The sequence below is a fragment of the Physella acuta genome, unplaced genomic scaffold (assembly GCF_028476545.2).
Source record: "Physella acuta isolate Inbredline_101_S28 unplaced genomic scaffold, ASM2847654v3 ptg001899l, whole genome shotgun sequence".
NCBI lineage: Eukaryota > Metazoa > Mollusca > Gastropoda > Physidae > Physella > Physella acuta.
Window position 1 is genome coordinate 110,717 of NW_026733404.1, and position 72,089 is coordinate 182,805.

General features: G+C 38.7%; 1 protein-coding gene across 1 annotated transcript; it reads left to right on the top strand.

Moving 5' to 3' along the window:
- Positions 1–282: 282 nt before the first annotated feature.
- Positions 283–26,901, top strand: LOC131931137 (fez family zinc finger protein 2-like). The gene is made up of 2 exons (XM_059287835.1): positions 283–948; positions 23,620–26,901. The coding sequence occupies exons 1-2, from the start codon at positions 896–898 to the stop codon at positions 25,043–25,045; spliced, it is 1,479 nt and encodes a 492-aa protein (XP_059143818.1). The 5' UTR covers positions 283–895; the 3' UTR covers positions 25,046–26,901.
- Positions 26,902–72,089: the final 45,188 nt, after the last annotated feature.

Consider the following 72,089-nt stretch of genomic DNA (forward strand, 5'->3'; position numbering starts at 1 on the left):
ATCGATCGCCGCTAACCAAAGTCAGCGATCAGTCGCGCTAGGCCCCGCCCCTTCTCTACAGCCCCCATGTCGCGGCTCAAAACAACGACAGTCACGTGGGCAAGAAACGGGGCATCTGATTGGCTGCGGGCGTTCTATTTTGGGAGAGTGATGTGGAAATGGACAATTTCGTGCAGGGGTTCGCGAGTAAAGACAGAGCCGGCTCATGAGCCAACTTTCGGCCTGGCCCCCTCTAGTGGTTGACCGTCACGTCGCTCTGGTTGCTATGGTGTGACGACTTCCTACCGTACAAAACCTATCTGGGACGCTGCGACTCAACATTAACGGGCTGCTACCTACAAGGTGAACCGACCAGGTGAAACTCGGGACTTGGGTCACATCTTCTGCTCAGAAAACACATTTCTACTCCCTGGACGTCCGCAGTGGTTGGGATTTTCACATTGTTAGCGGCGTGTCTATGTTTCTACTGCGACTGTTCACACGTCTGTGTTTGCAAAAATTAAAATAATTTTTTTTTTTTAAATATTCACAACCCGATGACAGTGAAGGAGAAGGTACGCTTAGCGTTAAGCTTATCGCTGAATCAAATTTCACATTCTGTTCTACGGTCGTGTCGGAGCTAGGCATGTTGTGATTGTACTGATTGTACTGAACTGGAGGAAAATGATCATGGGTTCGTACCCCGCTGGAAAAACTGCATAGCCGTGTACATAAATATATTTATAGCCCCGTTCTCACTCTTCATTTGAGGTTTGCGAAGACAGGCTAAGATTAGGGATACATCAACGCTTCTCCGCAGACGGCTGGAATATACAAACCCAGGACACAAACTTGGCTGGAATATACAAACCCAGGACACAAACTTAGCTGGAATATACAAACACCAAAGCCGGCAATGATGTCTGTGGTTGAAGGACATATGGCCGCCTATTCCCAAGGCCCATTAAGGTAAGTCAAAAATGTTATCTTAATACTAAATGTTTATTCCTTGCAGTGGCGTAGGCAGGGGGGGTTAGGGGGGGTCATAACCTCCCCCATAGACCCCTCGGTATATATAAAAAGTATGAGGGGGGGTGCAAATCGAAAGTTTGAGGGGGGGGGGTGCAAATCGAAAGTTTGAGGGGGGGGTGCAAATCGAAAGTTTGAGGGGGGGGTGCAAATCGAAAGTTTGAGGGGGGGGTGCAAATCGAAAGTTTGAGGGGGGGTGCAAATCGAAAGTTTGAGGGGGGGGGGTGCAAATCGAAAGTTTGAGGGGGGGGTGCAAATCGAAAGTTTGAGGGGGGGGTGCAAATCGAAAGTTTGTCCCCGGGTAAAAATTGGAACCCCCCCCTTGAGACGATCCTGGCTACGCCACTGATTCCTTGTTTCATTCTATTCTTATACCGGTTTATCTTCTTCTTTGTTTTATTCTATTCTTTTAAAAATCGTCCGAAATATCAATTGTTATTTCCTTTGTTATTGAAAGATTAAATGTGAAAAATTTGAAACGTGAACTAAATTTACAGATTTATCTTTTCAATTTATTTATTTTTGTTTGTTAAATAATTGCTCGCGCACATATTAATTTAGTACATTTTTGTTAATTTACTAAGGAAATAAATACAAAAATGCAAACGTACCAACACAAATATGCTCACAGAAATATAGCTAAAGTAATCAGCTAAAATATGTCAACAAAAACATATAAGAACAAATCATTCCTGATAACAGTAAAAAAAAATTATAAACAAATTATCATCAAATATGTGTAAGTGATTTTCTTTTTAAATTTACTCAATTTTACCAACTTAACAACAGATACCAAAATACACCGACAATACACATAGAGATAAAAATAAACAAACAAATTGTAAAAAAAAAAGATGTATTACACGTTGTATTTTAAAATAACCAACTATAGCCTATAAATCAACAAAAACAAACCAACAAAATGATATCACATTGATAATTTACCGACAAAAATAATCAACAAAAAAAAAACCCCAACAAAAACCTAAAAAAAATATACCAGCAAAAATATACAAATAAAAATATAACAACAAAAATATACCAATAAAATACAATTTTAAAAAATAACAACTAATTATACTAATAAAATGCAACAATAAAATATAACAATAAAATATAACAACAAAAATATACAACCAAAGATTCCAACAAAATACAGTAACAGAAATATGTAAACTACAGACATTAGTTTCCTACTGAACAAAACGGAAAAAAAAATTTTCATCAATCTAGAAAACGCGAGAAATTTTAACATATTAAATTTGTAATTAAATCTTAAGCAAAAATGATTTGATATAATACTAAATTAGTAATTTTAACAGTATTTTTATTAAATACCATTTGGATATTCATTAATAAGAAACAGTGTTTCTAAATTCGTATGCAGTATGTTCAAAATGATTTATCTATATTTCTGACAGCAACTTATTAAATTTAGTGCTTCAATGTGTGTTGTCAATTTATTTTGTTCAAAGGATTTTCGCTTAAAAGGTCAAATAGGGAAAAATAAGTTAGCACAAATTTTGTTAGTTCAATGTGCGACGTTTTTATATTATTTTTTTTACAAATATAGCAGGTTTAGCTTGTGTAGATTGTGTGGATAATTATCATTTCTCTCATTGTAATATACAAGTTTCAAGTTTATTATTATTAGCTATAATAAACAGTTTACATTTTGGTAGTTAGCTTATTCAAAAAGCTATGTATGTATATATGTATATATGTATATATGTATATATGTATATATGTATATATGTATATATGTATATATATATATATATATATATATATATATATATATATATATATATATATATATATATATATATATATATATATATATATATATATATATATATATATATATATATATATATATATATATATATATATATATATATATATATATATATATATATATATATATATATATAACTATTTTTTTAATGCAAAGACCTGACGGGCTATAAGGCAGCCACAGTAGTTTTCTCTTTCTCTGACAAGAACAAAAATAAAAAATTAAAATAAGTTTGAAAATCTTAAAAATGTGAATTTCTGAGCTTTGAAATCAAACGTAAAATCGATGAAAATCAGATTTTTAAAAGAACGAACTTGTGTGTGTCAAATGTAAGGACAATAGATCTTTGGCCTTCTGTTCTTCCAGGTCCTATCCTACCAATAAAACATGAAAAGATTCTTAACTTTCTGCCCAAGTCAATTTTTATTTAGCCGTCCATTTCAATCTACCCATCAACTCAATCCAGCTGTTTTTATACTCTAGCCGTCTTTTAAATCAAGCCGTCTATTTTAATATAGCCGCCTATTTTAATATAGCCGTCTATTTTCATAGTCTGTTATAGTGCTCTTTGAGTTTTAGAATTTCGAATGCAAATTATGGAGGATCAGAGTTTTCATGAAATCAATTAGTGTTTGCTTTTTTCTTTAAACAAAATGGATTTTTAATTGAAGAATTAAACTGTGAACATTCTTAGAAGAGAATGTTAACTTAAAAAGCTGTGTAATATATAGGTTCTTACAAGAGACATGTACAATTAAACTGTGTACAGATATACATTCTTACTAGACAAACGCTATAACATAAAATTTCAACCTCACCGGCATTAACCACACACAAAAAAACACCTACCCCATACAACAACAAACACCTACCCACACAACAAACATCAACCCACACAAGAAACACCTACCCACACAACAAGAAACACCAACCCCACACAACAAGAAACACCTACCCCACACAACAAGAAACACCTACCCACACAACAAACATCAACCCACACAAGAAACACCTACCCCACACAACATGAGCATTAAAACACCGACCCCACATAGTCAGACATTGAAAAAAGAACCGTTATAGTTATGTGGAAAATATAAGCGTTATCTAAACTGACATGGACGGAGAGAACACTATCGACCTACAGATATTGTACACAAATACTATAAATATTTTTGGCCTACAGATATTGTACACAAATATTACAAATATTCTTGGCCTACAGATATTGTACACAAATGGTACAAATATTCTTGGCCTATACAGAAATTGTGCACAAATACTACAAATATTCTTGGCCTACAGATATTGTACACAAATGCTACAAATATTCTTGGCCTACAGATATTGTACACAAATGCTACAAATATTCTTGGCCTACAGAAATTGTGCACAAATACTACAAATATTCTTGGCCTACAGATATTGTACACAAATGCTACAAATATTCTTGGCCTAAAGAAATTGTGCACAAATACTACAAATATTCTTGGCCTACAGATATTGTACACAAATGCTACAAATATTCTTGGCCTACAGATATTGTACACAAATGCTACAAATATTCTTGGCCTACAGAAATTGTACACAAATGCTACAAATATTCTTGGCCTACAGAAATTGTACACAAATACTACAAATATTCTTGGCCTACAGAAATTGTACACAAATGCTACAAATATTCTTGGCCTACAGAAATTGTACACAAATGCTACAAATATTCTTGGCCTACAGAAATTGTACACAAATGCTACACATATTCTTGGCCTACAGAAACTGTACACAAATGCTACAAATATTCTTGACCTACAGAAATTGTACATGTTACTTAAACTGAGATGAAGAAATTATTGTTGCCTACACAAATTGTACCTGAAACTTCTCGCGTATTTTTACCTCTTATAAGAAAAAAGCAAGCAAAATATAAATGAGATAAATATTTATGTTATAAATATATTGTCATTTTCTCATATTTTCTGATCAACACATTTAATCACTATCTCATCTTGTCAACATCTCATCTTATCATCATCTCATCTTGTCATCATCTCATCTTGCCAATATATCATCTTGTCGTCTCTTCTTGTCATCTCCTCGTCATTTCGTTAGTCTGTGTAGTTTGTTTTTGGTTGGACAAAGGCCATGGAAGTAAATCCAAAAAGAAAAGCAGGCTGAAATCGGAGTCAACGGCCTCAATGGCGCATAACCAGTTGACACGTATACTAAATTGTGTTAAAGGGAATCACTTCCAACACTAAAAATTAAGAACGAAGAAGAAGTTAGTCTGATTTCATGTCATCGTCTTGTAGCGATGTCTGTTGGTGTTGAGTGGCGTTGAGTGATGAGTGGAATCAAATATCACTGCTTGGTGTCGTAGTTTAGTAATGGAACAGTTTATTATTTACTATTGATGGCAACTTAAAAATGTGTTACACGTGTCCCCACACAAAAAACAAACAGCTACCAGAGTACGATTAAAAATAATTATCCTTGTGCAAACTACAACTCAGTTGATAACCCTAACTCTAGCCCTAATTCTAACCCTAACTCTAGCCCTAACTCTAACCCTAGCTCTAACCCTAGCTCTAACCCTAACTCTAACCATAACTCTAGCCCTAATGCTAACACTAGCTCTAACACTAACTCTAACCCTAACTCTAGCCCTAATGCTAACCTAACTGAAACCCTAACTCTAGGCCTAATTCTAACCTAACTCTAACCCTAACTCTAGACCTAGTTCTAACATTAACCCTAACTCTAACACTAACCCTAACTTTAACCCTAACTCTAGCCCTAACTTTAACCCTAACCAAAACTGTCACCCGATAATCTGGCTCACGGCTTGAACCAGCTGGGCTCCAAACTTTGGTGGATACCCGTTAGGACAGATTTACCGTGGCTCCAAACAATTCATACCACAGTCGTGACCACAGAAACAGATGAACTCTACTCCACCTATTACCATTGACCCCATTTCTGTTATGGAACTTGATATTCACATTTATTACAATTTGTAATGTCAGTTCATAGTCGCAGTTAGAACCCGACTATCAATCTGAATAAAAAGTTAACAATATGACCCGGTATTCTTTAACAGCTCCCAATCAGTAACGAGCTTTACACATTGATTAGAAGAATTGTAATTAACTACATCTGCCTTCGTTAGACTGATAATTTTTAATTGGTATTTTAGAATATAACTATCAAATATTTCTTTTTAAAAATTCTATTATAACATTTAAAATTTTGGAACAATAAATAATAATAGTTTTATAATAATTAGAACTTCAAACACAAAATACCAATTACGATTCAATCTATTGATTCTTAATTGATAAATTTTAATAATCAATATAATTACTTCTTTAATAGTTTCGACGAATTCATTCAGCTATAGCGAAGGCAATTAGCCCATAAGATTATATTTATAATAATTGTTTGACATTGACCTTTGAACTAGGACAACACCTAGTCGACGCCTATAGAGTAAGCAATACAGAAATAAAGACATCAGTCGGCTGTAGCTTCAGTTGCGTGTAAAATAGCTAGACTCTACCTCTCTATACACACAACTCCAAATTAACCGCCTCCAAAGTTTTAAATTTACTCAAATGACAGTAGACGGCCCTCTCCACTCTCCCGATGTCTCCCGATACCTTTCTTCCTTCTCTCCTCTGTTGCCTCAATCTTTGATACAGTAGTGTGTGACGGAGTTCCATTCTTTCAGAGTTGTTTGAATTGGGGTCTGTACCTCTCACATTACTGATAAATGACGTGATGCAGTTGGGGGTATGTAGGAGAGGGGTGGGGTGGGAGGGGGTGGTTTGACATGGGGTGTGGAGAGGTAAGAGTGAGATACACTTATATGTATATGCAGTAAACGTATATATATATATATATATATATATATATATATATATATATATATATATATATATATATATATATATATATATATATATATATATATATATATATATATATATACACGAGCTTTTGTGTTAATAAGTTATGAAAGTTTTAATAAAGTTGAAAAATTGGCCGATGTTATTACATTGAACAAAAAGAAGAATATATGCCATGCAAATTGTACCTCACTAAGTTAACTAAGTATACATTGTTGTTTGTATGATTTTAAGTAGTGCAAACGCAACGTTGGGATTATTTAAAAAAAAAAACAGAGTGAGATTATAGAAAGTATCGTCGATGGACACATTTAATTGCCATCAGTGTGTGTGTGTGGGGGGGAGGGGGTGCAAATATGGTGCCATGCCTAACTTCGTCCGTCGAAGAACTGATTAAATTGACTTTTGTTCTAAATTTAAAAAAAAAATACATACGTTTCTCTTTCCATTAGGTAGGCCTACACCAGTCGTTTCCAAATTATGTAAATTAAACAATGGCTAAAACTAAGCAAGTCAATGGTGAAAGCAAATCACCACGATCAGAAAAATCAAAGCTGATTGAAATATAGGCCAGTTCGACAAATTGTAAAAAAAAAAATTACTTCGAGAAACGAAATTATGAGGGTTAAACACTGTGAGATTCAAATTGATGAACTTCGGACGATTCACTCTCAACTAGATCTATAGTAAGAGCATTTGAGTAGAGGATACTAAAATATTAATTTAAAACTTGAAACATATTCCACTTCCTTCCCAATGTCCTATTTCAGTAGCCAATAAAGCTTGATTATTTCACTTTCTACCAAAGTTTAGTTTCCAATCAAAAACTACTAAACGATTGACAAAAATAGATATTAAAAGAACAAAACAAAATTCTGAGGAAACTTAACCCGTTTAAAAATAGAATGAGGATTAATCGTGTTTAAAATTGAAATAGGACAAAATGTGAAAAAAGAGGAAGATAACGGGAAACATTTTCTAAATTAAAAAAAAAAAGAATAGATAGACAAACTCGAAGAAAATGTTTCAAATAAAAATTGACTGTTTTCCAACGTTCTAAATTTTGTTGTAAGAACATTTTAACAATCAACTAACAATGTGTTGATTTTTGGTACCAATTAGTTTTTGTTTAGAAATACGTCTTACAATTTGCTCAAGCTTACTAAATTATAAAGATTTTAAAACAATAATATCTTTAGTATAAAATAAGAATCAACTGATTTTTAGCCTACACATTTCTTAATAATTTGATAAAACAGCTGATTCAGTTAAATAAAAATACTATTTTTTCATTTTAATTTTTATGCGCTTTTTATAAAAGTAGATATTTTTAGATAGTCTCAAAAATATATTGTTTATTACATGCCGTTAAAAGACGATTAAGATATAAAAAAAAAAAAATCAACGCGTAGGCAACTAAAAGAATTTTTAGAGCAATTGTTTTTTTTTAAATCCACATGAGCATTGAAAAAAAATCTGTTAAAAAAACATATTTTACTAAAGAAAACCAATTCTGTATTTGAAAACAATCAAACATTAAAACGAATAATAATCGGGTGGTGACGTGTTACAAAACCGGAAGCAGATTTAGTGTTGGTTGTAGAGGGCAGTAATGGGCAGTATTGGGCAGCAGTGGGAAGTAGAGGGCAGTAATGGACAGTGGGAAGTAGAGGGCAGTAATGGACAGTATTGGGCAGCAGTGGGAAGTAGAGGACAGTAATGGACAGTGGGAAGTAGAGGGCAGTAATGGACAGTATTGGGCAGCAGTGGGAAGTAGAGGGCAGTAATGGACAGTGGGAAGTAGAGGACAGTAATGGACAGTGGGAAGTAGAGGGCAGTAATGGACAGTATTGGGCAGCAGTGGGAAGTAGAGGGCAGTAATGGACAGTGGGAAGTAGAGGACAGTAATGGACAGTGGGAAGTAGAGGGCAGTAATGGGCAGTATTGGGCAGCAGTGGGAAGTAGAGGACAGCATGGCATAGAATTTTGATTATTTTTTCAACGACAAAATTATTAGATACCTCACTAGTGCTTCTAGTCTAGAACAGTAAAAAAAACTGCTGATGATGAAAGAGACAAAACCTATTCGGCAATGCGTTAAATTAAAAAAAAAAAACAACAAAAAAAACTTTATTTTAATCTGCTTGTTTGCTGTGTTTATTCAAATTTTAAAAATAGAATTTTTAAGTTTTAAGAAGAAATGCATTATTTTCACTTTTAGATGTATTGTTTACAGGAAAGCAAATTTTAAAAAGAATTATCTAACATAGCTCGTAGAAGTCTGTGAATAAGCTGACTAGTACCGCACCAACCTCCATCCCAACTCCAACTATGGCGGTCATGCGCAGATGGGTGCGCAGTGGTACACCAGACACCATTAAGTCCCTCGGCTATTAAAACATCCCAGTGGATGTGAGCGAAGGAGGGGAGGGGAGGGGAGGGGGGGTTGTCTTACTGCTCAACCATGTTACCCAGCGTCTGACGAATCAATGTTATCAATTGATTATCGATCTCAAAATCAATCGGGGATAAACGACGGTGTATTTTTTTTATTGGCAATCCAAATCTACTTGGAGTTGTTGTATCTGGATTGATCTGTACAAATTAAAAACCAATCACCACCCCACCCTCCCCCAAATTTGACGTGTAGATTGCTGACCTGAACGATTGTACAGAACAACTCGCCTTTCCTTTAAGATAATAACTTTAGAATTCAAGAATGATGCGAAGTCATAAACACGGCTGTCCTTAATGTTTTATAGTTAATTTTATTTATTGTTATAGTATTAATAAAACAGAACTTTCTGAAAATGTTATTTTAAGTAAAGGCAAATCTAGAGCAATATTTTGTGTATGGTATTTTTTAGGACATCTATCTATGAACACAGCACAGTATTTAGTACTTTCATAATACACCACTGTGTTTAGTACTTGTATCATACACCAATGTGTTTAGTACTTGTATCATACACCAATGTGTTTAGTACTTTTATCATACACAACTGTGTTTAGTTCTTTAATCACACCCCATTGTGTTTAGTACTTGTATCATACACCAATGTGTTTAGTACTTGTATCATACACCAATGTGTTTAGTACTTTTATCATACACAACTGTGTTTAGTTCTTTAATCACACCCCATTGTGTTTAGTACTTGTATCATACACCAATGTGTTTAGTACTTGTATCATACACCAATGTGTTAAGTACTTGTATCATACACCACTGTGTTAAGTACTTGTATCATACACCGCTGTGTTTAGTACTTTCATCATACATCACTGCGTTTAGTACTTTCCTTATACACCACTATGTTTAGTACTTTCCTTATACACCACTATGTTTAGTACTTTCCTTATACACCACTATGTTTAGTACTTTCCTTATACACCACTATGTTTAGTACTTTCCTTATACACCACTATGTTTAGTACTTTCGTCAAACTTAACTATGTTTAGCACTTTCCTCATAGACCACTGTAACATAATTGTATGGCATATATGTGCTTGATGAGATGTGACAGTAGCATTCAGCTCATCTACTCACCATTTACCCTAATGCCGCACGTGAGTAATGGCTCACAGAACCACTTTTATGCCGGAGTTTCCTGACTTTAAGAAAGATCAACCAACCATGCAAGTCACGGGTCTAATAATACAATCTCTAAAGAGTTGCTGTTGTTGTTTTTTTTCGACACGGCAAGGCTAAAAAACGTATGTGTTCAGTTTCGTGTGGGTGTGGTATTGATCGATGTGGTGTTTGGCGTAGTCGGTTGTATTCTTGGGTGTGTTTAGATCTGAGGGTTGGTGTTGGTGGGTCAAGGTGTTTAGACATTTTGGTGTTGGTGTGGTTGGGTGTTTAAATATGTGGTGATGGTGTTGGCGTGGTTAGGTGTTTAGACGTTTTGGTGTTGGTGTGGTTAGGTGTTTAAATGTGTGGAGATGTTGTTGGTGTACTGAGGTTATTAAACATTTAGTGTTGGTGTGGTTGGATGTTTAGACGATTTGGTTGTACTAGGTTGAAGTTTGTTTGGTTTGGTTTTTGGATTTTTGTTTTTGATGTGGTTAGGTGTTTAGAAATGTTGGTGTACTAAGGTGGTGATACGCTTGCTGTACATCCAGTGTTACAGGATTAGGATGCCGCGACTCCCCATCACATGAACAACTGTAGTCCAATCATAGCACAACGTCCCACAGCACAACACAATTTGTAATCAATTTTCTGTCTAGGTGAGCAGTGAGGCGCCTCTCGTCTGACGCCAGACTTAGCCACCATTTTGTTTACAAATATTCTGTTTTCTCTACTACAATCTTCTGTTTTCTCTACTACAATCTTCTGTTTTCCCTAATACAATCTTCTGTTTTCCCTACTACAATCTTCTGTTTTCCCTAATACAATCTTCTGTTTTCCCTACTACAAATCTTCTGTTTTCCCTACTACAAATCTTCTGTTTTCCCTACTACAAATCTTCTGTTTTCCCTACTACAAATCTTCTGTTTTCCCTACTACAAATCTTCTGTTTTCCCTAATACAATCTTCTGTTTTCCCTACTACAATCTTCTGTCAGAGAGCCCCCACCCACTCCCCAACCCAACCCCGCAGAGTGATATTAAATACTTAACTAATCTAAACGCTCATAAGGTTTAATCATTTTTAAAATTCTAAATACAGATTCTTAGACTATGCTGCATCTATGCCTTGATGTCCATTTATACTCATATGTTATGAATAGTTTCTTTTTGCTTTTACATTGCTTCGATAAGACATTATACTAACCGAGTTAAAACCAACTTACACAATACACATAAATAGCAGAATTTTTAATATATTGTAATAGATTTAAACACATTACACATATCCATGCAATTCTACACCAGCGACCAGCACCCCACCCCTTCCCCCACTCAATTTCTCTGTATTCACAAATAACCAAGAACGATAACCGCTCACTTACATATTGGGTTGTCGAACCTGCTGCTGCACAATGGATGGCAAGCGGGGCAAAGGTCAGTCGTTGTGTGACGGAACTTGCAAGACTCTATTATCAAAATCAGAGCCACTGGCTCGATAGGGCCGTATCCCTATAAATAGTTTCAGTAATTTTGTTTCCTGGCCCATCGATCGAGACATGAATCATTAATTTTCACCCCGGCCTCCACGGGATCAATGGCGGGGACTATTACATCACAGAAACGGTCGGGTTGATTACATACACCGAGGTCATGGGTGGGGGTGGGTGGGGGGGGGGGGTGGGGTTGCAGGGAGGGTTCCATTTTCTTCGGGGCCTTATGACACGATCAAAATACAACCGCGGATTTTCACTTGTTTTATAAAAAATGTAAAGAAATATCTATTGGTTATATATATAAGTATTGAATTACACTTAGCAAGAGTTGTAAAGTTTTGAAAAATGTACAGGTTGAATATAGAAATAATGAAATTTTGAAAATATTGACATCAGTTTACATAGAAGTATTAAAACATTTACGAAAGTTGTACATAGAAATACTAAACCATTCATAAAATTTGTACTGAAATACAAAAGCATAGAAGTTTTGTAAATTTCACAATAAAAGTATAATCAAGCACTGAAAAATAATTGGAACATTCACAACAATTTTCTATTGAAGTATTAAAAACCTTGACATAAGTTTGAGATTTCTGTACTACTAGACCCAACTATTCTAAAAACTTCCTTTTTTCTGTTATTTTTTTTCAAATGGCAAATTACTGCAATATTACAGTTTATTATGTTGAAATTAATTTTTTGTACATCATGTAATTAATATTAAGATCTATATTTCAATGATGGGAATATATAGTAATTTTTTTTTAAATAAAGGATAGGATTATTTTTTATTAGAGTCCACTCATTATCTTTATTATTTGTGAAAAATTACAAATCTCTTTATTATTACTAGCAGATTACAATTTTTGATTGGACAATAAATAGTTTAAAAAAACCTCAAAACTAGTGGAGATGTAGGAAAACAATAATCTATGTAACGGATATCTTTCTAAATTCATGAAGCATATATATATATATATATATATATATATATATATATATATATATATATATATATATATATATATATATATATATATATATATATATATATATATATATATATATATATATATATATATATATATATATATATATATATATATATATATATATATATATATATATATATATGTAGACAGGTAGTTACCAATGCCCGGTATTTGTTGTAACAAACGATTCCTAAAAAAAAAAAAAACCACACAAAAAGTAAACTTGTAACAAACTATTACTAAAAAAAAAAATAAACCACATAAAAAGTAAACTTGTAACAACAGCCGGACAAGGGAGGTAATCATAAACACACAGTATCAGTCCCAACCGTGACTATCTGGCAACATCTCGGAGACCGGAATGGCCGTGGAAGAGCCTGGGTCTTCAAATAAAACTTCCGGTCGCCAGGACGGTGCAGATAGTCGTATTAAACTTGGTGTCGCGTTACTGTGCTGGGGGGGGGGGGGGGGGGTAGATAAGAACATTGGGCCTGTGGGGTGGGGGGTGCTGAAACTTAGGGGTGATGGTGTTTTAGAAAAGTCTAGACCGCGAGTCAGGAAAAGTTTATGACCGGAGCAAAGCCAGGTTCCGAAGAGAGTGTTGTAATAGTTGATATTTGGTTGATATAATGTACTAGTTAATTTTTTGGATGATATAATGTACTAGTTAATTTTTTGGATGATATAATGTAGTAGTTGATTTTTTGTTGATATATTGTAGTAGTTAATTCTTGGTTGATATAATGTAGTAGTTGATGTGTGTTTCATGTAATGTAGAAGTTGATGTGTGTTTAATGTATTGTAGTAGTTGATTTTTTGCTCATGTAATGTAGTAGTTGATGTTTGGTTTTTAATTTTGTCGTTGAAATATTTGATTTGCTTTGTCATAATTTATCTAATTCCGTTTGTTAATGGGGTTTTGTCCCGTTAAAAAACCATTGACGCAGTAGCTTATTTTTGGTTGATGTTATTGTTGATATTTGGTTAATAAAATAATAGAGTTTTAGATGCTTCCCGTTAAAAATTATTAATACCATGGCTAAATTTTTAATTGATATTTGATTGGTTAAGGTTGATTTTTAAATGATATAATAGTAGTTTTTTTTAAACTGATATGGTAGTTGATTTGGATCCAAGTTACTCTTAGTTCTGAAACGTTGTTAGTTTTCTTTAAATCTGTTTTAAAATATTATAATTTCTTAAATTTAGTTTTAGAATATGCCTGTCAATAAATTATTTCATAATATACTAAATAATAAGTATCACGTAGGCCTATGGCAATTTCCGAAGAATAATAATATTCAAAATATACTCATAAAATTAATTAAAATGATTTAATTATTAATTGAGTAATGATAAAACAATCTTAAAATTAATGATAATAAATTACATAATTAATGACAATAAATTACAAATAATAATATGCATAATTATAACAACAATATAAATGAAAAATAATAATAGTCCTATAATAATTGTTTTAACATTTTCAATAATCGTTTATCATAATAAAAATATCAGACTCTGAAATAGAGCTAGATGTAGGGCCTATACATCTACATCATCTTGTGTCTTCCGCCTGTGGCTGTGGAATATGAAAGAATAATGTGGTCAGCAATTTATCCAGTCGCCATTACTGGCACAAACTTACTCAAGTACTCACCGAAAATGTATGGACTAAAAAAATCAGCATGACTCTACTTCATCTGCACATTTCAATAGTAATTTCCATCGTTTAAATGCAACAATATGGGACTGGGAGGGTTTTAAATCTATAGTTTAATATTTGGGGCTAGCTTTAGGCATTTCGATATGATTTCTAAGCGACGCCGGTATACACTATGGTAGGGGTTCTAACCGGCCGTCCTTACGGCTCTCCTTTGAGTAAACAGACAGAAGCCTCGGTTATTTTCGGTAATTTACGGCTGCCTTTATCCCGGCATCTCCGTTTGATTTCTGTTCCTCTAATCTAACAGAGCGAGATCACGGTCATCACCGACTCGCCCAGCGCACAAAGAAAAACCAACTACCCAAATCTGAGGCTATTCCCCCGAACACTAAGCCGTGAATCTCCGGCTACAAAAATATTCCGGCGCGTTCTCTAACCTCAAGAAATTCTGCGGCTTTTGACGTCCGGTGAAGCGTCCAAACCCGACCACCTGCGGGGAACGGTTTAGATCGGCCGCTGCACGCATTTGTCCTCGTTAATATACTATCATGATCCTGGTCAGGGGGATGTCCATTTTATTTCACGGGTCATTGGCTGACACGCTTGAGCTTTTTCTCACTTCTGCCGGCTAAAGGTACGGCCGACAGGTCAACACGGCTATAACATGGGCCGTATGGTGTCCGGTTTTTGTTAGGAGCCGGCAGAAATTGACATCCCCGGTGATGGGGGTGGGATGGGTGTGGTACATGTGATTAGGTGGGACACAGGTTGGCTAAATCTTTATGGCTCGTTAATGTAAAGTCAGGTGGGTGGGTATTATCAGAGGGATTGGTGTACACTGGGTAAACTGGGGGCTTAAACAGAGGAAACTGCTAGAGCATTCCCTGATGTAACAGATGTAAAGTTGATGTTTAGTAGTCGGAACATCAGCTAATATAACAGGAAAGTAGATGTTTAGCAGTCGGAACATCAGCTAATATAACAGAAAAGCTTAAGTCTCGTAAAGTTGATGTTTAGTAGTAGGAATATCAGCTAATATAACAGAAAAGATGATGTTTAGTAGTAGGAACATAAGCTAATATAACAGATGTAAAGTGGATGTTTAGTAGTCGGAATATCAGCTAATATAACAGAAAAGATGATGTTTAGTAGTAGGAACATAAGCTAATATAACAGATGTAAAGTTGATGTTTAGTAGTCGGAATATCAGCTAATATAACAGAAAAGTTGATGTTTAGTAATAGGAATATCAGCTAATATAACAGATGTAAAGTTGATGTTTAATTGTAGGAACATCAGCAAATATAACAGAAAAATTTGATGTTTAGTAAAGATAATGTTTAAAAGAAGGAACATCAGCTAATATAACAGAAAAGTGTATGCTAAGTAATAGTCGATACAGCGCATGGATGAAAGAACAAACACGCCTTTGTTTTCTTTAAGTATGAGAACGTATGACCTAACAACTACACCAACTGGCGTGTAACTTGCGGTACTCATTAACGTCTGGATTCGTATCTGTTATAGCTGACAGAACACCATCTGTCATATAGTTTCAACATACAAAGTTCACAGAGCATAATCCGTCATAGAGTTATCATTTTGCGTGTAAGACAATATCTTTAACGACAGACAAAATGATGATGTATTTCAGACAACAAAGTAGATGGTGCTATGTCTCATATTTCCAAAACACTACCAGCAAGAAGCTTAAGCACGTTTACCAGCACAATTTGCGCCACTCAATTTACTAGTACTACCTAGTATACAGGGGACTCTACTTCTCTTGCCCTATAGACCGTCAGGTTTGAAAAGGGAACTTTACTTTACTTTTACCTAGTATACAACCATTTAACATACAACCACATACAGACGTACACAAACTATCGCGTACGCCCAACGCTAAATATAAAAAGCACGTCATGGACAACCATATAATGTAGACAACATCCACCACACCCACCATACAACATAAAACCAAGAACATAAATATACCCTAATTTACAACCACACCATATCTAATATAGTACCCTAATATTACACATAACAACACACTACATCTAATACAGCACCACCAATATAAAAGCACTTTATTTGCAACCACGTCACATCTAATATAGTACCACCTTTATAAATACACCTAATTTACAACATGTATAACACAACATAAAACCGCGTCTGATTCACCACTACTTACAGCAACCACACAATGAACCAGATTTCAGTGAACAGTTGACCACCCACTATTCACCATTCCAATTTTGATTCCAACTAGCTTTGTCGCTAAAAACGTCCCGGAAAACAATAATAGCTTGCAATCAAATCGTTTCACTCACATTAATTTTTTTAAACTCATCCGTTTTTAAACACAATCGCGATTTATTTTAAAAAATGAAAATAATTTTATCATACTCAAAACTGCCACGCGACAATCACGTAAAGAGTGTCACGTCGAGATTCGTCACGTCGACTGGACCACGATCGTGACTCGGCGGTCTGCGGAGACCGGTGATTACTGCATTAGTTCCCTTTGTTCAGGCGAGAACGAGGGTGAGTTAGATCCCATTATTGCTTCTATTATTTACTGGGAGAGAACTCACTAGCTCCAGCGCTGACGTCGCTGCTCTATGTGCATCGGGTGGACTTTTTTTTTTTTGTGTTTGGTTAAAAACATACGCGCATGGTCGGGTCGGTGACATGTCAGGGTGCACTTTAACTGGCTAGGGAGTGGGGGGTGATACGGAGAGTTCGATTATGATAAATTTTGTATCGTAACTTTTCTTTTAGTTTTTAAAATACTGTGAAATATTAAAAAAACACGATTTTCAATTCAATAAACTGGGAGTGATCTCCCCTAAACTTTCTCGAATATTCTAATATAACACTACAGGGGATGGCAACTCGGGATATAGACTTCTAGACATGATTTTTAATCCATTTTAAATACTCACATTTCTTAAAATAGAATATAATCTCGTAGAAAAAAGAAATGCACACCAAGTGAACGCTAAATAAAAAAGCGCATAATAGTGCGCAATATTATTAGTACTTTATAAATTTACATGCGTTTTTTGAGAAATAGGAAATAGCGTAAATAAGTACTTCCGGTCAACGGAAATTACTCAAAATTTGACAGAAGGTAGAGAATTAGCTCTTTTACTTACATATCAAATTTCATTTATCTATCTGAAATAGTACTCAAGTTATAGGCTTTTGAAAAATTCAAAGTAGAAAAAGTACCACTTCCGGTTATCGGAATTCGCTCAAAAGTTGATACGGATCTACGATTTTGATAAAATACTTATATATGAAATTTCATCAACCTAGCTGTAACGGTACTCAAGTAATCGTGTTTACACACGGACACACAGACACACAGACACACACACACAGACATACGGACAAGATTGCAAAATTATGTTTTTCCGTATCAGTGAGGTGTAAAACGTCGAGATTTGTAAAAATCTCGATTTTTTTTTTTTTGCACGATTACAGTACTTTCTCTATACTACGTATATACGAGAAAGTAAAAAGGTATCTTTAGTTTGTTACAAATTTTCACAAAATTAACCTTTTCACCGCTGTCTTTGCAAATTAAAAAAAAGAAACTGTTATTTAAGCCTAATATTTTAAATAAAGATTTCTTTCGGAGAAAGTTTGAAACTGATGAAGACAATATATTGTAAAGTTGATAAATTTTAAAATTGCATACTTATTTACGTGTTCAATCACTTACTAATTTTTGTGTGTCTTTGAGCGTTTATTTGCCGTTTAGTAAGTATGTTGAAAACAAATTAGATTTTTCATTCTCTGAGTAGACTTTTAGATAAGAAATGATACATTTAAATGACACAACCTTCTTGCTTTATTATGTAATACGGCTAGTGCGAATATTGAGATTTTTATTTTTTCATTTAAAATGAATTTTTCTGGGTTTGAAAATGTGTAAGCTGTAACCCATTGCCTTGTTGTTTTGATCTATTCCCGTCCACCTTATGTATTTTCTCTGACGTTTGAAAACTGTTCATCCCTGCTTCCACCCCCCCCCCCCACCCCCCTCAGTAAAATTTAGTTAGCGGTCAGGCATGTGGTGGGATAATTGGCTGTCAGCCCGGGGGGCGGGGCAGGAAAAGGTGGACAGGAAAAAAATTGGTTGGATAAAAAAAATCAGAGTCAACTAGCGTCTTGGGTGATTAATCAAAATTGTCAAACAGTTAATTAGCCTGGTCAATGACGGGTCAGTTTCAGGGGTTGCGAGGGGGGGGGGGGGGTCGCAATGTATTCATGCTGCGAGTCACCCGCCCACCCGTCCTGACAAATGCCGGCCTTTGTGGCCGCTGGCCGTCCACTTTTGGACGGCCGTCCACTTTTGGACGGCCGTCGGCTCCTGACGCGGAACGTTGCGTCTGATGTGCTGACGCGTGACGCAGAAGTGTACACACAAAATAGGTGTACACACAAAATAGGTGTACAGACAAAAAAGGTGTACACACAATAGAGGTGTACACAAAATAGGTGTACACAAAATAGGTGTACACAAAATAGGTGTACACAAAATAGGTGTACACAAAAGCGAGAATGAACAATAGAGGCGTGCATATGTGATTTATTTTTAATTGAATAAATTGTCAGACATTGTTTCTAAATGTTAGATCTATGTGTGAAAATTGTGTCGACAAATCTAAACAAATCAATTCCAAACATGAAAACTACTTCTTGAAATCTAGAAAAAATAATGCGTCGAACTGTACGGAAACTACTCATTAAATTAAGGTCATAAACTAAATATAGGCCAAATTATAGGTATAGATATACATTCATCATTACATTATAATTGTAAACATACGATACACGTACACTTTCACTTTATTTATTGTACATATACGCTTCTTGTACATCCTTACACTATACATTTACACAATCGTTACACGTACATCCTTAAGTACGACGTGTACACAAGATGTACACGTACAAAAGAGTTACAAGTCTGCATCATTAGGTACATTCAAATGTCGATAAAAAGGCACGGTAGTAGCATCTGGTGTTTTTACCACACCCCCCCCCCCGCCTCCCAGCACACACACACATACGGATCTACATACGAAAATACTCATGCGACACGTTGAAGGCTTAAAGTAACTGTTCAGTTCTGGGCTAGTGCTTGTTGGTGAAAATAAAATGATCACAGGTTGTTTTTTTTTTTTCGGATCGTCTCCAAGATAGTATGGCTACTATTTGGTGCAGGGCAAGGGGGGGGGGGGCTATTTTGTAAGAAAGATTGTTTAGGGTGTCTAGGGTCTATGTAACGGTCACGATCTAAAAAAAATTCTAAAAAAAACCCCCCAACACACACAATCTGCTCCCTACAATGATCTCTCCCACCGGCCCTTAAACAAACCAATCGCTTAGTTTTAATTCCACCTAAACCTCCCCCCCCCCACCCTATCTAAAACCCTCCTCCCTATCATTGGGATAATAGGATTAGGGCATCAGGCCAACAAAGGAGCCTCGTTGTCAGCGTGACACGGTCGTTAATCTCGCCCTGACACCGACCCGTCGCGGTCCACCTATTTCGTGGCTCGGCCCCTTTTCTCGAGGGGCCCCAAATTAACTGAATTAGATTTCTGTTGACCCCGGTGTCAGTGGCGACCACTTACTGCCGTCACTACGTCATTGGTCAGTACTTCCAATTGTCCCTACATCAGCTTATCCAATTGTCCCTTCATCAGCTTCTCCAATTGTCCCTACATCAGCTTCTCCAAGTGTCCCTAAATGACTGGTCAGTACTTGCAATTGTCCCTACATCAGCTTCTCCAATTGTCCCTAAGTCACTGGTCACCATTTTCAATTGTCTCTAAATAACTGGTCAGTACTTCCAATTGTCCCTAAATAACTGGTCAGTACTTCCAATTGTCCCTAAGTCACTGTTCAGTACTTCCAATTGTCCCTAAATAGCTGGTCACCATTTTCCCTTGTTGTCCCTATGTCACCACTTCCTATTGTCGTACCTTCCCTAAGTCACCGGTCACCACTTCCAATAGTTACCTTACCTGTTACAGGTAACTAGTCACCACTTCCAATAACTGTTGTACCTAAGTCACCGGTCACCACTTCCAAAGACGTACCTTACCTAAGTTACAGGTAACTAGTCACCACTTCCAATAACTGTTGTACCTAAGTCACCGGTCACCATTTATTTTGGGGTGATTAACTTTGGCCGCCATTACAACTATGTTTTGGGCATCACCTAACAACACCATGACCACATAAACTGCAAACACTTATGCCAGAGTTATGTGTTTTGTTGTAGACCTACTTTAAACGCTTATTTTTAAAAAATACATGTATAATTAATCACAAAATGACTGTAATCACTTCTAAATTCGAGCCCACTGTAAACTGTAGCAGACATCAAATACAAGAATACATTTAAATTTCAATTTTTTTTACAAAGTGATGTCACAATGAGACACCATGCTACGTAACCCATAATTCACATAAAATATCAACAGCTCTTTTATTAATTAAATATGAACAGACATTTAATGGCATAATTTTCAATTTAAAAAAAAAAATTGCTCTCGTGTATAAAATATAAAACAAAATATTTTATCAAACAAATCATAAATATTTTTATTCAATTTAAAACAATAAGTTAACTTTTCGATATAAAACAATAAATTACTTTTCCAACCTAGAACAAGAATTAAATTTTTCCTAATGACACCTAATGTAAACTTCATTATGTTAGATCTACATCCATTTTTCTTTTCACACCATCAAAGGGGGTGTTTTATTTATTTATAGTATCACCAGCAAGTAAGGTAAACAAAATAATTCTTGCGTTAAGTAAACGAAACATTGTTAAGTGTAAACTCATAATTCTTGTTTACGAAAATATCAATGTTAAAGTTATCATATCTGTGAAACAAGCGTTGTCATTAGGGGTTATTATCTTAAGCTATTTCCTATATTTACCTTGGTGACCATAAATGATGTGTATCGTGGGCCCCCTAAATTATATTTACTCAGGGCCCCTAGATGAGATTGTATCTGCATTCTGCACCACTGGACGGTATTTATCCCGGGCCCCTGGATGATAATTATCCTTGGCTTTTTTTTACCATTATATTACAAAGACCTTCTAATATCAATATTATAAAAATTCGGAGGCCCCCCAGCTGTTGCCCAGCCAGCCTTCGCTTTGATCCGCCACCGACTCCCGTACGATATTAACCCACACGCATCATCGCTAGAGTCTCTTTGTTTTGCCTCATCCAAACTGTGAAATGCTCTGGTAAATAAATTATTTAGATGCTGATCGCTGGAGAGCGTGCTGGTTGTTGAACCCATTATATCACATCACCCCCCCCCCCTCCCCCACCCCCACACTCACACACATCAACTCCCCTCCTCACATCCCACCTCTAATTTACTCCCTAACATCCTAACTCAAATAAAAGCCTTAGATAACTGCAAAATGAACTCCAAAAAATGACAATTCCCCCCCTCACAATTCCCGTCCCTCGCCACAGAGCTCGTGGATTAAACCCATGTCCAATTCCCTGATGGATATATCGCGAGCAAGATTCGACAAGCCGGGGGGAAAAACATAACCGCGACTAGTGATGCGAGAAATAGCTGAAAGCGTTTTAGCACATCGTAATGGTGGTGAGGGGTTGAATATTTCATGGCGTATGGGGCGCCGCCCCTAGCGGCAGCGCCCCCGTGTTGGTGCACCCTATCAAACACAACCGCCACAGCAATCCGTCATCCGATGCAGCACTGTGAAATCAATCCGTCATCCTATGCTGCACGGAGAAATGTGATTACAATTAATATATCTCGGCTGTAGGTGTTTAAAGGTTGCATTTAGTTAGATAACGCAGTAGATAATTGGATGCTGCGATTAAGGTAATGGGTCCGTTCTAAATATAAAAATAAATGCCATTTTCTGGTAATATTAGTTTTTGTCGAAACTTGGTTTTAGACATTTAATGGTGCATCATACATTTTTAATCTCCCTCATCAAATCAATTTAATACATACATTTCAAATAATTGCTACATTAATATGTAAACAGATTTATTTTAAAAAAAATAGACATAAAAGTATGATGTTCTATTGTGGTCATTTTCAATTTTTTTTTCAGCGCGTTTGGAATTGAAATGTGAATGTTTTGTTAATTTTTTGTAATTATTTTTTTTTTGAGTCGCCGTTTTTAACTTTAGAACAATTCACTCAATATTTGTTTCTGTGTGAAGTTAAAAGTTGAAATAAAACAATATTAAAATAAAATTTTAAATAGTCCAGTTTTGGAAGTGCAGGATTAAATACTACGAGCCGACCCGCGGCATATCATACGCCGCTATTTAGTTGTTTTTTTCTCCTTTTCAGTCAGTGTTTCTTCCAGACTTTTTTCTCCGGGGGGGCACTTGAAATCTTCGGGGGGGCGGTAAACTTTCTTCGGGGGGGCGGACACTGTTAAAAGTATATATTTTCTATATAAATTATATAAATTTCATTTCGTTCGGGGGGGGGCGGTAAAAATTTTTCGGGGGGGCTTCGCCCCCCCGAAGAGATGCCTGGAAGAAACTCTGTTTTCAGTTATTCATAATTTGTGAATTCAACACTACCAACGCTGCCACTGAAAATATTTCTTTAAAACACTATAAGTAGCTCGTTAAGGACGATAACCCCTTCCCCGCCTTCACCCCCCCCCCTCCGTTAAAGTAAACTCCACTTAGTTACCCCCCCCCCCCCCCCCCCCCCCCTACGTTTAAAATCGTTTCAAACTAAATTATCTGCCCCTAATAGTCGTCACTAAACCCGGCTGTGTTTGTAATGTTTGTAAACATTTAGAGTGAACACAGCTCACTAAAACCATGTAGGGGTGGGGAGGTAGGGAGAGCGTTTGCAGCTTGTTTTCTAACGGCTCGAAGAGGAGAATTATATATATAGATAATTTTCAAATCAAGTTATTTTGTTATAACCTAAAATTAATAGAAATGTCATTTCCGCTTACTAACACCAACCTACGATTGGATTTAGTGCAAAAAGGAAGTTATTTTATAAAACAATTAGTTAAAATAAATAGGCCTATTAGACAAAAAATTGAAATGTTTTAAATTTTTTTTTGGCACCATGTTATACATCAGTCAAATTTTTTCTCTTCAGGCCAATACCAATCCACCTTCCGAGACCGGCTGGATTAGACTTCCGCATACCGGCAAACATTCCCAGCGAAAAAACGGTCAAGCCTCGTCCTGCCCTGTGGAACCCTGCCCTCGACCTGAGCCCGTCCTCCAGGACCGGCCGGGACGTCTCGGATCCCGAGACCCACAGCAAGAAGAGAGCCACGCCCACGTCCAAGCCCACTGAGGTAACCACGCCCACCACCAGCGCCCCGCCCATCAAAGTCACGCCGCCCCCAATGCCGCCGCTGACCACAGTTGGGGGGTTGAAGGATCCCATGGCGTTAGTGTCAAAGGAACCCCGATTGATGGGGTCGCCCATGCCACCGCTGACCACCGTTGGGGGATTGAAAGACCCCATGATGCTCACCTCAAAGGATCCCCACCTGATGGGGTCATCCATGTTTGAGCACCTGCACCGACAACTCCCCGGAAACATGGAGAACCAGCTCAGCATCTTGGCGTCGAAGGAAGTGTTTTTCTCCACGCTGTTCGCCAACCCCGGGGGTCTGCCGCCCCACCCATCTCAACTGACGCCATCGCCCCACCCCCACCCGTTTATTTCACTATCAGAGAGACAGATATCATTGCAGAACGCGCTGGCGATTGCTCACGCCAAAGCCGTCATGGAGCGGTTATCATCTAGTCCATCACAAGCCCCGCACCCACCACGTCACCACCCAAACCACCTCCAACATCATCATCAACAACAGCAACAACGACCCCAGCCCCAACAAAACCAACAAGCCCCAATCCCTGAACGCGCGCCGACCTTGCAAAACGCTTTGGCCATCGCCCAGTCAAGGGCGTTAATCGAACGCGTCAACTCTAGTCAAATTCTCTCCCCTGCCATGGACGGCCACCCCAACCACCACTACGGCCGGAAGTTGTTTCCGTGCCCCCAATGCCGTTACACGACTGACCGGCGGAACAACCTGAAGCGCCACATGCTGACCATGCACCAGACCAGCTCTAAGATGCTCGAGTGCTGCGGCGTCCTCTTCAACACCAAAGCCTCCCTGCGCGAGCACGCCCTCATCTACCACTACCACGGCTACACCTGCTGCTTCTGCGGACGCCGATTCTGCCGCAAAGCTCTGCTGAAACGTCACCTTTCCGTCCACAACGGGCAGAAAGATTTCGTCTGCAACGTCTGCGACTACGCCACGTCACACAAAAGCAACCTGGAGCGTCACCGGAAGGTCCACTCCCGTCAGGAGGACGGCAAGGACGGCGAGGACGAGACCCGTTACCATGACGACGACACGCGCCACTACCAAGACGACGTCAAGTCGAACGGCAGCGAGGCCGTGAGTCACGACGACGCGAGCAGCGACGAGCTGTCCGTGTGCTCCGACTACGACGACGACGACGACACCGATGTCGAAATCAACGTCCACAGCGATTAGGCGCACGCGCGCGGAGAAAAAAAAATTCGTTATTGACAAAACGGTCTTTCATAGAAATGAACTCCATAGAAGAGCCCTTGACGTTTCAGCGTGTCCGACTGCGCATGTCAGTTGATCCTGAGGTCATTGTCACAATCTCAATAGTACATCATGCAGTAGAATAGCATGCACACAACATAACATTGGCAACAATGCCCAACTGTCTGATTCAAAACATTTTGTGTACGTTCATGCAAAGTTTAATTTGCGTAATAAATAGCGCAACAAAAAAAGTCTACTGCTGTTGTTCATTCCACGGGCAAAAAAAGAATTTCCCCACCCAACACAACTTAAACCCATTGACAGGAGAATGCTGTAAACAAGGGACTGAACTCTCGACAAAGGAAAACTGAGACAGCTGTCGGCAGACGACACTGATACCTCACTTCCGCTACAATAAACAGCCAATGGCACACACACACACACACACACACACACACACACACACACACACACAAAGTTCGTTGACAAAGGTGTTAAAATGACGCTGAACTGAACAATTCTTTTAAGTCAGAATGATGTTTATATTAATATACTTTATAAATGATAAAATTGACCAAATATTTTATTTAAACTTTATAATTTTTATTTTTAAAAAATTTGATTAATTGCATTGATTACTTTTGTGTGTGGTATGTTTTATAGTAAACGAATAGTCTTATAGTCATAGAGTTTGTATAGTTACAATATAGACCATTAGATATGTTTTATGTAGCCTACACTATTTATGCCATGTGATATTTGACAATTCTTGGCAGGCTTTGTTTTGTCTTGTATGAAGTATTGCGTCTTTCGGGTTGGTTTATAGTTTATAGTGACGCAATCAATTTTATAGACATGGACGAAATTGTGTTTTGTCCAGGTTTGCCTTAGATTTGAAAACAAAACTAAAATTAAGCTAAATCGTAAAACTATTTCCGATTTAATATGTTACAAATATATGTATTAAAATGTGTACATGCATAGAACTTTATATTTTTATTTTGAGTCTTCATATTTGTACGTGACTCCATGTGTTTTGTGCACAAAAAGATGATGATATTTCTATATACTCTAGAAGCATCTGGTTTGTTTCCTTCCCAACTTGTAGCTGTTGAAGTACTAATTGTATTTTTTTAAAATCAATACTTGAATGTACATGAACTGTAACTAAAAAAAAAATTTTGTGTGAATGTTTGACAATGATAAATAAAGATAAACAACAAAGTTTCGCACCTAAAAAAGGAAAGCAACAGAGTCACACATTTAGTTCTATACATTCGTCCGCGTATGTTTTAACGACTCTAAGAAAATATTTTGAAAATATTCCAACTCCACCTTAAAGAGTCCAGTCCGTTTGATGCCACCAGTTTTAAGCTAGTCTCGGTTTCCCTGGCAACTGACTTCTGCGTCTCTACATTAATGTACTCACGTGAGGCTATTTGTAGTATATTAAACACAACTACCTGATAAAATCTTAGATAGGGTAGGTAAAGCAGAGTGAATATGTTTTATGTGTGATTGCTATTATCAATTTTCTTCAGTAAAGCATGTCCATATTTATAACTCTTCATAATTCATGTCTGTAAACAAACAGATAAAACTTGTTTATCTTTAAAGCAGAAAAAAAAAAACAATTGTTATTCAAATTTCTTTATTGAATTGAGATCAACACAACGTTTAAAATGTATCCTTTTGTCTGTAGTAATACGATATTTAAAAAAAAAACTTTGTGTTAAGATTTTACACAAACCCACATCACACGAACATGACTTTTCAAAATAGGAGGTGATGCTAAAGAGATATAAGCTTTATCACAATTGTTCATTCAAAAACTAAAAATGTAGATATTCTTTTCTTGAAATCTACGCTATCACACAGAGGCGTAGCGATGGGGGGGGGGGGGGCAGGGGGGGGGGGGGTACATATGTCCCCGGGCGCCGACCTTAGGGGGTGCCAAAATGGGTTGTAAAAAGATTAAAGGATCATTTTAGCTGCATTTTTGATTATAAAAAGTTTGAGGGGGGGGGGAGGTGCAAATCAAAAGTTTGAGGGGGGGGGGGGGGGGGGGCAAATCGAAAGTTTCAGGGGGGGTACAAGTTGAAAATTTGCTCCCGAGGGGGGGGGGGGGGGCGCCAAGTTGAACGTTTGTCCCCGGGCGCCGGGAAGGGTCGTTACGCCTCTGCTATCACTAATATCAGCAGCTTAGCGTCATATTTCGCCGCAATGCCATAGACTCAAATCCAGACCACAATGGTCAATACCTTCAGTCGAAATCTTTCATTTGATCGTATTTTCCAACAAAACGTACGACGACAAAATATATTGAGTTGTATCGTCTTGTTACCTATGTCTACTTTTATAGAGCAGAATAGAGTCATAAGTGTATAACTCGTTGGACTGTATCGAACACTGTTTATTCATTGCTTAGTTATTAGTAAAAAGAAAAACCATCTGTATCTATCAACACGATTCATGTAAGCGTGTTGAAAATTATGTAATTTTATCAACACATTCATGTAAGCATGAAAATGTATTTTTTTTATAAACACCAAAGTCATGTAAAATCATCATTACATTCCTGTAAGCATTGAAAAATCAATTGTACAATTATTAACACTTTCTCGTATAAAAAAATCATGTAAAATTATCAACACTTTCTCATGTAAACAAAAAAAAATCATGTACAATTATCAAAACATTCCTGTACATAAGCTTTAAGTTAAATTTTTTTGGGGTTGAAAATATTTTTTTGTAAATCAGTTTTATTTGTCAAATAAAATGAATTGTTTGAAAACATCACCGTTTCTGTTTTATTTGTCACGGGTATTAATAACAATAACAATAACAACAATAATAATGTTATTAAAACCATAAAGCTGAACCACATACTTGAAACAGGACGGGTAGCGCTACCATCACAAACCAAACAGGATGGGTAGCGCTACCATCACAAACCAAACAGGATGGGTAGCGCTACCATCACAAACCAAACAGGATGGGTAGCGCTACCATCACAAACCAAACAGGATGGGTAGCGCTACCATCACAAACCAAACAGGACGGGTAGCGCTACCATCGCAAACCAAACAGGACGGGTAGCGCTACCATCACAAACCAAACAGGATGGGTAGCGCTACCATCACAAACCAAACAGGAAGGGTAGCGCTACCATCACAAAACCAAACAGGAAGGTAAGCCACTACCATAAATAAGGTAAACAGGCAAGTTTAATGACTGTAATCAAATATTAATGAAGTATACAGGAAGGTTAAATATTGTAATCAAATATTAATGAAGTAAACAGGAAGTTTAATGAAAGTAATCAAATATTAATGAAGTAAACAGGAAGGTTAATTACTGTAATCAAATATTAATGAAGTAAATAGGAAATTTAATGACTGTAATCAAATATTAATGGAGGTAAAATACTGTAGTTAACTGTAGCATCAAAATATTTTATAAAATGAACAATACTTATTAACGATACGTAGAAAAAAAAATGAGTTTTTGTTTTGACAAAATTCATTATCCAATAAACAATTACTAGTCTTTACCATTTTGATGAAATCTAGTGATACTAATCAACATGACTGATGAATCAACATGATGATTAATAAATCAAAACGACGATTGATTAATCAACATGATGATTGATGAATCAACATTGATGATTGATAAATTCACCTGTTTGATGAATCAATACGGCGATTGATAAATTAACAATGATTAATTAATCAAAATGATGATTGATTAATCAAATCAACATGATGATTGATGAATCAACATGATTGATAAATTCTCCTGTTTGATGAATCAATACGGCGATTGATAAATTAACATAATGATTAATGAATCAAAATGATGATTGATGAATAAGCTATGACTGAACTAGACTTCACTCCTCCAGTATGTGTGCAAAGTTTTGTTTTGCTTCTGTCCTATTTTTACTTCCGCGTTTGAGCAGAGGTTACAAAACGGAACAAAAAACACAATGTATTTTTAAATTTAATCGCTACGCACCAGACAACTTTGGATTGACCTTATGTATCCCATACACACTTGCATGATGTAATCGATACTCCAGCTCATACAAAATCAATATTTTATTTCGCGATATGTTTTTCTGAAATCACGAAAGCGTAACAAATATTTTTATTACAGTTTTATTTTCTCTTAACTTTCTTGTTATGTTTGTATTGGACTGGAAATAATATTTGAGTAATCCGCTCTTTAATAAATTCCGTCTAGACAGTTTAACGTTATTTTAAAAACTTAAACTTTGGGATGGTTTATCAATAGATTTAAGTCTATCCTAGTGATGGTTCATCAATAGACTTAAGTCTAACTGACTAGAGTTCGTGATGGTTCATCAATAGATGTAAGTCTATCCTAGTGATGGTTCGTCAATAGACTTAAGTCTAACTGACTAGAGTTCGTGATGGTTCATCAATAGATTTAAGTCTATCCTAGTGATGGTTCGTCAATAGATTTAAGTCTAGCACACTAGACTTGACCAAGGCTCGAAATATTAACATAAACATCCGACTGTATTTGTTAATTTCTAGTCTCTTTTTTGTATCTGATATCTGTATCTGTTGTCTGTTATCTGGATTGTAGGAGAAAAAGTCTCTGGAAAAAAAAAAGAAAGTCCAAATGTGTATTTGCATAATACTTGTACTTGTAAGCATTTAATATTCAGAAAGAGCAAATCAACTTACGATTAATTAAATGAAAACATTTTAGATATATGTATGTAGGTTGTATACCTATAGTAATATTTATAACACACAATATGTAGATATCAACTCTCTTATCTACAAAATATGTAGTTGTTGTGTGCCCACATTCTTCAGCCTCATTGTCCTACATCTCCAAAGAAAGCAATAGAATTTATACAGAAAATATATGCTTTTACCAGTGTCCCCCCCCCCCCCCGACCACCCCTTGGATATTTTAAGTCCACCCCCCCCCCCCCACCCTCCCCCAAAGAGAAAAAAAGTCTGAAAGAAACACTGTATATTTCGATTATATACAACACCGTCCTAAACGCCCCATAATATTATTTAATTGAATAGCTTACAAATGTAAAAAAAAATGCATTTGTCCTACTACCAAATGTCCTACAATATAATGTCACATAATATCCTACAAACATAGTTTATCAAACTGTAAAAACAAACCTCCCACAATTTCCTACACCCAATTCTCCAACCACCCTCCCCCACACTACAACCTACACCCCCCCCCCCCCACCTCCCCAACACATATTGTGTTACCAGCACACACACCGTTTTTTTTTTTATCCGAAAAAATTTGAATCCAACTCTAAAAGACTGTCACAGCGTACAACCACTGACAGACATGACAGAAATAATTTCCAATTAACTCTTCACCGCCCCCACTACCCGGCGAACCACCCCCTACCCCAACCAGCCGTTTAACCATAAATAATATGTGTGTGTGTGCGTGTGTGTGTGTGTCTAGGATAGCTGGAGTCACTGGACCGTGAAATCACACCGTCTGCTGGCTAGAGTATCAACATGGCCGCCGCTCGTTGGGCGCGAACGTCATGGGAAACATCCAAACCCTAAAACATCAGAACCCTAAAACACCAGAACCCTAAAACATCAGAACCCTAAAACATCAGAACCCTAAAACATCAGAACCCTAAAACATCAAAACCCTAAAACATCAGACCCCTAAAACATCAGAACCCTAAAACATCAGAACCCTAAAACATCAGAACCCTAAAACATCAGAACCCTAAAACATCAGAACCCTAAAACATCAGAACCCTAAAACATCAAAACCCTAAAACATCAGACCCCTAAAACATCAGAACCCTAAAACATCAGAACCCTAAAACATCAAAACCCTAAAACATCAGAACCCTAAAACATCAGAACCCTAAAACATCAGAACCCTAAAACATTAGAACTCTCTAAAACATCAGAACTCTTTAAAACATTATAACTCTCTAAAACATCAGAACTCTAAAATATCAGAACTCTTTAAAACATCAGAACTCTAAAATATCAGAACTCTTTAAAACATTAGAACTCTCTAAAACATCAGAACTCTTTAAAACATTAGAACTCTCTAAAACATCAGAACTCTAAAATATCAGAACTCTTTAAAACATCAGAACTCTAAAATATCAGAACTCTTTAAAACATTAGAACTCTCTAAAACATCAGAACTCTAAAACATCAAACCTCTTTAAAACATCAGAACTCTTTAAAACATCAGAAACCTTAAATCTCAGAACCCTTTAAAATATAAAACAATCTTAGATCCCTTTTAAATAAGAACCATAAAATTTACACTTTAAAATAATTCAATTCTTTAACATATCAGAACCCTATGAAATACTCACTAGTCGAACCCCACTACACCACCCACACACACTGTACACCACCCCCCTACTAGAAATCATCCTCGGTACACAACCCCCAATTAGAATTTATGTACAGTTATCTCACCCCTCCCGACCAGAACACATCCACCTCACACCACCCCCTATTAGAATACATAAACTGTTATTTAACCCCTCCCCACTAAACACACCCACTGAACACTACCCCCCCCCCCCCCCCCACTTTTATTACCATGCAATAAGAAGATTATTTTTCTGCAACATGTTTATGATGACCCAAACCTACGTCACAGATAATATTCAATATCAAATCACATCAACAGGATCGTAGGATCGTACATAAACAAGGGAAGATGGAGGGGTGGGGGGGGGGGTAGACTATTGATGGTGTGCTACGGTGAGGAGGGGATGAGTATAAAAAGTGTTGCACCACACACACACACACACACACACTCATACACACTTATATATATGTATATGTATATATATATATATATATATATATATATATATATATATATATATATATATATATATATATATATATATATATATATATATATATATATATATATATATATATATATATATATATATATATATATATATATATATATATATATATATATATATATATATTTATATATATATATATATATATATATGTATGTGTGTATATACGCGAACACATATACATACATACAAACCCTAATATACAAAAGCCCACTTTTTCCTGATAGTCAAAAGTTGTCCTAGGCTATGCGATCAGTATCTTCCCCAAAATGCAAATACCCTACAGGTAAGTCCTTTTGTTGATTATGCTGGTTATATTGAATTTATAAACTTAATTTTATTTAAACATAGTAATAAAGATAAAACTAATATTCAAATGTATGAACAAACAATTATTTATACAGCCGGAAAAGTAATCCAAATTTTTTTAACTTTACATGAAATAGTTGTCTTCAAATCAAACACGGCGTCCAATCAGATTTGACTACACACTACTAGACTTGTTAATTAAAATGTTCACTGGTTTATAATGCATTACTTTGTTTCGCATATAGCCTCAACGATACATCTGATTGTTATATCTAAGAGGTTACAACTATATTATTACACTTCAAAACTGACAGATCTTCCAGTTCAAGTATATGTAAGCTAAAAAAATATTTTTTTTGGTGTTAAAACCTGATTTTAAGTGAATGTTTTAAGGCACTGAATCAGCTTGGGCATTTGATAAACTGGTTTGTTTTTTTTTCGTATTGGTATGACTTCTGAGCTCACCGCGACAGGTAGTCGCAATACATGTAAAGTTAACATTGGTTTAATTACAGCACAATACATGAAAAGTGAACATTCGTTTAATTACAACACAATATTTGTAAAGTTAACATTTGTTTAATTACAGCACAATACATGAAAAGTTAACATATGTTCAACTGCAACACAATGCATGAGTTAAAGTTATTTGGGTCTTAATTTCACACTTTAAATTGTGAAAAGTCTTTAACAAATAGATTTTTATTAAACATAAAAAAAACAACTAAAAATCGATTATAATAGTTAATCTTTTTAATTATACCACACCACAGGAATTATAATTGTTAGATGTTAGATTTCTTGCTTAATTTTTTTTATTCTTAAAAAATAAACATTAATATAGGCATTATAAAATTAATCGATTTTGTTGCATGATTTTTTTACTTTCTCGTATATAGATCTACGAAGTATAGAGAAAGTCTTGAATCGTGCAAAAAAAAAAAAATCGAGATTTTTGCAAATCTTGACGTTTTACACCTCACTGATACGGAAAACGGAAAAACATAATTTTGAAATCTTGGGGGTCATCCATTTAAGACGTCCAAAATTTTTATTTATTTTTTGACCCCCCCCCCCCCCCCCCCCCCCCGTCCACAAAAATTCACTTTTTTTCCTTATACAAGTCCATATGCATCTACAAAAGTCAGTTTTTTCGGACCCTCCCCCCGCATGTGGACATCATAAATGGATGACCCCTTGTCCGTATGTCTGTGTGTCTGTGTGTGTGTGTGTGTGTGTGTGGGTGTGTAAACACGATAACTTGAGTACCGTTACAGCTAGGTTGATGAAATTTTATATAAAAGTATTTTATCAAAATCGTAGATCCCTTTCAATTTTTGAGCGATTTCCGATAACCGGAAGTGGTACTTTTTCTACTTTGAATTTTTCAAAAGCCTATAGCTTAAGTACTATTTCAGATAGATAAATGAAATTTCACATGTAAGTAAAAGATCTAATTCTCTACCTTCTGACAAATTTTGAGTAGTTTCCGTTGACCGGAAGTACTAATTTATGCTATTTCCGAATTCTCAAAAACGCATGTAAATTTATAAAGTACTATTGCGCACTATTATGAACATCTTTATTTGGCGTTCGCTTGGTGCGCAATTCTTTTTTACACGAGATTCTATTCTATTTTTAAAAGTTTAAGTATTTAAGTATTTAAAATGGATTAAAATCATAACTATATCCCGAGTTCCCATCCCCTGTTGTTTTATATAAGAATATTCGAGAAAGTTTAGGGGAGATCACTCCCGATTTATTTAAGCTCAATAAACGAACGAAATTTTATGATGATTGATCTCATCTAACTTTTTTAGTCTTTAAAAAATGTTTACTATTAAAAGCATTGTTGGATTTGCGAAGAATAAAAAAAAAGATGTCATAGCTTTATGTAAATACTTTCAGTATATTCTTCAATATGATGTGGATTCTGAGACGTCAAACTGTCACTCACCCTGTGACGTCAAACTGTCACTCACCCTGTGACGTCAAACTGTCACTCTGTGACGTCAAACTGTCACTCTGTGACGTCAAACTGTCACTCAGTCTGTGACGTCAAACTGTCACTCAGTCTGTGACGTCAAACTGTCACTCACTCTGTGACGTCAAACTGTCACTCTGTGACGTCAAACTGTCACTCTGTGACGTCAAACTGTCACTCAGTCTGTGACGTCAAACTGTCACTCACCCTGTGACGTCAAACTGTCAGCCACTCTGTGACGTTGAACTATCACTCAGTCTGTGACGTCAAACTGTCACTCAGTCTGTGACGTCAAACTGTCACTCTGTGACGTCAAACTGTCAGTCACTCTGTGACAATTCCGTGAAATCTGATATTTACCTACAAACTGCGAGGCAAAATTGTGTGAACTGTGTGAATACACCTTATTGGGCCGTCAAAATAATGCTTTACTTTTTTTTTCATTAACGCACATTAAACTTGAATGTATTTATTACAAAGACCTTTATCATTAATCATTAGTTACAAATACCTTTATCATTATGGTATTTATTACGAAAACCTTTACCATTATGGTATTTGTTACAAAGTCCTTTATCACTACGGTATTTGCATTATTGTATTTTTTACAAAGACCTTTATCACTAAAATATTTGTTATAAGGACCTTTATCATTAAGCTACTTGCTATAGACCTTTATCATTAAGGTATTTATTACAAGGACCTGTATCATTAAGTATTTGTTACAAAGACCTGTATCATTAAGTATTTGTTACAAAGACCTTTATCACTAAAATATTTGTTATAAGGACCTTTACCTTTAAGGTATTTGCTATAGACCTTTATCATTAAGGTATTTATTACAAGGACCTGTATCATTAAGTATTTGTTACAAAGACCTGTATCATTAAGTATTTGTTACAAAGACCTTTATCGCTAAGGTATTTGCAGCTAACACCTACATCATTAACGGGTAGCCTAGCCCTAAGGTATAAAGCACGTAGTGGTGTAGATACGGACAGTTCTCAAATGAAGGACATTCGCATAAATAAAAGACGACAAATAAAATCTATTCCTTTGGCCGACCACAAAAGTATCAAATATACATAGGTGCCAGAATAAAAATCAGCGCCGACGGAGATTTATAAACTGGTTGTTGATTTGATTTCGCCATTTCACATACCGCATAAAATTTCTTCAAAGACCCCCCGGGGTCTGCCCTTCACGGATAAGACCCCCTTCTCCGCATGCCCAGGCAGCCGCCGAATTGCCCCACCCCGGGAGGGGGTCATTCCCTGTCCAAACACACAAACTGGCAGCGGTCAATCTAAAACAACCGAGAGTGGCCGCTCCTGAAGAATGCGAAGTCCCGACACCGTAGGAAGATAAAAAGAAATTAAACGCTTTACATAAATTATTTCCCTTGCAGGGCGCCTCGTATACTTATGGGTTGTTTTTTCCATTGTGTGGCTTATGGTTTCTAGCTTCAATGACCGTTGGGTACCTGAGACAGACACCTAGGGGGTGGGGGGGGGGGGGAGTTTATTTTTATGTAAGAACACAAAGCCAGAACTATTTTCTGTGTCCGTGTAGGGATCTATGGCGTTGTACGCACTTTTTTTTTCGCAGTAGCTGCATGACGTCACTGAAGAAATCGGCGTCAGGCTGGGGGTGGGGGTGGGGGTAAATCAAGGGTGACTTAAGTTCCATGTGATTTATTGCGTTAATTTGTCTTCATCCGCCGCTAGTCTGGCTGTCAAGGTACACGGGGTGGGGTACGCGTGGTCGGGTTTGATCCAACCGGAGCTTGGGGGGTTTGAACTCTCTGTGCTATTTTTATAAAACTCTCAGACAATGGAACTGTTGTCAAAGTTAACCACAACAGTATGCATTCCACATTTAATGACAGTGTTCACAACTGAAGGTGTGTTAATATGGTGCACTTTTGAAAGTGAACAAAAATGAGTACACAAAAGTCAATCACAATGGTAGTGTTTACAAAGCTAAAGACAGTTTTGATACACTTACGAATTCTGACATATGCCTAAATATGAGACAATAAATAGAATAACACAAACGACTTTGATAAAGTTTGATATATCAAGGATTTCCGTTAAGGTTTGTTTAAATATTCAGGGGAATGGGGTGAGGGGGGGGGGGGTGCTATGTGCTAAAAAGATGCGTGGGGGAAAAGACAGAAAAGGTTTTTTTTTTTTTTCTAGTTGTACAAAAATTGATTGCAGATAAGTTAACACTTTTTATGGCGAAGGGTTAAGATTTTATGATTTTCTAAGAACGTTTTATCTTTCAGTGCCTGCGTGAGAAGACGGAGGAGGGGGTTGTTGTCAACACAGCAAAAAATGACTGATGAGTTTTGTGGATGATTATCCAATAAGGACGACTATCCAACAGTTGCTTTACGATTGGAAATTAAAATTAAATATATTAAATGTCTTTTCGCATATATATATATATATATATATATATATATATATATATATATATATATATATATATATATATATATATATATACACACGAGAATACGAGACTGATGAAGATGTAAATAATTTTAGATAAAACTCTTAAGTTGTATAACATCTTCTTCCTGTGCCTGTGTAAAAGAATCCAAAGCTCTAGATTTTATTGTCGAATATCTTCGTGTATAAATTCTTGTATAGCTTGTGAAATAATTGATCCAATTGCGCCGGCCCTTGCGGCGATCTGTGATTGAACCATTCTAATAAAACCGTTGGGATGAAAGTCATGACCAATTGGACAATACACGGACTTCACAAAGTGGAGGGAGAGGACGTGGCTTTGATGTGGGGGTGATGGACATTGGTGTGGGGGTGATGGACAATGGTGTGGGGGTGATGGACAATGGGAAGTGTCTCACTGACGGTAGGAGGCGGAGTACTGTTAGCCCACTCTACAGTTTTAGTGCGTTGATGCGAAATTCGAACAAAAAAAGGGTGAAGTTGGGGGATAACGATATAAAGTCATCAATTTAAGTATACACAAGAGGTGGTGGGGTAGGGGGGGGGGATTCTACAATCATGGGCGGAAGGACAATCAAAGGTACATAACCCGTGATGTCATTTGTATTTTTGATGTTGGCGGCGAATCTTCGGGTGAAGGGACGGGAGGGTGGGGGAGTCGCCAAGAGGCGGTTTTTAGAAATTAGCACTTGGGCAGGGCTGGGAAAAGATGTGTGTTAATTTATGTTTCAAACCACAAAAGGCGGTGCGCCTGTAGCGGTCAACCGGTTGTCGAGAGTTTGTGAAATGTTGAATGTTTTCTTGTGGCCGAACACGGGCGTGGGTGAAGATGTTGAGTCCAGCTTAGAATATTGTTGTTAGAGTGGACAAAACAAAAATATTTTTTAAAATAATTTTTAAATCGTAAAAAAATAATATTTTTGAATGTGTAGACTTTTTTAAAAATAGATTTGAGCCAAAAAATTGGTTTTGTAAATAAGTTATTCAACTTCTTATTTTTATAAACAGGTATAATTCGTTAAGACCATTCGTATGTGCGTTCCAATGAAGTACTTTGTAAATAAAATCAGGTCTATGGCTTACTGTAAATGTTCTTAAATCAAAATAGCTAGGTCTATGATCTACGCGGTAAATGGTCTTGTCATGTTGTGGAAAATGATTTGCTTGAGGCTTTAATATTTCAATTTTCTTTGAAAATATATCATTTAGCAAGGTAAATAATATATTTTAAATGCTACTATATTTATTTTAAAGATATTAGTAAATGTAACGACGATAAAAAGAACCACTACACAACCTGTCCACTGATCCCCATAGCCTTTTCATTTCCAAGTTTAATTAATAGAAATCGTTAAAATTAATGTTTACAAACTTTTTAAGTACTTGAAAAAAAGTTTGAAAACATTTTTTTTTTAAACATAACATACATTTTTTTCAAGCAGATGAAAATATTAATTTTATTAATGTTTCATTATGCTTTTTGACGCAGCAAATTAAGTGTCTACATTCTGGAGTGCTACTCTCTGCGACCCTCGAGTCAGAAGGATTTTGATGAAGTGTGATTTAACGTACTCTATTGAAACTATTTTTATTTAACTTTTATATATAGTGCCAACTCGGTGCTAGGAGAAATACTACGGGCAATAGCATGTAGGCCTATTCATTTCTTTATACAATATTTGTTTCCTTATTTCACTAGTTTTGTTCCGTACGAAAACGTTGCAAGTATTTCAATATATAAAAATCTGAAATCACCTCTGTATAAAATGTGAATTGGTTAGTCAATTCTTTTTATAGAGGTTTGAGCACAGAAGTGTGATAATTGTATTCATAAGCACAATTTTTTTTCCAAATATGTTTTAGATAAAATTTTAAATAAACTAGAGCAATGCACAACAATCTAAGCAAGTTGGATAAGAAAATTAATATAAATGAGATCAATTTGCGACATTGTAATAACGTTGGATTAAATAAAATATACTACCGCACTATGTGCCTAGGATATTAATAGAACTACACGCAGTCTGTTTTAAAATGTTACGTTGTCTTCTCGGTTTTCTTCAAGGTACTTATTCGGTTAGAGTTGAAATATTTACACGGTCTTACTGAACTCACAACGTATGTTTGTCAAGTGGTCTTGTGGTCTTGAGGTTTGTGGTCCTTTGGTCAAGTATTGTAGTATTTATGATACAGAAAATACTTCCAGACTTTTTATCTGAATGTGTATGGAACGACAACCCAAGAACTGGTGTTTGAGGTAAATATCTACAAATTTTAATGACGACACTTCTAGGGTTAGATAATACCCTTTGACGGTGAATAGTTTTTATCAGGGAATAATAGCAATACTAATTCCATCTGGAATAAAAGACATTTTGTTTTCGCATTGCCATGCAATTTTCCACATAACTAATCGCTTTGATAAGATTACCGCGAGATTTCTGGTCATTGATTGAAATATTACATCACAGTACCGTTCCTTTTCCCAAATCTTTACCATCCCCCCCCTCACCCCAGCCATTTTCTCCTTCCCTCCCCCACCCCAGCCATCTTCCCATCCCCCCTCCCTCCATCTTCATCCCCCACCCCACTCGTGTCTTATTGCCCCTCGACATGACGATTACCCACGGCTTCATTAGATGACGTACTTTGAAGCAACCCTCCGTCATTTGCCTTCCATTTAACCCTCCGTCATTTGCCTTCCATTTCTTGGCTTAAATCCACTTTCTGAAGACGTTGCGACATGGACAGCGCCCAGCTGAGACCTTCCACCCCACAGGGCTTCTACTGGTATCCCATTTTCTGCAAACATTCCACTCGCTGGCTGACCACTGGTCAGGTAATGTTTGACCAACGCCACGGTCAGCTCATCAAAGCCGGGAAAGTCACGCCATTGTTGTTCTGGCTGGGAAAATACAAATGGTCACTTTTGTTTGGGCCGTCCACCGACCATCGCAACGGTGAATTTTAAAAGCATTAAGGGTTACCCCCCTTGCAGGTCGTTATCGCCTCCCTTTATCTGGGCTAGCCTCCCCTGACAATAGCGTATCAATAGCTTGAACCAACAAACGCCATCGAAAATTACACCGCGGTGGATAAACGGAAGTGGGCGGGGAAGAAAGATGGAGGAGCTCTCTGGCGAGAGAAGACCCATAAAACGATTAGACTTAGTTTACAAAGGGAGAGAAAATTTCATATTCACATTGTTCGATTGCTTCCCCGTTAGTCTTGGTATACATACGGGTTTTCCCTTGGGGTCATTTCCTGTTGTCATACAACCATTGTGCTGCCCTCTTAGCCACACGCCCGTACATACCTACTTGAGAAACAAATAACCTTTAAACACATTTTACACATGGCACGGCCATTGTTTACAGTCAAGACCCGGAAGTGGCAAAAACGTCATCGTTTCTTCAAGTGTGGGATTACACCTGTAGCTACCACGGTGGTTTTTGGTCTGGCTCTTGGTTAATTACAGGTTTGATTATTATTACGCGGCGTAAAGTGGTGGGGCTTGATTATGATGTTTGAGTTTGTGAAGGGCTTAGGGTAAAAGTTATAAAAACCAACGGTATCTTTTTTTTATTTGTACAAAAGTTTGACAGGTGATGATTCTACCCCTTTCTCTACTCCATGACACCATTCATCCATAGGATAGAGACTACATTTCTCCTTAAGTCTGTTTAAAATCATCCACAGGATCGAGACATCCATAGGACCAAGACCTCCATATGACAAATACCTCCATAGATAGGACCAAGACCTCCATGGGACCAATACCTACATAGGACCAGCACCTCGATAGGACCAAGACCTTTACAGGACCAGGACCTCCATAGGACCATATGATTATTTAAGTGGCAACTAAAACCTGCACACATCATCAACCTTCCACTCCAGTACCGGTCACATCATAGCCCCTCGATATCAGCTGCATTAATCTCCATGTCTTATTGTCTACTTTTTCTTTTAAAGTAAGTATTTATACAAATGTGTAAATTCTCCCTGGTCTACCCATGTGAACTACCTATTCATAGAAGTCAGGGATAGATCGAGGTTTTTCCGACAAGGCCGATAAATCTCGCCAAATGTCCAAACATCGGAGTAGCGTGCCCTTATCTTGACGCTTGGGGTAGAACACCGCCCCCACCCCCGGGCATTCAATCAGGTTTCCTGAGTTTCGACAACCTGTGCGGGCCTTACCTAGACAAAAACTCTCATCAACGATCTCATCTTCCTCGTTGTCTCCAACTTGTTGGGGTTCTGTTTTATTCGACAGCCCGTCATCGTAAAGTTGAAACTGTTTAGATAGACTCCAAACCTGCCTGTCGTCTGCTAGATTTATCTTTCTCGTCTGCCGGGCGTGAAATGTGATAGTGACGTACATCACATGCACAAGTATTGGAATCCCGAGTCGACTGTCGTCAAAATGACAAGACAAATGGTAGAAAGAATGGATTGCCTACACAGGTAAACTTAGACCGTGGACGTCAGGACCGATAACTCGTTTAGTTTTTTCCGGCCTCAGAGAGACTGAAACTTTCTTCTCAATGGAACTCAAGGGATGTTTTATACATTACAACTAGAATCTGTGAGAAGCAAGCGAGTAGTTTAAAACAGCTCCAGAAACAAAATTACACACACAAAAATTATTAATATTTGACGAATAATGGACCCAATGAGAATAGTCGCAAATGGTTCATTCAATATTTTAATAACCGGGTGCGATGTTATTAAAATAAATGTGGTAATTAAAACTGAGTTGTTTGGTTTTTGTCGGAGTTTATTAAAGATCGAACGTATTTGATATCTTTAGTATTTTCGGTAACCAATATTATTTTTAAAAAGGCAAAAATAATTTGATCTTTCACGTTTTAATGGAGACATAAACAAAGGCATCGTGCTATTTGATAGGCGAGCATAAATTATACGGAAATGCCGTTATATTTTTTATATTGATATTAGCTATAACGGACGCGATTAAAAACATATTGATCGGATAGTATTTGTATGCAATAAACAAAATTTATTAAATTATGGCCAATTTTAACGTGGAATTGTATTCGTTTACTGGAACATTTTCTCAAAGTAAACTTTTTTCCCCACGTTCTCTACATTTGCAAGGTGTGTATTATTGGTGCTAAATATTGCTTCGATTCTCTTTTTTCTTTCAGGCTGAATAAAGTAATTGTTATCTTTTACGGACGCTTTGATGGTGCAATTAAAAAAAAAAACCTTTCCATCCATGCCACCATTAATTATCGAACCCACCTCGAAAACTCATTTGTGTCCATTAATTTAGAAAACTTTGCTTTGTTGTTCTTCAAATTTAAAAATAAAAACAAATGCTAAAACCTATTTAGTATAGGTGGCGAGTTTTTATTTAAACCATAATAATATTTTTTTATCTCAGGCCATCATGAAGCTGTTCGAATAGCAACAATAAACACAGACTACAGACTCTTGATAGTTCCATACGGGGGCGTGACAATAGAACGATAACTGGGGAACAAGCGGTCTCTAAGCTACAACAAACAGACCCACAGTTAAAGCCTCGACCTATTGTCTTCAGCAGTACCACGCTCCCACGTATTAAAAAAACAACTTCATATTTGTCTCTACGGTTAACTTTAATTCTCGCTTCTCAGAAGATTAATTTTATCTGCTAAACTAACACATCAACGACAAAACTGCACACGACGCTTCACAACGAATACAAGTTGTAAATGTTTTACGTCATGGACATTACGGCATCCATTAACTGCCCTGTTTAGTGACGTCGCACCTTACGACCCTGGAGAGAACAACGCGCCGAAATGACAGGGTCGGCTTTCTTCTGGGCGGCGCGGCCATCGACCAGCTCGCCATTTTGTCTACATTAAAAATCACCGTCAAACGAGCCCGACTAAGAAAATATTTTTAACTGCATCCTGCAGCTTCGAGCATTTCCCCTCCACCCCCGGGGCCGCTCTGGCGTCAGACGGGGGTCGGGCACACCGTCATCTATTATCGTCGGCAAGGCCGCACTGCAGGATTTGCCGCCATTTTGTTTATTTAACTGGGGGAGCTGCCAGCCAGAACGAGGGGACAGAAGCCCCGCAAACTGGCCCCGGCTTGCAGGCGACGTAACGGTCGACTCACCCATGCCTCGCGCAGAAGGGGTGCGGGCTGGGCCCCCACGGACCATTAAACAGGGCCCCCCTCTAGGTCTCTGGCGCGACTGAGATCATTAAATATCTATAATGGATGACGCCAGAAGACGCAGCCCCTGACGGCCTAGCATGCTCGACGTCTGCTCGGAAAAAAACCTGGCAATGCTCCGGAAAACTTCGATAGACTCGTCACAACAATTTCTTACCCCTCCCTTCCCCACCCCCCGTCACAACAATTTCTTACCCATCCCTCCCCCACCCCCCGTCACAACAATTTCTTACCCCTCCCTCCCCCACCCCCCATCACAACAATTTCTTACCCCTCCCTCCCCACCCCCTAAAAAAAGGACCGTTCCACGCTTGTTTATAATCTCAATATTATCTCTCATTCACGCAGGCACAAAGCTCCCATAATAAGATAATTTTATTTAATGCGAGACCGCGGGTCCCTCCGTCGTCTGCTAATTTTTTTTTTCTGCTGAAGCTCCTGACGTCTGAAGTGTAGACCAAGAAGTTGGACATAAATTCACCGACTCTTTTATTCGCCGTGGTAGTTTAAGTATCGAATGATATTGCTGGATCCACCCCCACCCCCGACCCTAACTCCGTCTGTTATACACTGGGCCACCACACACATCGAAGTAGGAAGTGTAGAGTTGGGTTGGGTCGTATAGGGTTCGGGTGGGTCGTGTAGGGTTCGGGTGGGTCGTATAGGGTTGGGTGGTATAGGGTTGGGTTGGGTGGTAAAGGTTTGTTTTGGGTGGTATAGGGTTAAGTTCTAGAGTTTTTAGGTACCAGAGGTCGAGTTGGGTGGTAAATGATAGGTTGGTAGGCTATAGGGCTGGTAGGTCACCAACCAGTTCTACGGCTCAATAAAACCTACATGAGCCATAGAACTGGTTGGTGACCTACTCACCAGCCCTATAGGGTTCAGTTTGGTAGTATAGGACTGGGTTGGGTTGGGTAACAGAGGGTTTGGTAGTGTAGGGTTGGGTTGTATGGTTCAGTTGGGTTGGATAGCGTTGGATTGGGTCGGGTAGTATAGGGTTGGGCTGGGGGGGGGGGGGGGGGGGTTCGCAGTTATTATGTAACACAAAAGTATATTTCTAATAAATCCTTTATACCTTATATAACTTCTAGTAATATATAACAATCATACACCAATCCAACCCTCTCAATGCACGGCACCTAACACTGATTGAAGTGGGGGGGGGGGTGGGTCTTTAAATATTGTTTTTCAATGGAAATGTAGTGCGTCTAATTCACGATTATATGTCATGTGTGAATACGACCCAATAGTTAAACAGCGAATTCACCATGGGTGATACATACATCAACCACTTCCCTCCCCACACCCCACACCCCTTTTACTCCCCCATCCCGCACTCCCCCCCCCCCCATGCCCCGTTCATGTACGTTTGGAACAAATTAGCATAATTGTTCGTGTCTTAATTTACTAGCTCTATCATGCGATGAGTCGCCATTGGCACGGGGCTGATTAAATAACGGTATGAATAATTCTGGCCGCTGACGTATTGGGTACGTTCACATGTCTGATGAAAAAAAACGACATCCGGATTAAGTGGAAGGCTCGGAGGGGGGGGGGGGGAGGGCGGATGACCCCCCCCCCCTCCCCAGCGCTCTCACACACAACTACGTACACAACTTTTTTGTGGAACAAACTTGACATTATGGGACACACTTGACATTATGGGACAAACTTGACATTATGGGACAAACTTGACATTATGGGACAAACTTGAAATTTTGGACTAACTTGACATTATGGGACAAACTTGAAATTTTGGACAAACTTGACATTATGGGACAAACTTGAAATTTTGGACAAACTTGACATTTTGGAACTCGCACATTAGTTGAAAGGAACATTCGTATACAATCTAATACTTATATTTGGAATTTTGTCTACCAAGCCTTAATGAGATGGTATTCAAGTTACCACCTTTTAGAGACTAGAAGTAGAGTATATATCATTTTCCGTTACCGGAAGTCGCTCAAAAGTTGATAGAAAACAACGAATTTGATACGATACTTGTATTTGAGATTCGGTCAACTTAACTGAAGCGGTTCTCAAGTTATCGTGTTAACAGACAGACAGACAGACACACACACACGCACGCACACCCGCGCGCGCACACACACACACACGCATACACATACACACAAAGACAGGATGGCAAAACTAAATTTTTCCGGCTTCGGAAGATTGTAAAACGCCCAAAAATTCAAAATCTCTAAATATATTGTATCCGATACAGTAGGGAGATGTAAAACGGCGAAAACTAAAAAATTTAATTTAATTTTTCTGCACGATTACACTAACTGTTTCTCTTTACTCTGTATGCGTGACAAGAAAAATGGAGCTGTTGCTGCTGTTTTTTATTGGTCAAATGTATTGTGGCAACCACGCCGTTGGAGCGGCAATCCTACCGTTGGTGCGGCAACTTTGCCGTTGGTGCGGCAACCCTGTCGTTGGTGCGGCAACACTGTCGTTGGTGCGGCAACTTTGCCGTTGGTGCGGCAACACTGTCGTTGGTGCGGCAACTTTGCCGTTGGTGCGGCAACACTGTCGTTGGAGCGGCAATCCTACCGTTGGTGCGGCAACCCTTCCGGAGCGGCAACTTTGCCGTTGAGTCTTAGAGCCACAATTAATACCAAACAAAAGTAGAAAGAGGTTTATTTTAAAAAAATCAAACTTGGGGACAAAATCCTACTTTGAACAGCCCAAATTAAATTCTTAACTGAATCAACCGTATTTGTTAATTAAAATTCAATGACATTCCCAAATTTGGAGACCGAGTCTGAAAGATTTTGACACTGCTTATAATTTGGCGCCGCAATTAGCTTTGAGTTATGTAAAGCGTAATTTACAAGGTAGAGAAGGCAAAAATAAAATAAAAGGCCCTTTATCACAAAATACAATCGACTAAAGTGCGTTCACATTAAACTTTCCTTTCTGCGTGCTAAGCATCTAATCAGGTAGAAGAAATGTCTATGTTGCCTGCCCACACAAAAGAGCTACACACAGACCGGCACCACGACAAACAGAATTAGCGGACATGGGTTGATCGTCTGCATGTCTTACAGCTCCAGACAAACCCGACGACAGCAGACGACACGACCAGACCCGACGACAGGGGGAGCCGGAGCGCCAAATCTTGCGGCTCATTACCTCGATGTGCCGGGCTGAGCCGCGCGGTATGACGGGGGCGGTGGGCTGGCTCTGCGTGCCACCAAGGGCGCCACTAGGGGGACCACTTGATGATGCTTGATAATAATAATGTATGAATAGAGTCTTCGGTACCCGGTACAATTAGAATAATTATATTTCAATGGCGGTCGTCTGCGCGGAGAAAAGGGGAGACAAAAATATACCGGTAAAAGGGGAAAAGACCTTTGGTGAATTTAAAAGTGATATTTCAAAAGGTCTCTTTGATTTTTTTCCGCCTGAAAAATGATTCGCGTTTTAGAAAAGATTTTAATTCAAATTGTATTACAATGTTATATTCGCCATCTTGATGCGCGTTTGGATTATTATGCGAATAGTTGTCTGACATTAATGTAGGGAACTACTGGTGATTGTGATTTAGGGGGAGAATAAAAAATATGAAAATATTTTTTTTTAAATTTTGTAACAGTTCACTTTATTTTTTATTCCCACGTTTTCTTTAACTTGCTTTCGCGTCTGTTTGTTTGTTTGTTTTTCCAATCAAATCTTACGATCGAAATTTCGGGCACTTCCCAGTTAGCGCGCTGAAATTTTCAGGGAAGCTTTGTTTCCGATGACAATACAATATTCAATTATTATTATTACTAAATTGATCCATGGAAAAATTTTATTGATCATTTTAGACCCCTATCGATTTGTACAAAAAAGGGACATAAGCTAGTAATTGTAATTTGATAAAACAAGGTTCGGTACTTTCCCTCTTCTGGCTTACTTAAGGAGCAAGCACGCGATTGGCTGAGTAGTGGTCACGCGGTGTTTGAGTACAAACCTATGCAAATCTGACTGATCAGGAAGTAGAATGTTGATGGTCGAATGGTTTGCACGCGAGGGCAAAATGGTGAAAGCAACGGCAACACAGAAGAAACGTCGATTGGAAAAGGCACGTGTTTTTTACGAGTTGTCTTCGTTTACCCCAAAAAAAAGTGAATGCGAGAAGAAAAAATCGATAGCAAGATTTGAATGCAAACAAACAGACAAAGACTAAAAAGTAGAAAATAATTATCATTAAATTTTTTTTTAAAAACCCACGTTTTCTGATTAAACTAAAAAGTAGAAAATAAATGCTATACATCACAATAATGCAAGCGATCACTCTACTATGAGCGATCGCAAACTGCGTGCGCATTATGACAAAAAATGAAAAACGTGGGGCGCCGGGATTTTCTTAGTTTCTAATACTGTTGACTCTCTACAAGCTCCCTAATAAAACTCAATAGTATTATCTAATCAATAGTAATATAACTTTTACATCTTATATTAACAATGACCGATAAAAAACTTTTACTTCGGCGCCCCACATTTTTCATTTTTTGTCATAATGCGCACGCAGTTTGCGATCGCTTATAGTAGAGTGATCGCTTGCATTATTGTGATGTATAGCATTTATTTTCTACTTTTTAGTTCAATCAGAAAACGTGGGTTTTATTTTAAATTTTTAATGATTATTATTCAAAGTTTACATGTAGTCAATATATAGGCCTATTCGTTAAAATCATTGATTAGGTATGCGATTATTTCATCTGTTAATTTCTTTTAAACCGACACTTTAAAAAAAAAGTCATAAGGATTATTCTTTTCAGGGACTCGCTTGTTTCTAAATCAAGGCAAAGTGGGCATCAAATAGATTACAAAAAATATTTTTAGAACTAATTTTTAGGGGTGATGCTGTGGGGGTGAGGGCGGGGGGGGGGGGGGGGGGGTTATGGGGTGGGGGTGCTGTTTAATCTAACTTACAATAAGAAAAATAGAACAATAATTTCAATTTAAAAAATTATAACCATTAAACCTTATTACAAATCCAACACATATTTTACTAATTTTAAACCCCGTGAACAGGTCTAGAGCATTATTGACTAGTGTTGTGTTATGATGCAATGCTTAACATGTGTCAAGTGGGCGTATCTCGTATTACGGTATCAATTTACAACAACCGTTGTTTTTTTTTTGTGTAACAGGGCACCCCAGGGGGTGCTTCATGAACTACACAATCACGCGGCACAGAAAGGAGTGGGCGCATAATTGATTGGTTCTCAACACCCCCCCCCCCCTTACTTCTAATTGTGTTTATTTTTAAAAACCCTCGTGAATGAGCTATAGACCTTCTGACCACAGCTTAAGCTGATGTCTGCGACTGTTTTGTGACTATGTGAGGCCAAACTTATCATCCAGCTAGAGGTCTGTATAATATAGCTAGAGGTCTGTATAATATAGCTAGAGGTCTGTATAATCCAGCTAGAGGTCTATATAATAAACTAGATTCGAGATTGTTTCAAAGATACGACGTAAATAAACCAGGACCTAACTCATTGTAACAAGCCACCAATCACTGACTGCCCTCTAAAAGAGGATCTGACTAAACACTTTCTGAAGCAAGTTAAAAACTAAAGAAATGGTTGGTATCGAACCCCACCAGGTAGTTTCATATGGGCATTCACCGAAACCTTCTTAATTGTTCTATCGTCCGCTCCGACTAATTCCGATCGTGAATCATATGAGTCAAACCCCTGATACTGCCTCACCGAACCCCTGAGAGTGACTCACCGAACCCCTGAGAGTGACTCACCGAACCCCTGAGAGTGACTCACCGAACCCCTGAGACTGACTCACCGAACCCCTGAGACTGACTCACCGAACCCCTGAGAGTGACTCACCGAACCCCTGAGAGTGACTCACCGAACCCCTGAGAGTGACTCACCGAACCCCTGAGAGTGACTCACCGAACCCCTGAGACTGACTCACCGAACCCCTGAGAGTGACTCACCGAACCCCTGAGAGTGACTCACCGAACCCCTGAGACTGACTCACCGAACCCCTGAGAGTGACTCACCGAACCCCTGAGAGTGACTCACCGAACCCCTGAGAGTGACTCACCGAACCCCTGAGACTGACTCACTGAACCCTTGAGACTGACTCACCGAACCCCTGAGAGTGACTCACCGAACCCCTGAGACTGACTCACCGAACCCCTGAGAGTGACTCACCGAACCCCTGAGAGTAACTCACCGAACCCCTGAGAGTGACTCACCGAAACCCTGAGACTGACTCACCGAACCCCTGAGACTGACTCACCGAAACCCTGAGACTGACTCACCGAACCCCTGAGAGTGACTCACCGAACCCCTGAGACTGACTCACCGAACCCCTGAGACTGACTCACCGAACCCCTGAGAGTGACTCACCGAACCCCTGAGAGTGACTCACCGAACCCCTGAGAGTGACTCACCGAACCCCTGAGAGTGACTCACCGAACCCCTGAGAGTGACTCACCGAACCCCTGACTCACCGAACCCCTGAGAGTGACTCACCGAACCCCTGAGAGTGACTCACCGAACCCCTGAGACTGACTCACCGAACCCCTGAGAGTGACTCACCGAACCCCTGAGAGTGACTCACCGAACCCCTGAGAGTGACTCACCGAACCCCTGAGACTGACTCACCGAACCCCTGAGACTGACTCACCGAACCCCTGAGAGTGACTCACCGAACCCCTGAGAGTGACTCACCGAACCCCTGAGAGTGACTCACCGAACCCCTGAGAGTGACTCACCGAACCCCTGAGACTGACTCACCGAACCCCTGAGAGTGACTCACCGAACCCCTGAGAGTGACTCACCGAACCCCTGAGAGTGACTCACCGAACCCCTGAGAGTGACTCACCGAACCCCTGAGAGTGACTCACCGAACCCCTGAGAGTGACTCACCGAACCCCTGAGACTGACTCACTGAACCCTTGAGACTGACTCACCGAACCCCTGAGAGTGACTCACCGAACCCCTGAGACTGACTCACCGAACCCCTGAGAGTGACTCACCGAACCCCTGAGAGTGACTCACCGAACCCCTGAGAGTGACTCACCGAAACCCTGAGACTGACTCACCGAACCCCTGAGACTGACTCACCGAAACCCTGAGACTGACTCACCGAACCCCTGAGAGTGACTCACCGAACCCCTGAGACTGACTCACCGAACCCCTGAGAGTGACTCACCGAACCCCTGAGAGTGACTCACCGAACCCCTGAGAGTGACTCACCGAACCCCTGAGAGTGACTCACCGAACCCCTGAGAGTGACTCACCGAACCCCTGAGACTGACTCACTGAACCCTTGAGACTGACTCACCGAACCCCTGAGAGTGACTCACCGAACCCCTGAGACTGACTCACCGAACCCCTGAGAGTGACTCACCGAACCCCTGAGAGTGACTCACCGAACCCCTGAGAGTGACTCACCGAAACCCTGAGACTGACTCACCGAACCCCTGAGACTGACTCACCGAAACCCTGAGACTGACTCACCGAACCCCTGAGAGTGACTCACCGAAACCCTGAGACTGACTCACTGAACCCTTGAGACTGACAAACAGAACCGCTGGGTTCGATTTAACCCGTGCTAAGAACCACTAGGGTACAGTAATACGAAATAATTGGAAACACAAACAGTACACTGTACATATTACAACCGTCCCTCCATTGAGTGTTACCTACACTCCCACACTCGTGCTCAACACACACACACACACACACACACAACATCACCACATAATCATGTGTACAACACAGTCATCAATGTACTCATGAATCACATGCACACACACTCACACAACCACCCCCTCACACACACCCACACACACATGCACACCCCCACCAAAACCCACACAGATACACACACACACCACTACCACCCCCATTCTGATGTGTACAACACACAGTCATACATATGCACGTGAATCACCTGCACACAGTCATACACACACAGCCTACACAAATGCACACACCACACACACACCCACACTCACACAGATACACACACATACAGCCTCCACCCCCACACCACAGCACACATACACACCCACACAGATGCACACACACACACCCTACCACCCCCATACTCATGTGTACAGCACATAGTCATACATATACACTTGAATCACATGCACACACACACGCACACACACCTACACAGATGGACATACACACCACTACCACCCCTATACTGGTGTGTACAATACACAGTCATACATACACACGTGAATCACATGCACACAGTCATACACACACACATGGCCTACACACGTTTCATCACATCAAAATTCCCACACAATAATCAATACACATTAAACATAAAACATGCCTTGTGACTAATTGAGCATAAATATCCCAGGGCCTTTATCTAGTCTCTTTTTCTACCTAATTTGCATATATATATATATATATATATATATATATATATATATATATATATATATATATATATATATATATATATATATATATGTATATATATCGCTTAATAAGTAAGAAATCGATTACTTTAGAGATCGTTAATAATACTTCCTTATTATTTTTACTTTCTCGTATATACGTAGTATAGAGAAAGTATTGTAATCGTGCAAAAAAAAAAAATCGAGATTTTTACAAATCTCGACGTTTTACACCTCACTGATACGGAAAAACATAATTTTGCAATCTTGTCCGTATGTCTGTGTGTGTGTGTGTCTGTCTGTCTGTCTGTCTGTCCGTGTGTAAACACGATAACTTGAGTACCGTTACAGCTAGGTTGATGAAATTTCAAATATAAGTATTTTATCAAAATCGTAGATCCGTATCAACTTTTGAGCGATTTCCGATAACCGGAAGTGGTACTTTTCCTACTTTGAATTTTTTAAAAGCCTATAACTTGAGTACTATTTCAGATAGATAAATGAAATTTCACATGTAAGTAAAAGATCTAATTCTCTAACTTCTGTTAAATTTTGAGTAATTTCCGTTGACAGGAAGTAGTAATTTACGCTACTTCCGATTTCTCAAAAAACTAATGTAAATTTTAAAAGTACTAATAATATTGCGCACTATTATACACACCTTTATTAGGCGTTCGCTTGGTGCGCAATTGTTTTTACTGAGATTCTATTCTATTTTTAAAAGTTTTAGTATTTAAAATGGATTAAAAATCATAACTATATCCCCAGTTACCATCCCCTTGTTGTTTTATATAAGAATATTCGAGAAAGTTTAGGGGAGATCACTACCGGTTTATTTTATTAGAAATCAAACGCTTTGTATGTTTGTTTGCAGGTAAAGTAGAGTGTATTAACGAATCCGTGCCTCATTGCGTTTGTTGAATCCAAATGCAGTATAGGTCTAGATATGATGGCGTTTTTTTATATACATGTAACAAAGAACATGTAAACAGTTAGATACATGTAACAAAGATCATGTAAACAGTTAGACTCATGTAACAAAGAACATGTAAACAGTTTGATACATGTAACAAAGAACAAGTAAACAGTTAGATACATGTAACAAAGAACATGTAAACAGTTTGATACATGTAACAAAGAACAAGTAAACAGTTAGATACATGTAACAAAGAACATGTAAACAATTAGACTCATGTAATAAAGAACATGTAAACAGTTAGATACATTTATTATTACGGTGTCCAATATCTGTTCTAGAAAGCTGCGACATGTTGCAGGTTGCTAAAACATGTTGCAGGTTTCTAGTTCTAGTAGCAGGTTGCTAGAACATCTTGCATGTTGCTAGAATATGTTGCAGGTTGCTAATTGCAGGTTGCTAATTGCAGGGTGGAAGTGAGGGAGGTAGGTGGAGTTGGTGGTGGAGGTGGTTGCATGGGCCGTAGAGGCAGATGTGTGTACAGCCGAATGGTACAATGTTTTTATGCCCACCAGTTTTCAACATATCTCAACATAGTCTGCTGATGTTTCTGCCTGCTGCGAAAAAAATACTTTTAAAAATTAGATGAAGATTCAGGCTAATTTGTTTCTTACTCATTGGTACACAAGTTTATCAGTAACCATTTTTTTTAGTGGAGTGTGAGTGGGGGGGGGGGGGGGGAGTGGAGCTTTTGACATGATTAATATCGTTGTGTGTATATATATATATATATATATATATATATATACGAGAAAAATGGCCCGTTGAGGAAGGATACACCGGGCGCTAGGCTGATAGTGCTGTCTCTTTTCTCTAAACTAAGACCACCCCAGCCCCCCCCCCACACACCCCACCACCCCCCCCCCCACACCCCACCCCACCCCCCCCCACACCACCCCCACCCCCCCCCCCACACCCCGAAAAACATGTATACCGTCCCATTCAACGAAATATAATTATATACTTTTTCCAGTGTCCGCCCCCTCCCCGAAAATTCTACCCCCACCCCCGAAAATTTCAAGTACCCCCCACCACTCTCCGGGGAGGAAAAAGTCTAAATTAAACCCCCCCCCCCCCACTCACCCCCCTACCCCCCCCCCTACCCCCCCCCCCTCCACCCCCCCCCCCCCCCCCCCTCTAAAAAAACATGTCTACCGTCCCATTCAACGAAATATAATTATATACTTTTTCCAGTGTCCGCCCCCTCCCCGAAAATTCTACCCCCGCCCCCGAAAATTTCAAGTACCCCCCACCCCTCTCCGGGGAGGAAAAAGTCTGAAAGAAACACTGGTGTCGCGCTTAGCCACTACGCGAAGAATTGCATTAAAGAAATTGCGAGAAAACCACTTTTTAGATTAGACACATTAATTAGGCGGTAATTTTATTATAGAGTATCGATGAGGAAATTTCTTTTGAGTTGGGGAGGGGGGGGGGCTCAGACGTTCTTACGCGGGGGGTGGGGCTTCGCCCCTACTCGAAGAATTCTATGCAAGAAACTCTTCACGCAAACCATTTAGATTAGACAACATTTCCTTTTTTTCAATGTTTCAATGACGTCATTACATTACTGTGTGCACTCTCTGGTTTGAGATTATGTTCTACTCTACGCTAAATGTGTCGACGTCATATTTCGTTTTTCGAATTACTGTGCAGGTTTTTAAATTCCTTGTGTTTTCTCTAGAGCGTTCTTGTCAGACAGATAGATAGATAGAGAGACAGCGAAACTATTAGTATTAATATATATATACGAGAAAAATGGCCCGTTGAGGAAGGATACACCGGGCGCTAGGTTGATAGTGCTGTCTCTTTTCTCTAAACTAAAACCAACCCACCCCCCACACACCACCCCCACCCCCCACCCCACACACCACCCCCCACCCCCACCCCCCACACACACCACCCCCTCCACACACCGCCCCCCACCCCTCCACCCCCCCCCTCTCCACCCCCACCCCCCAAAAAAAACATGTCTACCGTCCAATTCAACGAAATATAATTATATACTTTTTCCAGTGTCCGCCCCCTCCCAGAAAATTCTACCCCCGCCCCCGAAAATTTCAATTACCCCCACCCCTCTCCGGGGAGGAAAAACTCTGAAAGAAACACTGAAACCAACCCACCCCCACCCCCCACCCCCACACCCCCCACCCCCCACACACACACCACCACCCCCCCACCCCTCCACACCCCCCCCCCCAAAAAAAAAACATGTCTACCGTCCCATTCAACGAAATATAATTATATACTTTTTCCAGTGTCCGCCCCCTCCCAGAAAATTCTACCCCCGCCCCCGAAAATTTCAAGTACCCCCACCCCTCTCCGGGGAGGAAAAAGTCTGAAAGAAACACTGAAACCAACCCCCCCACCCCCCCCCACACACACCACCCCCCCCCCCGCCCCTCCATCCCCCCCCCCCCCCACACACCACCCCCCCCACCCCTCCACCCCCCCCCCCCCCCCCCCAAAAAAAAAAAAACATGTCTACCGTCCCATTGCAAGAAAACCACTTTTAAGATTAGACACATTAATTAGGCGGTAATTTTATTATAGAGTATCGATGAGGAAATTTCTTTTGAGTTGGGGAGGGGGGGGGGGGGGGCTCAGACGTTCTTACGCGGGGGTGGGGCTTCGCCCCTACCCGAAGAATTGTATGAAAGAAACTCTTCACGCAAACCACTTAGATTAGACCAAATTGCCTTTGTATTGAATATCGATAATCAATGACGTCATATCAATGTGTGCACTATCCGGCTTGAGATTATTTTCTACTCTGTGCGCTAAATGTGTCGACGTCATACTTCGTTTTTCGAATTACTGTGCATGTTTTTATTTTCCTTGTCTTTTCTCTAGAGCGTTCTTGTCAGACAGATAGATAGATAGAGAGACAGCGAAACTATTATTATAGATATATATATATATATATATATATATATATATATATATATATATATATATATATATATAAATATAAAAATTCACCGCACGTTTCATAGTTTTGATGTGAAGTTTTCAATGGCTAATCCCACTGCACTGAACCCGTTCCTTCTACACCCCGCTTACAAACCCCAGATTGGCGGCGTGCTGACGTCGTTGATTAATCAAAGGCACCACAATCAATGTCCGCGGACCTGATTTCACTAATTGGGGCCACTGGTCATTCGCTTGCTGGCCAATTCAATAATAAGCTACGCCGGCGTTGATTGGCTGTCGTGTAGTGATGTGAGCGTAAGGAACCAATCAGCTGTTCGGACACAGAACTCCTTCGGGCTGGCGCTGACAAGACGTGTACGACTGTCTGGCGGTTGGTGGTGATTTCATTGGGACGTCTGCTCTGATGACTGCTATAAAACTCATCTGTTAATTAGGGTATCATTAATCTCCACTTACTCCGGTAATACACTATATAATAAGGTAGGCTTACTCAAACATTCTGTATGATTACTTTTTCAATAAACAAAATAAAAAGATAACACGAACATTATTGTTCAGTAAATTACAAAACTAAAACAAATATTTTAATTTAATAAATAACAGTACAAATGTGATCATTATTATTTAATAAATAACAGTGGGATACTTATATTATTATTATTATTTAATAAATAATATTACATGATGACGTTCCGTTTTTAATAAATAACATATCTAATATCAACATTCACGTTTAACTTTTTAAAAACCAATATAAATATTTTTACTTAATAAATAACGGAACCACTGTGAATATTTTTGTTTTGTAAACCAAATAATTAAAATCATACCGAAAATTTACAATACAATTTGAATCCCAATTTTTACTTTCTCATATATATGAAGTATAGAGAAAATCTTGTAATCGTGCAAAAAAAAAATCGAGATTTTTAGAAATCTCGACGTTTTACATCTCACTGATACGGAAAAACATAATTTTGCAATCTTGTCCGTATGTCTGTGTGTGTGTGTGTGTGTGTGTGTGTGTGTGTGTGTGTAAACACGATAACTTGAGTACCGTTACAGCTAGGTTGATGAAATTTCATATATAAGTATTATATCAAAATCGTAGATCCGTATCAACTTTTAGCGATTTCCGATAACCGGAAGTGGTACTTTTTCTACTTTGAATTTTTCAAAAGCCTATAACTTGAGTATTATTTCAGATAGATAAATGAAATTTCACATGTAAGTAAAAAATCTAATTCTCTTCGTTCTGTCAAATTTTGAGTAATTTCCGTTGACGGGAAGTACTAATTTACGCTATTTCCGATTTCTCAAAAACGCATCTAAATTTATAAAGTACTAATAATATTGCGCACCATTATGAACATCTTTATTCGGCGTTCGCTTGGTGTGCAATACTTTTTAGCGCAATTTCCATTCTGGAGAATTGCGTTTATTAACCCGTCATTTCTGGATGTATGAATGTATGAATGTATGAATGGATGGATGGATGGATGGATGGATGGATGGATGTGTGTCCGCAGCTTTAAGTCGTATCTCCTCCTCAACGAAGCAATATCGATGACTAGTTCCAAAAGCAATTATGTTTAGCAAGTTACGAGGATGAACATAGGCTATAAAAATTCCGGGTTTCTTTCATGGATTTCCCGGAAAAGCCAAAAAACCTCGAAAAAATGCAGTTTTTGGCCCATATCTCGGCAACCAGACCACTTAGCGACTTGAAACCTGTACCAATCGATTCCTGCCATAATTTAGAACAATATTGCCGAAGAAAGTTTTCAAAAATATCCTTTCGTTCGGTCACAAAAAGTTTTTTGAATTAATTAAAATTTGGACCGAATTAGTAGGCATTTTTCCAACCACACCACACGCGTCATCACGTTCAATAGCTGCACCATCACGTTCAATGGCTATGACATCACGTTCAGTAGCTAGGCGCGCAATGGTTTTTAGTCATGTAACTCTATTGTAAATAAAACATGTAAAATACTGAATTTTTTTTTAAATAAAAAACGTTTTAATAACTAACCAATGGTTTTACTAACCCTGCTCTTGATTTACGCTACGACAGAGCTATTTTTAGATAACATAAGGAAATTGCGCTAAAATTGTCACTAGACTTTTTAATTAACTTGTTTCTATGAGATTCTATTTTATTTTAAAAAGTTTAAGTATTTAAAATGGATTAAAAATCATAACTATATCCAGAGTTCCCATCCCCTGTTGTTTTATATAAGAATATTCGAGAAAGTTTAGGGGAGATCACTCTCGGTTTATTAAATGTATTTTTCAAAATATTTTTTTTATTCTTCCAAATGTTCTCATAGAAGTCTGATCCTCAGAGGCGTCGCGAGGCGGGAACGGGGGGGGGGGGGGAGGGTGCGGACCGCACCGGGTGACACGCGACCACGGTAGATCCTTCGGTGGTTTTGGAAGAGAGAAAGTGAAGACACAATTCTACTGCACAAATGAGATTTGTTTTTACAACAAATGAGAATCCCAACAATTCTAATTCGACCTGCAGACTAAATTGACCCATACTTACATCTCTTCAACCCCTCCCCCCCCCCCCCCCCCCACCTTAAAACACAAGTTAACAAATTATCAATTAGGACAGTTCAATTTCCCATCGACTAAATCAAAATTCCAAAAGATCAATTTCCAGATTCTAAAAGTTTGTACAAATCTACGCCCTCGAACCCATGTGTGTTCTATAAAAACTCGACATGTCATTCAATGTTAGGGATCATGTGGTCAGTTCTACCTGCCTTTACTTTCCACACATTTACCACACATTCACCACACATTTATCACACATTTACCACACATTTATCACACATTTACCACACATAAAACACCCAACCGTCGTCAGCAATACAGAATTCATTAGGTGACTGTTCACTAACGTAGAACGACTGAGAGGTTTTCTTTCTTTCTTTTTAATTTTCACGTTTTCAACATCAGAAATAAATTATCCAATATTGACAGTTCAAAGCCAATACTAATATGGTGTTAATTACATTAATTAGTCTGACAAATTAGTTTAATTCTATCTCTCCACGTCCATTTTTTTTAATTTTAATTCCACCACTACTAACAAAATTTGAATAATTATATTTTCAAACTTTGACCGAGAGCGGTTCAAAATCAACTAATTAATATCTCTCAAGAGATGCTTATTAATGTTGATTAGCCTCAATCTACTGCCCATGTCAAAACATTCTCACATCACCTGTTGCCTATGCCGTCAGCTTGCCGATTAGCTGCCGTCGACGTATATAGAAAACTTAAACCACAAACTAAATGTATTCCTACGCCGTGCAACAGAAATCTACCGCGCAGCCGTAGCACTCCCCCACACCCGGCCGTCCGCACACGGCCTAGCGCGTGGCATCGCGTATATTTGAGATCATATTTTTTCTGATGCTCCGATAAACGGTATCATGTTCATGACGACTAAAAGCGGTCGATATTTAAGGGGAAAAAAAAACACTAACTGACGACAATGTTATAATGCATACTAATTATTATAATCAAAACCAATTAACACAAGGAGTTACTACGCTAAATTAAATTTAATATTCGAAACGAAATTGTATTGTTGTCCTTCGCAATGTGTCGCCAAAATATCAGCGGTTTAATAATTTTTTTTGATCGGGTGGATAATTTTTTTTGTGTGTTATCAAGTAGATTTTACCCACTTAACTTGGTGCTTCTGTGCCCATCTTTGTTGTCTGTCAACCGGGGATGGCGTGTGTTTAACCACCACGTCAGTTTTATGAAAACCACTTCAACTTCGGCGACGGTAGTATAGGTCGGGGTGGGGGTAGAGGTGTACATGAATAATTTATAACAAATACAAATATGAAAACAATAACAATGATAATAAATATCCACAGTAATAATAATACTCATAATAGTTGTAATAGTAGTAGTAGTAGTAGTAGTAGTAGTAGTAGTAAAAATAGTAATAGTAGTAGATGTAGTAGTAGTAGTAGTAGTAGTAGTAATAGTAGTAATAGTTGGGATGGAAATTTAAAAAAACAATGAAGTAGGCTAATAATAATAATAACAACAACAATAATAATAATAATAATAATAATAATAATAATAATAATAATAATAATAATAATAATAATAATAATAATAATAATAATAATAATAATAATAATAATGATAATGATGATTATGATGACGATGATGATTGTCTTCTAGAGGCTGCCGTCAGTAGTTCTGCTACCAGATCACAATAAACAAAGATGCAACGAGTTGCCGCATAGCACGGCAAATATGCTGTGCGTTGATTCTGTGGTGACTGTCACTCTGTAAGGTCAGATAGAGCGAGGCAGAACCCACCCGCCCATCCACACCCAGCCCACAAGAGTGATGCACTTATGGGTGCAGTTTATTTTTTGTCTTGGTTTGAGTTTTTTATTATAAATGTTGTATGCATATACAGTTTGTAGTTAATCGGCAATGGTAGCGACAGACTGCTATTCTGGTGAAGCTAGCGACAGACTGCTGTTCTGGTGAAGCTAGCGACAGTCTGCTATTCTGGTGAAGCTAGCGACAGACTGCTGTTCTGGTGAAGCTAGCGACAGTCTGCTATTCTGGTGAAGCTAGCGACAGACTGCTATTCTAGTGAAGCTAGCGACAGACTGCTATTCTGGTGAAGCTAGCGGCAGACTGCCGGAGCTATTCTGGTGAAGCTAGCGACAGACTGCTATTCTGGTGAAGCTAGCAACAGACTGCTATTCTGGTGAAGCTAGAGACAGACTGCTATTCTGGTGAAGCTAGCGACAGACTGCTATTCTGGTGAAACTAGCGACAGTCTGCTATTCTGGTGAAGCTAGCGACAGACTGCTATTCTGGTGAAGCTAGCGACAGACTGCTATTGTGGTGAAGCTAGCGACAGACTGCCTGAGCTATTCTGGTGAAGCTAGCGACAGACTGCCTGAGCTATTCTGGTGAAGCTAGCGACAGTCTGCTATTCTGGTGAAGCTAGCGACAGACTGCCGGAGCTATTCTCAGCCCGTCAGACTACACCGAGCCGTCCCGTGAAGCTAACATACGACTGAAGCTACAAAAAAAAATCTTTCTCGTTCTTTGTCGAAGCAAAAACTTCACGCTCTGTCAACCAACCGTGCCCCCCCCCCTTATTTTTTTGCGGTAGGGCCCCCGCTGAATCGGGCCCCTGGCTCGTATATGTGTACACGGCGTAAAACTTGCTTTAACGGATAATGTTGCTCATTTGGTTGGCTCGACTGTCAGCGTGAGGCCAGCGTCTTTCAACCGAGCAGACTTGAAGCCTCCTAAGACGGCCTTAATGAATCGCTCATAGACATATTGTCACCGTCTAGACGGTACCGTTTGATGCCGCCTCCGTGTTACCTGTATTTTTATAACTCTATTATACCATTCAGCGTGGTATGCGGGTGTATGCGGGTGTTCGCCGCCTCAAATATGGTGCTACGCCAATGACATACGTTTAAAAAAAAATAACGCCGAATTCAGGAGCGCCGAGACCCTTCATGCGCCACCGCTGAATCTGAGTCAAAACAGAGGCGTCGCTAGATATTTCGGCGAAAGGGGCCAACTTTCGATGTTGTTCTTTATACAGAACATGCTCCGTCTAAAGCATTCCAATTGAGTACGTATTGATTTATTTTAAAAAGTTAGGCTACATTTTTCTATAGAGCAGACATTTACAAACATTTTGTAACTGCGCCAGCCTTGAAAAAAAATCTTGGATAAATTACCTTAAGTTTATACTTACAAAAAAAAAAAAAAAAGAATCGTCTTTAAACCTATCCATCTATTGGGCAGACGAAGCAGAGTTCATAAGTTTCTTGACCTCGGCTTACGAAGGGAAGGTGTGGTTAGCACTTTGTCCAGCCGCCTTAACTTTCCACGACATCAGGTATGCGCAATCGGAAAACTGCGCAACGGAAAACTGCGCACACAGAAAAATGCACAAATACAAACTAATTAGCCTAATACACTTGTATTTGGATATAATGCGATGATATATGTTTTATCAAGCAACAATGCACATGTAGTTACTCTTTGTCTATACATGCTCTATTTCAGAAAACAAAAAATGCCCGTGCACACTTTTTTGTGCGCTATTTTGTGTTGCGCATCTTTCCGGTCACCACTGGATCTTACTCGAAGTTAAATAAAACGATACCGACCAAACCAGGAATTTTCGGTGATATTGTTTGGTTAATATGTCTGACCTTAACCTGGCCCTAATCCTAACCCTGACCTTCATATCCCTCACCTTAAACATAATCCTAACCCTGACCCTAACCCTGACCTTAATATCACTCACCCTACCATGACCTTAAATTTAATCCTTGACCTGACCATAATATCGATACTGCAAGAAAGAAACAGCTTCGATACGAGCCAATATTGATTTTTAAAAAAACTTCCGACTAACAACGAACCATTCCCTGTAGACCAACACACTTTTACTTGGCGGGCGGAGATCTGAGAAAGACAAAAGCCCTAATTAGAATGGTAAAAGCCCTAATTAGAATGGGAAAAGCCCATTGAACGTCAAGAGCTGGTTAAGTTGACACGTTATATAAAACCTCAGTCAACTCACAAGTTGCGTTCTCTTATAGGAGGGAGGGGAGGAGGAGGGCACACGGTTGTAAAGATTGGCCATGAGGCAGTCACGTGAAAAGTTAAGGGCGGCGACTTTGTGTAATCTAAATATAAAGGCGTTACTAACACAAATCGAAGGGGTGGGGGTGGGGGTAAAACTTCATCGATTTTTTAAATTATTTAAAAAAATTATCGTAAATATACGTACATTTTTATTCTAGGTTTTTGTAGTAAGCACCAAAAACGTATTTCTAATTATAATAATAAAAATTATCGCATCATTTAGCCCAGAAGTGATATTTCAACGCCTTTAGTTGACAAAGTAAAACAAAAAAGAATATAATTATTGTAAAGATAGAACAATATAATCCACCACATTGATTAGCCTACAGATCCTGACCCCTAACCACGTATTATGTATTTATAGCCAACACGGCAAATTAATCAATTAGATGGGTTCAATGTGGGAGAACTATTGTAGAGATACTTCAAAACTGTTTTCACAAGGCTTCTAAAGATGAAATACTAGTGGACAACCGATATATATATATATATATATATATATATATATATATATATATATATATATATATATATATATATATATATATATATATATAGCTAAGACTATATTATATTACGCAGATTCGCGTTTTTTGACCTCGACATTTGCCCAGCTGCCTTTCTTTACTTTCCCGAACTCGAAACCTTCGGGCAAACAAGCGAACGCTCTACCATTCGACCACACCATCCCAAGAAAAATGTGTTCAGTAAATTTAAATGAACCCATCCAACACGTGCATTAGTTCAACACCGTGTTCCTAACATCGCATCAACTGCCGAGTTTAACGCCAACGGTCGCGTCTCCGTGCATGTTCCACCCTGTCAACATTCCTCAGTGGCGAGTAAATCATGACATCAACAATAGAGGGGTTAGAAATAAACAAGTGGCTTGGCTTCCCCGTCAAACCTCCAGCCTACCACATCTCATTAACCCCCAGCCCACCCCATCTCATTAACATTCTAAGTGGCCCGACTGTCTGGTCAGGCCAGGTGCCCGTAAGAAATGTGCTGTTAAATCCGTCCGAATGCAAATGCCAAAGCGGCAACACCGAATGACGTGGATTTGGCTGGTGCTGGTCGACAATGCCTGGCTGTTTGGTTCGGATGGTGGGGGTAGGGGACGGTGGGGTGCGTGGCAAGACGTTTGGATACCTACACTGCAGGCTTAGGATATGTTAAATTTAAGTGGCTTTACAAAATAGGGGGGCGTTCTGCTTTGTCGGCAGTTCAAGCGGGATAAATGCGGGTATTGTTGGTGTAAGGGGTGTCGTTGTCTGTGGCACCTGCTGAGCATTGAGATCCTAGAAAAGTACGGCCTTGTCTTTAGCTTAATTCCCTTTTACACCTTCACGCCATTTAATTTAGATGGAATTACGGTAATAGGTTTTTCAATAGGTCTTTTAAATGTCTTCCCTGTTTAAAGTTTTAAAAAAATGTAGCACTTAAGCTAAAATTCTCTTGGTGTAAATTTTTTAGTTAAAGTGAGTTGTTTAAGAAAATGGTTCTTTCAGAAATGGGTAAATTAATTTTTCATGTCTGGTTTGAAAAATCAAACGAGATCTTGGACCCAGACTCGCGAGATTTCTACCGAAAGTCGCGACTGAAGGCGTTAACTCCCTTCACTGAAGGAGAAGGAATCCACGTTGTACGGTGTCCTTTGCGGCCATGTAATGACGGCAAGTGTGATTTTAAAAAGTGTTTTGTATAAAACTAACCAAAACAGAGGCAAACGGCAAGTAGCAGAAGTGAGAACAGCGCCACCTTCGGCCAACACTTTGCTTACGTCACCGACTCCCAAAAAAAACGGGTTTTCCGGTTGCTATTTTTTTTAAAAATCTCCCAGCATGCAGCTGTAGCAACGAATTTTAAACAAGGCAATTAAAATTCTGAACTCCGCCGCTAAAGAAGCGGAATACGAAATCAGACCTCAACGACAAACGGATCTCACCGACTCGGCAGCCGTAAATCGCCTGAGAACACTGTCATTTGTAGGCGAGGGTATTTCTCCGAGAGAGGCCGGGGTTTTAAAGCCGCAAGACGCTGGCTCCCATCATGTTTTAGCGTAGCGCTTTTCCCACATTCAATTGTGCTCCGGGTCCCCTGTAAAATTGGGGAGGGAAACTGAATCTGGCCCCACTACAGGTGCGGGGCCGCACCGCTGTGGGTGCCACCCATGCTTGCGACACTGCTTCATGCTGGATGCTGGGTAGTTTACTGCTTGTCAGACAGACAAGACGTTTCACAGGGTAGTTTTTTTTTTCTCATTTTATCAGCCTTTTGTAATGATAAATTTGGTGAGGGGGGGGGGGTGCCTTAATATCAAAGTTAAAATTTCCTCCTCTGCCGTGGCCATTATAATAGATCTGAGTTACCACTGAAACTTTTCTCTATATTTGGTTTGAGGCCAGTACATTAATCTCGCAAACTTTCTTCTAAGCTGCGTGGTCATCAACGTGTTGATGATAATCCTTCAATCATTTTTGTTGATATGGATAAAAATCGTGTTTTTGTCCACTGCCTTCGTGGCGGCCGTAAAAAAATAATTTAAAATTGCTTTTTAAAATGTAATAATTTAGGAAATCAGTGATATAAAAGTTGCAAATGTAGAGAACTTGTAAATATGTTTGTGTGTTTAAGGTTACATCTCACTACCATAGTCAGCAGCCCTCACTAACACACCTCACTGCAGGGACATGTAATGTGGTAGACCACACCACACGGACATGTAATGTGGCAGACCACACCATATGGACATGTAATGTGGTAGACCTCACCACACGGACATGTAATGTGGCAGACCACACCATAGGGACATGTAATGTGGTAGACCACACCATAGGGACATGTAATGTGGTAGACCACACCATAGGGACATGTAATGTGGTAGACCACACCATAGGGACATGTAATGTGGTAGACCTCACCACACGGACATGTAATGTGGCAGACCACACCATAGGGACATGTAATGTGGTAGACCACACCATAGGGACATGTAATGTGGTAGACCACACCACACGGACATGTAATGTGGTAGACCACACCATAGGGACATGTAATGTGGTAGACCACACCATAGGGACATGTAATGTTGTAGACCACACCATAGGGACATGTAATGTGGTAGACCACACCATAGGGACATGTAATGTGGTAGACCACACCATAGGGACATGTAATGTTGTAGACCACACCATAGGGACATGTAATGTTGTAGACCACACCATAGGGACATGTAATGTGGTAGACCACACCATAGGGACATGTAATGTGGTAGACCATACCATAGGGACAACCAGGGGAAACTAAGACAAAATCACCTTTAGCACCAGGTGAGTTCAAATGTCACCCCACAGAAACCATGACATCAGCGCACCTGGAAGTGTATCTAACACCCCACAAAAACCTACACCCTTTACACAACACATTGGAGTGTATCTAACACCCCACAAAACAGTCCTTACAGAACACATGGGAGTGTATCTTACACCCCACAGAAACCTACATCCCTTACACAACACATTGGAGAGTATCTTACACGCAACAGAAACCTACACTCCTTACAGAACACATTGGAGTGTATCTTACACCCCACAGAAACCTACACCCCTTACACAACACATTGGAGAGTATCTAACACGCCACAGAAACCTACACTCCAGAACACATGGGAGTGTATCTGACACCCCACACTCCCAAACACACTCGCGACAAACTAGCATTACTTTTCTAAACGCGGCTGTCAGTTTTGGCCGGTTATTAAATCGTATGTTAATGATGTCACTGTGACGAGTCGTGTCACATGACAACCTGTCACTAGCAGAAGTGATCAGGTGTCCGGGGGTGTCAAGCAGCAGTAGGCCGCAGGGTGCAGTTTACCTATCAAATGACGTCATTTAAATAATTGGGTTGGTGTTATTTTTCCCGGACCATGTAGGGTCACCACTGGTTGAAGTGGGATACACCGTACAAATCCAGGGGGGGGGGGGATAATTAGCGGGGTTTAAGTGGGTTCGTTTCAAATATATTGAAACAGATTCGAACCATCTATGTGGCGCTACAGCCCAACCTCCTGATTCCCCACAACCAGCTTTTCCAGTCAAACTTGACGGTAGTCTTCATCTATGTCTAGACTCGAATCTGCCGCAGGGCTGTTTTCACATCATCTATACATCCGAGTAGGGCTGTCTCCATGTGGCGTAGGCAGGGGGGGTCATAACCCCCCCCCCCCCATAGATCCCTCGGTATATATAAAAAGTATAAGGGGGGGTGCAAATCGAAAGTTTGAGGGGGGTGCAAACCGAAAGATTGAGGGGGGGGGTGAAATCGAAAGTTTGAAGGGGGGTGCAAATCGAAAGTTTGAAGGGGGGTGCAAATCGAAAGTTTGTTCCCGGGTAAAAATTGGAACCCCCCCCCCACCCTGAGACGATCCTGGCTACGCCACTGCTGTCTCCACATCATCTATACATCTGAGTAAGAATATCTTCACATCATCTATACATCTGAGTAAGAATATCTTCACATCATCTATACATCTGAGTAAGAATATCTTCACATCATCTATACATCTGAGTAAGAATATCTTCACATCATCTATACATCTGAGTAAGAATATCTTCACATCATCTATACATCTGAGTAAGAATATCTTCACATCATCTATACATCTGAGTAAGAATATCTTCACATCATCTATACATCTGAGTAAGAATATCTTCACATCATCTATACATCTGAGTAAGAATATCTTCACATCATCTATACATCTGAGTAAGAATATCTTCACATCATCTATACATCTGAGTAAGAATATCTTCACATCATCTATACATCTGAGTAAGAATATCTTCACATCATCTATACATCTGAGTAAGAATATCTTCACATCATCTATACATCTGAGCCCAGAAATGCGTTTTGGTCTTTTCCCTTTCGGTTTTTTGTTTAAGACCACTTAACCGTCGCAGTTTTCCTTTTTTTTTATTTCAGCCACTAATGTAGTGTCAATTTTTGTTCATGTCAGAGAAATCTTGGTTGGTTCAAAATCTCCATCCCTTCTTATCATCAGTCGATTCATTCCTGAAGACTTTACTGTCCCATAAATTCAATGTATTTTTGTTACTGCTGTAAGTGTCAAGGATTCACCTGCATACAGCGTCCATTGTCTGATTATTATTATTTGTCTCGTGTTCCAAATGACGTATTTAATTTTTTCAGTTAGTTGTAGCTGTTAAAGTGTACCTTGTTGCCTACACTGATACTAACTCTAGTTTCTATTGCAGTGTATGCTTGTTTTCCTGTATCTCGGAGCACAGATTTTAAACATTTTTTCACTAACTCGATAATGGGATATGTAATTGAAACTGCCCTTCTCTTAAAAAATATTATATGTTAATTAATGATTATATAAATTGTAATTAGGCCTTTGGTGTTGTGTTTTTAGAACGAGTTAGGCGATCATAAGATATAACATTCTTAGCCTCAAGTTGTTTTGTTTTCCCAAATTAAGTTTTAAATCTACCGCTCCCATCCTACTAGTGGTGAATGGAATTGTCTAGATCAAATTATCTCATCATCCACATCTACACAATCACGTGATCTCTACTGCCTTACATGGAACACACATTTTTAAATAAAAATGGACATCTTCTATAAGCAATATCAGCAAAGACAGAAATCCAAATACACTTTATGGTAGTTATTGTAGTACTCAACAAGCCGCTAAAAACTCTGCAAACCATCTCAATATTTGTCAACTGCTTCATAATTAACTACAATTTAACTCTGCATTCCTCTTCAAAATTGATGTCGTCCAAAGTCCAGTCGCTTCCGGTTCTGTTTCTTCCAGTATAAAAGAACCAGCAACAAACAGCGTGACGGGAACGACTGGACACAGCCTCGCCAGTCTCCTCACCCACCCCGGGGGGTTCGACAGCCAAAACGTGGGACGGCCAGTCCAATTAACCTTCGTGGCTCAGCCGGGTGGGTAGCTATCGATCAAATTTCACGTCAGGAATCCTTTCAAATAGCCACAGCTATGTCCAAGTAATAAAACTCGAACTCGCGGCATCCCCAACACCCCGTTCTGCCACATATGCCAAGCCCCGACCCAGGGATGTCCATTCGGGGTGACCATTCAAGGTGTGACAGTGGGCGGGGTGGGGCTTATTCTGAGGGACCGAGGGGACAAGATTTTATGACAGACATTTGCCGTGGTCACCTGATTGTGGATTTGCTGGTATCCGCTTTGAATTTCAAATCAAAGTCACTGGCAGATTCCAGAATCCCATCCCATGTTGGCTCGAGTTTTATGAGCTGGGAAATTTTTCAGTTAGGCTTCCTATAGTGTAGGAGGTGATATAAGTAGTTATGTGCAGTGTTCCCTCTAAGCTGCGCGGCTGCGCGGCCGCGCAGTACTTTCAAATGTGCCGCGCAGACATTTTCTGACCCCGCGCACAGATTATCAGAACGTCGGGCTAGCCTAATTCCCAAGGAAAATTGTGGCCAGTAGTTTGAATTAAGCGACATTTTTAGTGCCTGTTTTGTTAAACGAACAGTCTTTGTGTTTTGGGGTATAAACACAAACTACGGTTATCACTGACGGGGGGGGGGGGAGGGGGGTGACATCGGTTGTCATAGCACAGGTCTAGTTTATGACTTAACTCTCACCTGAGCGGGGCTGTGTGATTTAATGGTTTACCCAAAAGCTGACCGCAGCTGACATCTAATACCTGCATTGTATTGTGAATTGAAGCTGACCCTGCAAGTTTTTTTAATCGTCGCTTGCCCCCCCCCCCTCCCCATCTTGAAACTTTGACGATTAAGCCAAGTCAGGTGCAAGTTTTACGTTACTTAAGGTGGATGTTTTTGCTGTGTTTGGTTTAAAGATTTATATATTATATATCCGATTCTTGGGATTATTATGTGCATGTGGATCGAAATGTTTTAGTATGCACACACTGCTTAGGTAAATCAGGAATAAATGTCCACTACTGTTGAGGGAAAAAATGTGTGTAACAAGCAGTACAACAATGTGGCACAAAAAAAAAGCGATAGATTCGTTTAAACTGGAATGGCTCAAAGTTAAAGTAACAACCGATACGCCAGATCAAAGAATGTTTCGGTTGAATTAGAAAGTATCTACGAATATTCAGATGAGATTGGACTGAAGTGTAAGTTCTGTGCTGCTACTACTTGTAACAAAACCAACAAGAGCAAGGAATTTGTCACAGGAAAGCTCTGGGAATCATGGACGCTTGACTACTGTAAACGTCATTTATTGTCTCGTGTTTACGTAGGAAATGTTGCGATTTCGTACAACCGCTAACATGGAACTGACCTTAAACGTCTGCTGGTTGAAACTTACACTGAGCGAGGAAAACTAATTTAGCAAAACGAGCGCCAGCGGTCAAACGAGGATCAAGTTCGAATACTAACGGATAATGTTCTTCTTACCATAAGGATGAACGCCTCGATGCTGTCGGTACAACTGATTCATAAACACAAGGGGAAGTATGTTTCTATACCAGACAGATGGCGAAGTAAGAAATACGACTTTGAGTTTGTTTAAGTAATCAACGATGGCATAACAGTACATAAAATGCTAATCCTTTATTTTAAATTTCGTCCAGTCAATTCTGTATTCTACAAAACCGTTTTTTTGTGGAATAACTCAGCCTACTGTAAGTGATGCCTTAGCTCTGGAGACAGCCGTAACACAGCACTACACTGAGCATTAAAACCAAGAAAAGTGTGAGTTAAACGAAAGAATCGACACAAGGCAAACCACACAGTACATACAATCAGTCTGCGACCATTTAAATGTTAGGTTTCCAGGAGATGAACTGCAGTTTTGGTCATCTTTTTTATTCTACAGGTTTAAAAAAAAAATGGGCATTTGAGTTTGGCGTCAAAGATATCAAAGAACTGTGCGTAAAGTACAAAGACGGGTTACGTACAACAAATGATCAGTTAATTACCACCCAATACAACGACTTCAAATTTCGATAAAGTGAAAAACTCAGATCTGTTTCTGTAAATTATATGTCTGAATATGCAAGATTTGTCAAAACAAAGAACAAAATTTAGCTCACTGGCAAAGTTAAGTGACATTATTGTACCTTCCAAGCATGCAGTGCTGATTACGAACAAGGTTTTAGCCTTATTAACATAATAAAAGTGCAAGCACGAAATAGACTTGAAGCCACACATTTGGAGAATCTGATGCAAATTAAATTATATCTCAATGCTGGAGAGGATGTGGATTTAAACAAAGCATATAAGGTGTGGAAGCAATGTAAGGTTAGACGCGAGAAATTGCAATAAATGCCCCTGAAAGGTTAACTAATATTTGTTTTTAAATCAGCTTTATTAAATGTTGCATATGTTAAACTATTGTGTTTGTATTACCGTTATGGTATTAGCATTATTACCATATGACTGTCTTACTTTAACATAGTAAGTCGACCATATAACTTGTTGTCTAAGTATAACTCTGAAAGTTTTTATTAGTTGTTTTTTTTTTATTTTGATGGTATTCGTATCTCTATTTAATTGCATACGTTTCATTAGTTACACACATTATACTATTAATTTATCAAAATGCATGCCTTCATTATTATGCTTAACTGCAAGACTAAAAATACATATTAACTTGCCCAAGTCATTTTTAGCACCGCGCACACTACATATTTTTTGCACACACACTCTTGATCCTTAGAGGGAACATTGGTTATGTGATGGGAAAAGATTGGGCAGAGTTTATGTGAATAAAAAACCTTAGTTTTTATTACAGAACCGGACTTTTATATATGGTTATAACCATAGTAGAATATGATTTTGCGCATAGACAAATATTTTTCCTTTCTTCTTTTGTGCACATATAAAAGTTTGTTAAACTTTTGTTTTGTTTATTGTTTTAATTTTTACTTGTTGCATTAATAAAATGGCATGTCTTGAAATATGCAGACTATCGGCCAGGTTTGCAGGAAAGGGCGCGATCAATGTAGTTGATATGGAAGTAACATGTAGGCCTACACATTTTGACGTCTGGTACTCCAAACTTTAAAAAATAAACCGGGAGTGATCTCCCCTAAACTTTCTCGAATATTCTTATATAAAATAACAGGGGATGGGAACTCGGGCTATAGACATGATTTTAATCCATTTTAAATACTTAAAGTTTTAAAAATAGAATAAAATCTCGTAGACAAATTAATTGCACACCAAGTGAACGCCAAATAAAAAAGCGCATAATAGTGCGCAATATTATTAGTACTTTTAAAATTTACATTAGTTTTTTGAGAAATCGGAAGTAGCGTAAATTACTACTTCCAGTCAACGGAAATTACTCAAAATTTAACAGAAGGTAGAGAATTAGATCTTTTACTTACATGTGAAATTTCATTTATCTATCTGAAATAATACTCAAGTTATAGGCTTTTGAAAAATTCAAAGTAGGAAAAGTACCACTTCCGGTTATCGGAAATCGCTCAAAAGTTGATACGGATCTACGATTTTGATAAAATACTTATATATGAAATTTCATCAACCTAGCTGTAACGGTACTCAAGTTATCGTGTTTACACACGGACAGACAGACAGACAGACACACACACAGACACACAGACATACGGACAAGATTGCAAAATTATGTTTTTCCGTATCAGTGAGGTGTAAAACGTCGAGATTTGTAAAAATCTCGATTTTTTTTTTTTTGCACGATTACAAGACTTTCTCTATACTTCGTATATACGAGAAAGTAAAAAAATTTAAACCTTTAACAATTTGAAATTTAGTATTCCAAAAAGTAATGTAATAAAAAATAAACTTGACAAATAAACTTATTACTGGTATACTACATTTTTGCTTAGATGTGTACACCGAACAAAAAATAATTTGTCACATTTTGGTTAACCAGCCAGTCTAGTTACAAGAAATACAAATAGTTTTGGCTAATTTTCTCGAGTATTGTTTAGTTACTTAAAGTATTTACAACCAAAAATACATTATGTGATAAAGACAATAGGTAATCAATTTTGTATGGTCACCTTTATTTTAACCAAACTGCCCAGGATTTTAAAATATTTAATTATCGCGCATTTGGCGTCCAGCAAGGTTGTTGCAATGAATATCTGTGTAAATGCGCAACACTACACTATTGAGAAGC

Excerpts from the sequence above, each read along its gene's own strand:
- LOC131931137 (XM_059287835.1), top strand. The coding sequence starts at position 896 with ATGATGTCTGTGGTTGAAGGACATATGGCCGCCTATTCCCAAGGCCCA. Across the intron at positions 949-23,619 it reads TATTCCCAAGGCCCATTAAG|GCCAATACCAATCCACCTTC; the intron begins GTAAGTCAAAAA and ends TTTTCTCTTCAG.